General features: G+C 36.8%; 1 protein-coding gene across 1 annotated transcript; it reads left to right on the top strand.

Annotated features, from left to right (window-relative positions):
- Window positions 1-18259: 18259 nt before the first annotated feature.
- Window positions 18260-48259, top strand: HPGD (15-hydroxyprostaglandin dehydrogenase). Its single transcript, XM_046657299.1, has 7 exons — window positions 18260-18623; window positions 18914-19037; window positions 22177-22283; window positions 30079-30175; window positions 42437-42513; window positions 44794-44957; window positions 45975-48259. Exons 1-7 carry the CDS (start codon window positions 18531-18533, stop codon window positions 46111-46113), a joined length of 801 nt encoding a protein of 266 aa, XP_046513255.1. The 5' UTR covers window positions 18260-18530; the 3' UTR covers window positions 46114-48259.
- Window positions 48260-72089: the final 23830 nt, after the last annotated feature.

The raw sequence follows: 72089 nt of genomic DNA, 5'->3' as shown, positions 1-72089 counted from the left end.
CATTACTGATTTTATGCCATTTGGATCTGTCCATTTCTGATAGAAGGGTGCCAAAGTCTCCAACTATGATAGTGGGTTCATCTATCTTTCCTTTCAGTTCTATCAGTTTTTCTCTGTTGTTATGTGGATACTTGTTGATGATATCATATCTTCTTGGAGAATTGACCTCTTTATTGTTATGTAATACCCTTGTTTATTCCTGGTAGCTTTCTTTGCTTTGTGTTCTACTCTGTCTGAAATTAATATACCTACTCCCACTTTCTTTTGATTAATGTTAGCTAGTAGATTTTTCTCTGTTTACTTTTAATTTACTTTCATATGCCTTCATATTTAAAATAAATTTCTTGTAGACAACATATATTTGGTTCTTGTTTTTGATCCACTCTGACAATCTCTGCCTTATAACTGGTGTGTTTTAAGTGATTATTGATATGGTGGGATTAATATCTAGCATATTTGTTAATATTTTCTCTTTCTTATCCTTATTTTTTGTTCCTATTTTTGTCTTCCACTGTTTTCCTGCCTTTTGTGGTTTTAATTGAAAACTTTATATGATTCCTTTTTCTCCTTTCTTAGCATATCAATTATACTTCTTCTCTTTACTTATTTTAGTAGCTGCCACAGATTTTGCAATATATATTCACAATTAATCCAAGTCCACTTCCAAATAACACTATGCTGCTTCCCAGCTAGATCGAGTTCCTTATGATAACAATAAAATGCTAATTTCTCTCTTGCATCCATTATATTATTGCTATCATTCACTTCACTTATACATAAGCATACGTAAGCATAAACATATACAGAAGCATACATAATCAAATACATTATTGCTATTATTATTTTTGAACAAAAATAATATCTATAAATAATAATAAATAAATCTAAAAAAATAATAAAAAAATAGATAAAAAATTATCTATTATATGAATAAGAAAAATAAAAAATTTTATTTTACCTTTACTTAGCATTTCTCTGATGCTTTCCTTTCTTTATATAGATCTGAGTTTCTGACCTATATCATTTTCCTCTTCTGTAAAGTACTTATTTTAACATTTCTTGCAAGGCAGGTCTACTGGAAACAAATTCCCACAATTTTTCTTTGTTTGAGGAAGTCTTTATTTTCCCCATTTTAATAACTTGACATTTATTGAATATTTCTCTCTTCTTATTGTAAGATAATAATCACAATTCCACCACACCCATACACATTTTTAAACCATCTTTAAATCCTCAATCTCACTGTAAATATTCCTCACATCTATCTACTTCTTTCCATCATCATTGCTCCCACGTAGTGTATCTTTCTGCTAGGCAACTACAATTACTTTCTAACTGATTTTAATTTGTCTGCTCTTGCCATTTACATCTATTCTTCCACAGCAACCAGAGGGATTACTTTAAAACCTAAATTACATCATGTCACTCTTTTGCTCGTTCGTTGACTTCCCAGCATAAAATTCCCATGCTAGTTGAGTGATAACCCACTTTTAGGAACCAGATCTTCTTGCTCCTAATAATAATCTCTTTCTTTTAAAATTATGAGTATGGATTTTCAAACTTGAAAATAAACTTGATTTTCAAAAGAAATAAAATTGTAGTCAATAATCGTTTTCTACTAAAATGCTTTCAAAACCAATTTTTTTAAATGGGAATAAAGAGAATTTAAGACTATGATCAAGTCCAAATGTTGTCAGAAAGAAAGGGCTAATGAATACTCCTGATAAGCTGGAATACTATGAGCCAGTTCAAGAATTTTAATTGACAATCAGCTTATATAAGCTTTTTCTCTGCAAAGATTTCCATTTTAACGTTGTGCTAAAAAAAAAAATGGTACAACTAGGGTGGATTTCTTTCAAAGTGAAAGAATCTCTCAAATGTTAGGGAGGTCTTTGCATTTCTTCAGATTTCTTATTTGTTTGTTCAAGGAACACCATGCAGTCTTGACTGTCAAAGTTTGGCTGGACAAGGACGGTGTACTGAAAACATGACTTTTTGCAGTCACAAGACTCAGGTTCAAATCCAAGACACAACATTTACTAATGTTAGGAACTCGAGCAATTAAATTAAGCTTTGTGAGCCTCAGTTTCCACATTCACATGTTATATGCACTTAATACCACAAACAATTGCTGTAAGGATTTAGCCCTACATGTTAGATCCCCTCTTTCTTAAGTGATTCAGGATTTAAAATAATTATTCTATAAATCAAGGAAACTCTAGAGTTTGCCCCTACATTTTCAGTTCCTTAATCATCTTTCCAATTTTTAATGTTGTTTAAAGACAAGCACACTAGATATGTAAAGTAGTTGAATTGAAATATGTTGTTCTTTCATTTTAATATCTCTGACAAATCCACAAACTCGGAGTCCCTGCTAGATTTCTCTAAACTTTTAATTTGAAAATTGAAAAGAAAAAATTGCAACATGTATACTTTTTTATGCATTCTTCAGAGGACTTCAAATGTGCTCTTACGAAATTTAAAAATTGCAATGGCTTTCAGAAGCAATCTTATTGTAACATATATGACTTTTAATAAAAATACTAATTTTTATTTACTAATTTTTATTGTATGTTTAATATGTCAGACATCAGACTAAGTGCTTTACCCCCATTCCCTCGTTTATTCACTACTACACCTTTGTATACATTATTTTATTTTTTTTATTTTTTTGAGGAAGGTTAGCCCTGAGCTAACATCTGCTGCCAATCCTCCTCTTTTTTGCTGAGGAAGATTGGCCCTGAGTTAACATCTGTGCCCATCTTCCTCTATTTTATATGTGGAATGCTGCCACAGCATGGCTTGATAAGCAGTGCATAAGTCCCCACCCAGGATCTGAACTGGCGAACCCTGGGATGCCAAAGCAGAGTGCGTGAACTTAACTGCTACACTACCAGGCCGGCCCTTGTATACGATATTTTTATATTCCTTTTTACATGAAGAACCTGAGATTCAGAAAGATGAAATAACTTGCTTAAATTCATAGAATAAGTAGCAATGCCGGAATCTGAACACAAGCTATATAACTAACTTCAAAGCCCACAGATTTATCCATTATGTTCTTATAAATCATTAATAAAAACACTTTTTAGAAAATGTATAAGGGTTCATCATAATCACCAGACACTGAGTCTGCCTTCTAGTGATGAGGGTGGGAAGCCCAAAGGGAGGCATTGTCCCTACTGCACAGAGATGGGTCTGAGGGTTGGGTCCCCCTGTGGGGTGTCCACTTCCAGGCCAGCTGATGACAAAAGTTCCAGTTCCAATGTTCCCTCTCTGGTTGACACAGCTAACAGCCTGTTGCATCCATAGGCTCTCATAGCAAAAGCTGCCTCAGTGTAACCTTTAAGGACATGGCCAACATTTAATGACCTCTCCTGTGGGGAATGGGGTTTATTTGATGAGGCTCTGAGACAACAGTACCACATGATGCTGGAGAACTTTGCACCTGTAACCTCTCCGGCTCGTTGGTATAGAGCAGGGGATGAGGAGGCATCTTCTGTACAGAGTGTTTAGGTAGGAAAATGTCACAAGATAGGACAGCACAGCCAGGTCCATCCATCTCAAAGGCTTGTCCCTGTGAGATATGCGTCCTGGTAGTGAAAGACACTTTGTACCTGGCTGAGCACAGAAATCCTACACTTGTGAGGTATGTGGGAGATGATTCTGGCTCAGTGAAAACTTGCACTGGCACCAGAAGGAGCCCAGTAGAGAAAGGATATGGACAGGGCCTCCTTTGTGACGGACTGCCCTTCACCATTGGGGAAGTTGGGGAGGACTTCCCCTGGCAACACTGGCCTTCTCTAGCACCAGCACCCCTACTTGAAGTCACACTGCGGCACCAAGTGCGGAGAGTCCCTTTATAGCAGAAAAAGTCATTATCAATGCATTGAATTCAGGAAAACTTTCAGTTGCAAATACAAACTTATTCAGCATCAGTGAATTCAGAATGGAGGAAAGGCCTCATGAGTGAGGGAAATTCTTTAGCCAAAGCTCCAACATTACTTGTCACATTGGAGACACGGCTTACCAGTACAGCGAATGTGGGAAATCTTTTAGCCCAAGCTCCATCCTGAGTAATCACCAAAGGGTTCACACTCTGAAGCAAGGCCTCATGAGTGTGACAAGTGTGCAAAATCCTTTAGAAAAAGCCCTGGCCCTATTCAATACTGGAGAGTTCACATGTGAGAAAGTCCTCATAAGTGCAATGAATGTGGAAAATTCTTTACCCTCGTATCTGACCTTGTTCAACACCAGAGAGTTCACACTGGAGAAAGGGCTCCTTATTCAGTAAAACAACACTGGCAGAGATCCTTTGTGAGGGGGCCATTTACCTGAATTGAACCCCATGTATCTGAACATACGTAGTGCAGAGATCCTCCACTACTTCTGGGACTTTGGGAAGCTTTAACGAGCTGCATTGTACGTTTAACCTGCCCAGGCCAGGAACCTTGCCAGATTTATGTCACTGTCGGTTTCTGTGCCATAAGCCATTTCATCTCTACCACCTGGCTGGTCCCCGCCGTGTCTATTAGTCACCCCAGTGTAATAAGGGAAGGTAGATGTTTCTTCTCTTCCTCCCATTCCCTGGAGAAAATTATGATGAGTCTAAGCCCTTATCGGGGGGCCTCACTCCCTCCTCTCTGACTAGTTAGGGCATGGTCCTGACCCAAATTTGGCCAAGAAGACCCAGTCTAGTTATTGCTGGCAATTTGCAAAGAATTTTATCTTCTTCCAGTTTGGGTCAAATTTGCAATGCTGACGAAGGCCACCTAGGAAAGACTACAGCTCTTCATGGTCCTATTTGGTGGCCCAGATAGTAGTATTTTTTTGGGTCCAGAGGTCAAAGACAGGGGTGGTGTTATGACAACCTCCAGTGGTTTGGGGAGAAGGATGAATTGATTCCCTTTTTCCCAGAGGATGTCACATAATGTGCAGTACTATTGAGGGGAAGCTGCAAAGGAACCCATGAGCTCTGATGTCCAGAATTCAGTTTGCTAGTGTCACCTGTGGTAAGACTACAGGGGCCAGGCTGAAACCATAATTGGTACAGAAACACTGTGTGTGATTAATAGGGTCTGGAGGAGACTGCACCAAACTAGATAGAATGTGCCTCTTCTGAAAGTGTATCCACAGCTGTTTCAGTAGCTATGGCTACATGAGATGAGAGTACATATTTCATACCCATGGTTTTCCTGGAGTTGAGCTCATCATCAGAGAAAATAGAGTTTGTTTACTCCTATAGCCCTGGATTGTTCATCTCAAGGCCATTGATACACAATCAAGAAAATGAAAATAGAGAAAAGGGAAATCCCATAGTCCAGGACTGTGACTTTTATTACTCAGCTAGAGTTTTTGTTGACTCAGACAGAAACGGGCTTTCTTGCTTGACAACATTTCCTGCCACTGATGGAGGGCTGCCCTTCCCAAGGCATGAAGACAGAGATGGTCAAATCAATAGAGGGTTGCCAAACCTTCCAGTTTCTGAAAAATAGTAGAACTGGACTTTATTTGAACCAATTTTTAGAAAGTTGTATTGAGGTATAACTGACATGCTATAAACTGCGCATATTTAAAGTGTGCAATGGATTAGTTTTGACATACATATAAGCCCACGAAACCATCATAATCATGTTAATGAACACAGGCATCACCCCTATATTTACCTTGTCCCCTTTTATAATCTCTCCCTGCCCTCACAAGCCCTCTAGGTGATCGTTTATTTACTTTCTTTGACAATAAGTTAGTTTGTATTTTCTAGAATTTTATATGATTGGAATCATAAAGTGTTTCCTTTTTTAATTCTAGTTTCCTTCATGCTGCATAATTATTTTAAGATTCTTAAATGTTACTTATGCAAATAGTTCATTCTTTTTATTGCTGAGGAGTACTCTGCCATGTGGATATAACGCTATTTGTTTATCCATTCATCTGTTAATAGACATTTGGGCTATCTGATTTTTGACTATTACAAATAAAGCTGCATATTTGCAGTGTACAATTTGATGTTTTGATACATGCTTAAACCCTTGAAACAAAATTTTTCTTCTTGGTCTTTTTAATCCATCCATGGTGACACATAAAATTATTGATACAAGAACATATCCTACCTTGGGAATAGATGTTTCCATATGAATATAGAAATGGAGAGGAATGCGCTATGAAGGTCCATGAAGTCTTCCCCAATCTTCCATTATCTATCATCTCATGGTCATTCTTGTGCCATTAGTCTCCACCACATTACTGGGCTATTTTACTTATAATCTCAGACATCACGTCATTTAACGCATAACCTCCTCAGAATGCATTTCTAAAATGTAATTTCATAACTTTAGTAACTATCACACAAAATGAAAATATTTTAAAATATGACAAAAAATGGATAAGGGGAATGAGTTGACAATTCACAGAATAGGAAAACTAGAACTGACTAACAAGCACATGAAAAATATCCAACCTCATTAGCAATAAAGATACAGAAATTCAAATAAAAAGAACTATTTAATTTTGCTTGTCCACATTTAGCAAAGAATTAAAAGTACAACAGCATTAGGTAGTTAGTAGAAAAATGGTCAGTCTTATACCAGTTGGTAGGAATACACATTTGTGTCACATTTTCTGAAGTTTAATCTGGCAAATCTTTTTAACCCAGAAATTTTACTTTTAAGAATTTAACCTAAGGAAATAATTAGAAAATTAAAAAAGAAAAACGTAAAAATGCAAATACCCTAAATGCTCAACAATAGGATATTATAAATAAAGTTATGTTGGTGTAGTCCTTCAACGGAATAATATTTTGTCATTTACAATGATGTTAAAATAGGTTAACAAACGCATTTCAATTCATGTGCCAAATTTTTACATATCTTATGAATAACTTCACCTGCCATGGACAAAATTATAAAATTAGTAAAATACATATACTTTTTTATGGGTTACATTGTTATATAAATACAAGTAAGATTGATTTATTTATGTGTTTAAATGTGAACATTTTGTTGCATATTGTTAGCAAAGTCATGCATATATTGGCAATATTTTGTCAGTGGCAGTAAATTCAAACCATCAATATTCAGTTAATTATATTTTCTTTGTAGATCACATGAATTTAATAGGTCAGAAAGACATTTAAAATATGTATCTTCAAAATATAATCAAAAAAGAAATTACAAATTTATATGCACCAAAACATTGATAAAGCTATAATTGATAATAATAGTAATAATAACAAAATAGTAATTGTAAATTGGAGTAACAGGAAAAGCATTTTCTGGCATTATTCTGCAACTGATCCATTATACCTTAGCCCTATTAGACTCTAATTATGATGGTTATACTGTAGTTACGTAGGAGAATGTCCCTGCTTGTTGGCCTAAAATATTTGGGGATGATGGGCATCACGTCAACAACTTACTCGCAAATGGGTCTGAGGAAAAAAGCCCCTTGTACTATTCTTTGGACGTTTCTTTAAGGTTGATATTATTTCAAAGTAAAAAGTAATTTAAAATCTAATCAAGTGAACTCACTCATAAATCACACGTATAACATTACAGATGACTAGCACAATTGACAGATTGCACCTCTGTACCTAATTTTATTTATAACAGAGTGAAGATTTAACTCCGCATCTTGTCAGTATGTTTTCACTTTCAAAGAATGAATAAACTCAGTGTTTCACAGGGTCACATACCATTCTACCTGATGTAAATATAACTATATAATTATTAATAGATTTATCCTATCCCGTACTCTTCAAAGGCAAATTTGGAATTTGCTATCTTATTTTTAAAAAATGGATATTCCGTTTACTAAGAACATTTTTTGTTTGGCATTTACATTATGCATTTCACTTGAAATGTAAATTTCTAAAAAGAAAGAGTGAGAGAGAACTATTAACGAAATTCTATGACACATGACTATCAGCAAGACATTTGCCATTTCTAATGTTGTTTTGTATTTTTTGAAACTGGATGAAATGTGCAAAATGTTAACTTTAAAAAGCAAGTTATTAAACCATACTTTTTGCTCACATGCCTTTCTCAAATCTAGAATTATTTTGCCTACTTGACTTTTCAATCTGGAAATTGTATTAGGTTAGTTTAACATGAGAAATTCTTATTAAACCCAGGCTGGATCCTAGTGGTAACCATCTTGCCTCACTAAGAGCTTGAAAATAATTGGTTCAATATTCAAGCATAGAATTATGCTGGAGGTAGACATCAAAGTCCTCCCTCTGCAATTTCTGGAATTTATCTATGCTAACTTTTTCCTCAACCCCACCTCCCCTACCCTCATCTTGACTTGTTTTTTGAAAACAAAGCCATTTGTGAATTTCTGGCCTTCTGGCGCCTGTCACATTCTCCTCCAAGTTTGTTCACAGCAGCTCTTCAATCACAAAAGAAAATGCTTAGACATTGAAGAATGTCATTTGTTTGGATTAATAAACTCATTTTAAAAGTACCCAGGTGATGCCTTTCAATCTTCTAAATCTCTTGTGATCTTAAGACTAGGTCTGTTTTGTTCTTTCTAGTTCAGATAACATTCTTCTGGATAAAGAAGACTACAAACAAAATAGCATCATAGAAGCTATGGATACTCAAGTTTTCACTATCGCCTGTTCCATCAGCTACTATATCTCCTCTCCATGTACATAGTTGTTGTTTTGTTTTGTTTCACTTATTTTCACACCTTACCCTCTCCATGATTTAGAAATCTCAGTGCATTAAAGACTTTGACCTTCATAAAACTCTTCTTCAAATCTTATTCCTTTCTTTTCATTTTTCTTCCCATCTTCATATAGCTGGCTCTTGCTTATTCCATTCTCAACTCCAATATCACTTCCTCAGAGGCCCCTCTTCACCCCTGGGTCTCATGGAATGCATCCTCCTCCCCTACACATGTCACTCTACCCCAATTCTGTTTTATTGTTTTTGTATCACTTATCACTACATGCAATAATTATTTTTCTGTCTCCTTCAACAAGAGGTGAGCTCCATGATGGCAGGAATACTACTGTCATTTTAACTCCCCAAATAATAGGACCCAAAGGCACTGCTGTTCTGCTCTCTGGCAGAGATTAATAAACTAATGACTCCCTAAAAAAATCAATGAATGCTAAACAGACGTAGTAGTGTATTCTTTGGAATAAGTATAGTCACCTGCCATAATCTATTACCTCATTAATCCTGACAAAATCCCTATAAATTATTTAAAGGGTGTGTAGCCAGAAACATTTTTTAGTGGGAGAAAAAACTATTATGCAAAATTTGCATATTTTGCCTAAAGTTACCCATAACGTTGAGGAGAGATAAAAAAGAAGAAACTGGATTAGTGAGCTTCCATTCTAGTTTAGCTAAGGAAAATGAGAAATAGTGAGATAAATAGATGAGAAATATAGGGGAAAGGGATATCTTTTTCCTTTCTTTATTCAAGTCTGCACTGCCTCCAAAAACTAGATCAGGCAAATTCCCAGAGTCTGGTCTTAAAGAAGTTTGTCAATAGTGCTAGTCTCTCCACACACAGAAACAGCAAAGACTGAATCTTCCTTCATAGTGGGTTAGTGGGAAGACAAACTGATTTTATCTGACTATCAAGCCAGTCACTTGCCATGGCTACCATTACTTAGGGCTGCCCTTCCTGGACAGTCACTGTGCTTCAGAGCAGAAGGAGACTTGATTCCCAAGCAAGGGACTGAGACACATGTTCAGGAATCTTGTGCTAGTGTTGCCCTTCCGTCCTTTCTTCCACCCTTTCAGTCAGTCTCTGTCTCCCTCTTCTCTCTCATACTCTTTCTAAGACAAACTATTGCCCGCCATTCCACATGATGCCTAGGTTACCTGCATAGTTAGGGTTAAAAACCATAGGGCCCATCATTAGGGATTTTTCTACCTTTAGCTTGTATGTTATTTACACAGCACAATGTAAGGTCCAACCTTTGTAAGTTAAAACGTTGATAGCAATTAGGAAACGTAAATTCCAAAGGTGAGTGAAAGCAAGCTAGGATATTTACACAAAAGCAAAAGTCTTGAAAAGACAACTTCAGTGTCAGGATTCAATTAAAAAGCTTGATACTTTGAGTTATTGCTATATATCCAAATATATTTAAAAACAAAATTGAACAAGCAATAACTTTTTTTAAAAAAGGAGCATCTGTAAAAATACCCTTGCCCTAACTTCCCCAAATACTTGTGGCCTTATGTGAGTCAAAGGGCAAATGAAAGGGTAAAAGGCTGCTTTGATCAGATATAGCCCCAGAAGTTCTAGTGTGTTCCCAAATAAATGAGAGAATGTTCACGAAATGTACTCAATAAATTCTAAAGCACTAAGCTAATGTTACTTATTATTTTTAGATCATCTAGAGGAATGAGATTCATAAATACAAGACAGCTCAAGATCAATGACAGTAACTTGAGTATTTTTTTCATCCTAAAAGTTAACTTAATTGTCCCCACTTGAAATAAATGTGTCTATTCGTAGCCCTCTGACATAAAGATGGCCTGTTCACATGACATATTCTAACATATATTATTTGCTACTGTTAGTGTTATTTGATCCAATATGACAGAGACATACATTGCAAATTGCAGAGTATTAGCAAATGTTATATCCAGCCTTTGTATGTTTTTCTTTGTTATAACTATGTTGTTGTAAAGCTGCAATGGTCTTCAGCAATAGTTCAAGAGCTTAGAGCACGTGATAAGGGGGATGGACAGGTGTGAACCGTTGCAAGCTATGTTCTTGGCTCTACCCTCCTCTGTCTCGCCATCCACGTTGGCTTCTCTCATTTCCCACCTTAGCCAGGGCTCAAGTGGCTCTGGGAGTTGAGTCCTGCACCGTCACACAGAGAGGGCTCCCCTAGAACAAGCAGTTCTTTCCTGTCCTACTCCCATTCTTGGTTTCCTATTTGTAAGGAATTCTAAGTCCGGTTTAGAAAGCACATGAGGGGAAGAGGAGAAAAGAGAGAGAGAGAGGAGGAAGGAAGCAGGGGATCGGGAAGTGCGGGCAACCAGGGCCCTTGGAGGAGCTCTCCAATTTATTCAAGCCCCAATGTTGCAGAGGAGAAAACTCAGGATGTGATTTGCCTATGCCCGTACAGCTCATGCACATCAGCCAATACCGGGGCAAATTCTCCTGACTTCCAAGTCACAGTTCCTAGAAGTTTCTGAATCTGGTTTCTGCTGTGTATTCTAACTCTCAGAACAAAAGTAGATTCACTGATTAATGTTTTTTGACCTTAATTTATAAAGGTTATTAAATTGACTACCTTAAAAACTCTAAGAATTTATGAAACTTGGAAAATCTTATATTAAAAGAGGCTTTTCAGAATCTAGGCAGTGGGCTTCTGAAAGTTGTCCTCTTTTGTTAGATCCCTAAGAACAGGGCCTGTTTTAACCTCAGCTGAAAAAAATCTCGAATCACTAATGGCACATTAGCAATACATGCACTTTCTAGACTCTTTAAATCTTTCCTCCACGGAGGGATTCAGTTGTACATTTGAGTGTACTGAGGCTTAGATCAATTTTGCTGGGACCCTCCAGAAGTCCTCCCGTCTGATAAGACCTCCTATTGGATAACCACAAGAATGAATGAAGTTGTTCTCTCCACTGTGCAACGGGAGGGTCTAAAAACTACAGGGAAGCCCTTAAATGCAGGAAATTTGTATTTCATTCTCCCCATCATACTGTGAAATGCAAAAAGACTAAGCCGATTACTCTTCTCTGACCAAGACAGTTAAATTGTTAAATAGAAAAATGAGCCAGTCCTAAAAGCTTTTCTAGGACACTACCCAAAAGTCCAGGAAGAATAATAACCTCCCAGAGATAAAACAGTTCAGCCAAGTACAAAAAAAGTTTCCCCCCCCAAATTTAAAAACCAAATGTACAAGCCTTAACATCCAGCATTCTACACGTTTTCTTTTTTCATTATTATGCAGACTACTACAAACTCAAAAGCAGAAAAGAATCTGATGCAAATGTGAACTGGTGACTGTCACCAGAGGTTTCACTGACATTCTTCGCCTTGATTCTGTCCTGTCACGCGGATTCTTGTGGTTGGCGTCATGATGGAGCCTTCCACTCCCTTGCTGTCCTCACCAGAGCCACTCGAATTCCTTTGTTCTTCCCAAACCCGTAGATTCTGTAACAATAAAATACGAGGAATACAGTTGATCTGCTTCCCTTGCCCCTGACTACAATTCATTCTCCGAGTGCGACTAAGATAATCGTTCAAACACCCAAATCTGAGGGGTCATTCTGGTTTGTAAAGCCATTCAGCGACTTGCTATTGTCTGAGAGGGAGATCTGAAGCCCATTTCATGGCTGAAAAGGTTCTTAGTGGTCTGGCTCTTGCCTTTTTCTCCAGCCTCATCGCCTGCCATTCTCTCATTTTCCACCACCATCCCAAGCTCTAGTTTTTCTTTTAACTGTTCAAATACACAGCGCTTTCCCTTTCTTCTAGACCCTAGAAATTTCAGATCCCTGTTTGCACTACACCTTCCCCTGCTCTCTGGACTACTCCTAAACTTCTGCCAGATTTCAGGAGAAACAACACTTCCTGCAGGAGACTTGTCTCTCCTCACCCCCACCTCACTGTGTTAAGTCCCTCTGACCTGTGCTCCCATCCACCTGCCTGTGTCCAAATTATTTTCTGTTCCCCAGCCAGGTTAGGTTATAATCTCCATTGGGGTGGGACCATTTGTCTTATTTACCGCAGGGCCCCATGTCCTAATGCAGGGCATATCTTTGGTGCCCAAAAACATTTGTTAAAATAAATCATACAAACCACATAAGCATAAAACATTAAGTAGAAGTTACTTTAGCACAGTTGTTTACAACTGATGCCTGCCAATATTGGAGTACATGGTGTAGCAATTATTCAGAGCTTCCTCCCTCTCAATCCTCAGGTCACCTGCAAGAGAAGAATTTCGTTTTTTCTTCCTCCCTGTCACAGACCACTGACATGTGAGCACTGTGAAGGTGCAACCTTGATCATTCTTCTCCCATTTCCCCTGCCTTCCAGGTCTTACCATTCATGAGTATATGTGATGCCTTGTCAATTGCATGTCACAAGACTGGCTCCATCCTTAACGCATCTACAAGATTCCCCAATATAGTTTAGTCAATAAACAGACTTCCATTTCCAAATTGGAAAACCAATCTGCTATGGGCTGAATTGTGCTCCCTCCCCACAATATATCTGTTGAAGCCCTAACCCCCAGCACGTCAGAATGTGACTGTGTCTGGAGAAAGGGCCTTTAAAGATGTGATGAAGTTAAAATGAGGCCATTAGGGTGGGCCCTAATCCAATTTGACTGGTGTCCTCATAAGACAAGGGAATTTGAAGGGGGGACACCACGGGATCATGCAAAGAGGAAAGACCAGGTGAGGACACAGGGAGAAGGTGGCTATCTGCAAGCCAAGGAGAGAGGCCTCAGGAGAAACTAATCCTGCCAACATCTTGATCTTGGACTTCTGGTCTCCAGAACTGAGAAAAAATAAACTCCTGTTGTTAGCCCTGGCCAACTAATACACTATGAAAGTTAGAAAGAGCTCATCTGTATTCTGGAGCTGAAAATCTATCCTTATCATCATGTTTTTCTAATTTTAACCAAGTCTTTATCTCTAAATCTAGAAATAAATGTGAACATTAAGAAAGAACCTAATAATAATAATTCACTGATCACCAAATATGTGCCAGGCACTGTACTGAGTGCTTCATAGAATGTCAGCTGATTCCCCGCTTAACAGCTCAGGAAACTCAGACCACAGAGGTTTATTAACCAGCCCAAGATTACACAATCAGCAAACAGGAAGAGTCTGTGCTTGAACACAGATTTGTGGAAGAAAGCTGGATGTGGTGGAAAGAGCAAAGGCTTTGGAGCTATGCAACTTGGGTTTGAATGCTGGTTTGTTGCTAAATTTCAGAGTGTGACCTAGGGACAGGTCACTTCTCTTCCATGAGCCTCAGTTTCTTCATCTGTAAAGCAAAATTAAAAATATTTACATTGCAAGATTGGTAAACAAATTCAGTGAGATAATATACAAAAGAACAAGAACACAGCAGATACACAAAAACAGTCAGCTACTCGATTGTAGCTTGCAGAGGCAAAGCCAAGGCAAGAATCCTTGACCCTAATATTAGCAGAAACAGCCTTATTTCAGCAGGACCTTTTGGTTTCAATAAAGGAAAGCCCATTTCTTTATTGATTTATATATGATCATTTAAAAGTTAAACACATATCTGCCTCTGTCTAAGCTGGAGCCTGTGATGAGGTGCATCTTGGGATGTCTGTGCTCACCCTGGGCACGGGATGAAGGAAAATCAAGTTAGGACTGGCCTGTCCTAACAGGTCAGAACTGAGCCAACAAAGACTGGTGTGTGTATGAAAATATATATTTGGTCAAGGGATTCTGATTTGAATTTCAGTCTATTTTTAACTTATTTTTCTTACAGAAATCACTATTCAATCACGGCCAAAAGTACTGCTCAGTTACAATTATCTCAAAATAAAAAGTTTGATTAAAAAAAAAAGTATCATTGAGGAGTCAGCCACACCTTGAGTCAAAGCCACCTCCTTCAATTTCTAGATAAGTGACCTTGGCCAAATTCCGTACCCTCCCCAAACCTGTTTTCCTCATTTGTAAAATGACTACAATAATAACTACCTCACAGTTTGGTTGTAAATAATAAATGCAATTATACCTGTATAGTGCTTAGTGATAATAGCATTTATCTAACACTTGCTGTGTGCCAGGCACAGGTTTAAGCACTTGACTTGAATTTATTTAACTCAGTAGAGTCTTCACAACAACTTTATGAAGTAGGTACTATTACCATCCTCATTTAACTGAGGAGGAAGCTGAGACTCAGAGAAGTTAAGTAACTTGCTCAAGCTCACACAGCTAGTAGGTGGTGGAGCTGAATTCAGACCCAGGCAGTCTGATTCCAGAGGCTGTGCTTTTAGCCTTTACGGGACGCCTACCCCTGAGTAAATGTTCAATATCCAATACCTGCAATTGCATTAAAGGCAACATCATCCCGTTTAATTGATTGTTACTTAATTTTGCATCATGTTTTGTTTTCAAGAGAATTTTGTTCAAAAAACTAAATAAAATATAACCTATAAATAGGAATGCTTTCACAAAATTATATCAATGATTGTTTCAGATTTAACTTAGTTTTAGCTAAGAATTATGTTATTAATTATTCAAATTATACTGACAATAGAATTATATAGCTAATGTAAATAAAGCTAAATAATGCTATAGAAGCTGAGAAATGTAAATCCACAAATGTAAACCACAGAGGAGTGGGGATGTGTTTACTGGGTAAAGAGTGCTTTTCTGGTTTTAGAATATACTATATATAATATCCTGTAGATATTTTTAAGTTGAAATGTACATTTAAAATAAAACATGATAAAATATGAAAACATTCTTATTCAAAAATATCCTACCAATGTATCTTTCCAGGCTTACTTTTAAGTTGTGTAAAAAGGTAATCACAGGGGCTGGCCCATGGCATAGTGGCTAAGTTCATGCACTCCCCTTTGACGGCCCCAGGTTCGCAGGTTCAGATCCTGGGTGCGGACCCAGCACTGCTCTTCAAGCCACGCTGTGGTGGCATCTCATATGAAACAGAAGAAGATGGGCACAGATGTTAGCTCAGTGACAATCTTTCTCACAAAAATAAATAAATAAATAAACAAAAGTTAATCACAGTTTATGGGAAATGTCACCATCACGTTCAAATTTTCCATCTTCTCCGGAGCACATATCTCATGTTTATCTGTACTTTTCTTCATTGAGCATGTCAAGCACCCATTTTGAGTGGCCCTTTGCTGATGCTGGAGATGTTCAGAGAAAAAGACAGTTTTCCTTGAAGACACTCAAAAATAGTAAAGCAATTAGAATAATGTGATTGGTGTTTCCACGGTAGAGTTTTCGTGGCTGAGTTGGAAGATGGATGAAGAAAGTGGGAGGGGAAGTACACGTAGTGAGCAGATATTGTTTCGCAAAGGCCTGAGGTTTGGAGAGTGGGCTAGGTTTGAACCAGCGCGGCTGCCTGGAGTGTAAAGAGGGGCCACAGAAAGAGACAGGGCAGGGATCGCCTCCTATGCGATGCCCTGCAGCGTAGATATTTAAGGATTTTAAAAATGAGAACTTCTGAACATGATCAGAGCTATGTTTTAGAACTTTACTGGGAGACGTGTGAAAACTGAATCGGTATAAGAAATTTAAGGGCTAAGAGATAATTCAGAAGGCAAACTGCTGTTACTTTCACAGGAGAAAGTATCAGGGTTTGAACAAGACAGTGGCAGTGGAAACGAAGAAAGGAAGGGGTGAAGAGGTACGAACTGTGCCCTAGATCCCAGCCCTTCCCACGTACTAAAAAAACTGCTTCTCACATTTTCCTCTATCTCACATATATTATTTATTAATAATCCAGAAGTTATTAGTTAAAATGAATATGCATTATTACTTTGCGCCAGGCACTGTAATAGTGCTTTATAAGCATTACCTAATTTAATTTTCATCAAATTCTTGTAGGAACTGCTACTTTACTAATAAGGAATCTGAGGCACAGAGAACTGAAGCAACTTGTCCAAGGTCACACCACTGGTCAGAAGAGGACACAAGATCCAAACAGTTTGTCTGAATTCAAAGCTGGGGCCCTTACCTCTCCCCTGCTCACCCCCAGGCTGCTTCCTGTTCTAGTCTCACTCTTATTGGCTCTTGGCCTTTCAAGCTGAATCCGTTCTTTCTTAAAAGAAAAACTTCTTTGCCTTCTAATCTTTCCAACTACTGTCCAATCTACTTCTTTACATGTAATGTTGGTCTCAAACTCCTGCCATACATATCTTCTCACCAGCCATTTTCTCCTTATATTTCAGCCATTTGTTTTCTGTGCCTCCTAAATTTACTCACACTAATTATTGTCCTGAAAAATTAAAAGTAACCAGAAATCCTGCATTTCCTTGTGCTTGTCAGAGCACTTTCCATTATTAACCACCCCTTTGTTCTTGAAATGGCTTTTCCACATATGCACTGCAATGCTTTGCTCTCCCAACATGTTCCCCTGTCACTCCAGTGGTTCCTTCTCCGCTTTTGTTAGTTCTTTCCTGATTAAAAAAAAGTTCCTTTTCTTCTTCTGTGTTCAGTGCTGCCGTTAGAGGTGTTGGGTTTTTGTTTGTTTCCTCTTTTTCTTTTTTGTCTTCTGCTGTTCTCTTTTAATATGATCCCTCAATTTACCACATTATGATTTTAATTATCTTGATATAATATAAACCTCTCTCCCTATCTTAATTTCTCAACACTTTTTCAAGACACAATTTTAAATCAACTTTGAAGACTTCTGCTTCAGTAGCTTACTGACAGCATATATTTTACCCCGGCTCCCTGAACAGGCTTGCCTTGCTGACCCGGTCACCTTCCCCCGTCTCCTTCTGTAAGCAGCAAAGGGCACAAAGGATTCATTCTGCTCTTAGTTTAAGCCTTTTGCCCGACTTCCATCTCCCCGAGTGCTTAGATTTCTTTGTTCATGAAAATAAATGCCAACCAAGTATTACGCTTACAGAATTAAAATTGAAGCCTGCGGGTGATAACATGAAAGAAAGAAAAAAAAAAAGACTAGGTCAGCGGAATAGCCCTGACTGAACGCATCTCAGCACACAGCTTGTACTCAAGTTCCTGAAAAACAGGGAACTTCTTGCCACGCTTAACTTGGAGCTTCTAAAGCTAATATGATTCAGTGAGTAGGCATTCCATTGAACCAATAATTCACCAGGGAAACAGCGACTCTGGAAGTCCTATGCAAGTAAATGATGAGAGTTCCTGCGGGGCGCTCTCAAGATGACACACAATTGACACTGATCTGAAACATAAGTGCCAACGAGATTCCTCAAGTCCCAGCCTTGAAATGATATGATTCAGGGGTTTCCAGCCAAAGCACAGTTCACTTATCTCTAATATCTGTACAAGTTTGTCAACAACACAACTAAGCAAAAAACAATGGTGTTACTTACGTCCACTCCCTTCATCCCCCACCCCAGTGGCCACGAGATGGGAATTGAGACAAAAACTTAGATTGCAAAAGAGCAACATCCCTAAAATTTTCTTTTTTTGTTTGTTTGGTTTTTTTGACGGGTGGGAGGGGAGGACTTGCGGGGCGGGAGGAGGAATTCAAGCTCCGAGTACCTCCTCCGCCCTCCTCTGATCAGGGTGGTCTTTAGCGCACTGAAGGGAAATCTGTTTTAGAAATAACCTTTTTGCTTTTCCTGCCAGCTCCCCACAAGTCACGCAGCCAGAACTCGGCTGCGAGTCAGGAAGGCAAAGATCGCGAAGCTTGGCGCCGGGGAGCGCTCGAGCCAGGTGACACAGTCGTGGGTTCCCCGGCGCGGGCTTGACAGTTTCATCCCCGCCCACTGGCAGGAGGGCGCCCAGCTGGGCTGCCCGCGCGCGCGCAGGGGGCCATAAAAGCTGCGGCCGCGCGGAGACGCCGAGCTCGCCCACCGCCCGAGCAGCTGCCACACCATGCACGTGAACGGCAAAGTGGCGCTGGTGACCGGCGCGGCGCAGGGCATCGGCAGGGCCTTTGCAGAGGAGCTGCTGCACAAGGGCGCCAAGGTAAGCGCGGAGCGGACCGCAGAAACTTGTCTGCCCACCCCAGACTCGCCCCGCTAGCGGAGGGGCTCCCGGGGAGACGGGGAGGATGTGCGCGAAATGCCCACCTTGCCACTTCCAAAACCTGCTAAGGCTTACGCTTTCGAACACACCTCGAAGGCGGCTGGGAGAGAACCCGAACTTTAATTGCCGAATTTCAGGTTCAAGAGAGGAGCGTCTTGTTGTTTATTTACTGTTCGTCTGTCTGTTTCACGAGCTGCGCGGGACCTCGATTCCTCTCCTCTTGTCTATAGGTAGCGCTGGTCGATTGCAATCTTGAAGCAGGTGTAAAGTGTAAAGCTGCGCTGGATGAACAGTTTGAACCTCAGAAGACTTTATTCATCCAGTGTGATGTGGCTAACCAGGAACAACTGAGAGGTAAGAGAGGGGACTCAATCCATCAACGTGGAACACGTCCTGAGCAAGCAACAACCTGAAGGCAGCCCGGGCCGGCCAGCCAGCCCCGGTGCAGGCAGCTGGGCTACCTCCTGGAGAGCAGCTGCCTCTCAGCTCCAAAAGATAGTTCGGACTGTTATGTTTCCTACTGACATCCCAATAGCCACAAAAACTAAGGGGGGAAAAGCCAAGACTGCTTGAGAAATTCTTTTATTTTAGTCATTGGGCAGCACTTAATGTAATCAAAATTCCTTTGTGTATTCAAAGACAGTGCTGCTACAGTAATTACTAAATGATTGAAATTGCAGATGGAACTTGCAAAGTTAAAAGTAGGCTGAAAGACTGTGGCAAACAGCTTCCCCCGGAAAGCTGGAAGACACAGAGTTGGATGACAATGAAATGTGACCTTGTTTCTCTTTTAAATATACTAGAATGCAAGATCAAGGATCATCATCACAGATAGGCTAGATGCTTTTAACCAGATGTTCTCTCTGGTTTTTCCCCTGTGAGATAGTACTTTAAAAATAATAGCTGTACTGCAGCATTAGAATTATAGAAGAAAAGTTTCTATCAGACTTTCCCCAATGCTTTCCTGTTTCCGTCTACTCCACTAAAATAGACCAATCTACTTTTGAAATATCAGGGACAATATTGGTGTAGACAATAAACAGATTTGGTCTGAGACCCAAAAAGATTTGCCTGGAAAAAATGCCTTTTTTTCTGGGAAAAAAATTGAAAAATAAAATAATTGTATTTAACAAAATTTTATTGAAAGACTGAATAAATTGTTAGGCACATCTTTAATCAAGGGACCAAAAAACTTCCATAAGAGTCACTCTAGTACTCCTTTTCTTAAAGGAACACTAAAGTGTGAATTTCTTTGAAAATGTTGGGATATTCTGTAAAAGAGTGAAAAATGAGTTGTATGTTAGAAGGCAGTGTTACCCTCCTGTTAAGGGAAATTGTTTTAAAGGAAGTTATGTAATTAAAATCTGAAAATGCTAATAAAGACCTATAATATGGATTACAAGCACGAGTAGAAGAGATCTGTAAACACAGATTTTTGCCAGAGGATAAAGTTTTGTTGATTGCACATGATATTTTGGATCAAGGGTAGAGTCATTTCAAATCTCCACATCCATGCTGATAGAGTAGGGAACAGTATAGATCATCTGAAAGCTGTTTCTGTCTGAATTTATATAGTTTCATATGTGGCATTTAACCTTGTTTTGCTTTCCAGTGTTTAAAATTAGTACCTTGGCTGTAAACACATTCCTTAAGGATAAATGATTATGGAGGAAGCAACTCAGACACATAATGAGTGACCACAAGAAGGTCACTCATTTCTCATGTTGGTCAGGAGAAATCCACATGTTGTCTGGACATCAGCCTTTATTTGCATTCAAGGAAATCACAGCCTTGACTCTTCCAATTTCAGGATTTAATGCTGCCTGCAGCTTTTTCAGCTATTTAGACATGTGGCCAAGGGAGACTTCATTGAAATCAATAAAAATACAGAGGTGAAAAGGTTCTTGGAGCTAATCTAGACATAACTCATTTTACAAATGAAAAAAATGCAACACAGAGAGTTTAGGTAAATTATAAAGAGTACCACAGCGTATAAATGTCAGCAAGAGCTGGATTGTTAGTCGCTTGAGCCCAGAATTCAGTTTATGTCAGAAAGAAGATGGTGTATTATATATTGGTAAGGGCAGAGTAGAAGGAATGCAGTGGAGACCAGAAAGAGGAAAGAAAATTAAAGAAGCAATTAAACATGCATACTTAACAATCTAATTTCCTATAAGGTATGAGTTCTGAAGAGTAGAACATACTTAGGATGGAATGCAAAAAAAACCAAATAGTATTCCTTAGATGTTTTCTACTGGAGGACCTTTTCTGGAATCAATTTGAGATCTTAAAAAGCAGTTTAAAAATTCCATGAAAAAGTAAACAGTTTTTATTTTCTTGTTGTTTTCCATTCCAGTATGGGAAAGGATGTGTGAAGGGTATATTTTAGAAAGCCTTGGCATTATTTTGGCAATTAACTTGCATAGTAATTTATGCATTTGGGAACTGATTAATCCATGCCCTTCTCACTATGTCTAGCGATTGTTAATAATTCTATGATTTTACATCAATCAAGATAAAGTTAGTGTGGATCTGCTTTTTTCAAGGAATTCATGTGTTGGCCCCAAACCTGAGAACACGTTTGTCTCATTTGGAAAAACAACCACAATTGTTATCTAAAGTCTCAAGGAATAGAACTAGAACCAATGGTTCAAAGGCCCAGGGAAGCACGTTTAAATCAAAAGAACTGTGTGAAAGTCTGCTCTGAGAAATAATGTTTCTCAATACAAAAATGGTAAAGCCCACTATGAACTGGCTAAGAAGGATTTGCAAGGACTGGATATGTGGTTGGACAATGTAATGAGTGACCTTCAGGCCTCAGAATCTATGCAACCTTTACCCTGTGAACATAGTTTTTATACAAACTAGCTATATAGAGTAGTAATAATAGAAAGATAATGAAATAGTAAACATTAAAATTGCAGTAATCAAATAAAATCAACTGAATGAAAAGTACACTTTTATTTACTAGGATATCAAAACTCCCTGAAATGGTCATAATGGAATACACAAGAAGACTGTGTTTAATATAACACTTTATCAAGGGCTCATTAAAAAAAGGATGTTTGTCATAGTCTAAGCCACAGAGTTTCAGTAACTTCTTAGACAGAGAGATGTTGGCTGCCCAAGCAGACTTGCAAGAGCTCTTAGCTTAGGATGCTCAGTTCTCCAAAGCTTACTCTGTTAAGCTACTGCTTATAAAACTTTAATGTGCATACAAATCATCTACAGATCTTGTTAAAGTTAAGATTCTGATTCAGTAGGTCTGGGGTGGCCACAGATTCTCCGTCTCTAACAAGCTTCCAGGTACTGCTGGTTGACGCTGCTCCTCACAAAACACACTTGGAGAAGCAGGGCATGAAGTCACAGTCTAAGAGTGTGATTTTCACTATGAGACTGGATAAATAAAAACTCATTTTGGGGCCTAGGATATGATTTAAATGTATACGTAGAAAATATGAATGTGTCTATAATGTCCTTTTTTTTTAATTAGATACTTTTAGAAAAGTTGTAGACCACTTTGGAAGACTGGACATTTTGGTCAATAATGCTGGAGTGAATAATGAGAAAAACTGGGAAAAAACCCTGCAAATTAATTTGGTAAGCTATCTTAGCTCTGTTTATTGCTTAAAATTGTTTAATAATATGATATCTTTAAAGGAAAAAGTTTCTTAGATTCATGAAAACACTACAGTGACCAACAATATAGAAAAAGGGAAGTTACAGGAAGCTAGAAAAAAAGCATTTCTGTTTTCAAATAGGAAGACATTCAAGACTTTTAATTATGAAGATAAATCTATCTTAAAATACTGAAAGACAATATGAAAAAAATAGTTTATTGCATAACTTTAGAGTTGGCCAACTATGGCCTACAGGCCAAACTAGCCCACCATCTGCTTTTGTATGACCTGCAAGCTAAAAATGGGTTTTACATTTTTAAGTGCTTGAACAAAGTTAATAAGATGAGATATATGAATACAGTTGTGTTGCTCAGTGACAGGGATACCTCTGAGAAATGCATTGTTAGGCAATTTCATTGTTGTGTGAACATCATAGAGTGTACTTAGACAAATCTAGATGATACAGCCTACCACACACTTAGGCTATATGGTACTAATCTTACCAGACCACTGTCGTAGACATGGTCCACCATTGACTGAAACATTGTTATACAGTACATGACTGTATACAAAAGTTAAATTTCAGTGTCAATAAAGCTTTATTGGAACACAGCTACAGTCATTCATTTACATATTGTCTCTGGCTAATTTCATGCTGCAACAGCAGAGTTGAATAATTGTGACAGAAACGCTATGATATGCAATGCCTAAAAGACTTACCGTCCGGCCCTTTACAGAAAATGTTTGCCAACCCCTGGCTTGTTTATTTAAAAAAATAAATTGTACTTTAATTCCAGGAATACCGCAGACAACCAAGGCTAAAGTAACTGTTGGACTTTGTAATTATTAGGATTTTTATCCTGAAAGTTGATGTGTGTGTGTGTGTGTGTGTAATTTCCACAATGTTTGATGACTCTTTAGCTCTTACTTAAATTGTAAAAATGTACAATTAGGAAATAAAATTTCTGTTTTATCCATTGTATCCCAAGTTTGTTGGTTATCTCATTTTGTAAACACACTTGACTCAAGATAACGGGGTTTAGTAAAACTCAATCCTTAGCTAAAGCAAAATGTCAGAGCTGGGCTGTGCGTGGGGTCACCCTTCCCATGGTAAGTTCATTCTTACTTTACAGGCATGTATAAAGTACAGAGGGACCACTGTGTGTGTATAAACATACAGGGAGTGCCCCTCCCCCTTCATGATATTCTCCTAGGATATTATAAACTCCTCAGAAACAGGAACTGTGTTCTGTTCTCCTTTGTTCCCCTCTCAGTAATCAACACAGTTCTCTTGAAGACAGTGCTTACTCAATAAATGTTTGACCTGAATTGACATTCTCAAGAGTAATTACTTAACTGTAGTAACTTGATGGAAGTAATAAGAATTACATTACCTCACAAAAGAGCTGAATCTTTAAGCACCACTTTGATAAGGGTACAAAGTTGCTCCCTAAACTTGACAGGTACCTAAAATTCTCTTACCAATACACACACTCTCCTTCCAGTTCTTTCTGAGATTTGTCTCAAGTATTCCTGGATATCATATTTCAAAAACTTTAAAACCTATTCGTCAAGTTTCCCTCAAAATCTTTCTGAGAGAAGTGTGTGAGCACAGACGTGTGTGTGTTAGTTTAGAGAAACCTGATAACTGCTTTTCCTCAGTTGAGACAATTCTATGATTTTCTTCTACATTAGGCTAGTAATATAGTGAAATCAAATGAAATATTTTCTGACTGTGAAACATACTTACATGGCTTGGCTAAATCACTTTATCATGGTATATCAATGTTTAATACACCATTGAATTTGCTTAGTTAAAACCTAATTTAATTTTATATTTGTGTCTCTCTGCTTATAAATGAACATAGCTTACAATTTTCTTACAATATTCCTATTTGGTTTGAATGTCAATTATTTCTTTGCTTACTTTTATCTCCTTGATCTGTCAGTTTTTGAACAGAAGGCAATCACATCTCAAATGGCAAATGTTAATTTGCCTACCTTGTTCAGTAATTCTGTCAGTGTGTACTCTATATTATAAACCTACAATATTTGGAGCATAAATTGCTGGTGATTATAATTTATTGGTCTTTGATTTTTTTTTAAGTTGTACCTAATTTGCAACCTGTAATGTTTTTGATCCATTCTGTATTTCCACGTATATATGAAATTGGTAGCCATGTTTTCTTTTGGTTCACATTTACCTAGGCGTATGTTTTTTTATTACTTTATTTTGAAAATGTATGTAACTTTTTAGGTTAAATTTATCTCTTGCTGGTGGTGTAGTGTGAGATCTTATTTCTTAAATCACATCTGTAAACATCTGTTTTTTATATTTGTGAATTTAAGCCACTTATATTTATTTTTACTCTTCTATTAGGATTTATTTCTTCCACTTTAGTTCATATTTTATATTTACTAAGTTCTCTTTTTGTTTTTGTCCTTTTGACATTCCTTTCTTAAATTCTGTTGGATAGCTTTAATTTTCTTCTGCTGGTAAGAAAACTGTACATTTTATATTTAATCTTTGGTGGTTACCCCTAACTTATTATGAACCATATTTCATTGCATCCTCTGGCTGCCAGATAAAACAAAAAAAATTGAATATACAACCAATTGGGAGCTTCAGGAATTTTTAAGAATATGTTTTTGTAAACTTATGCCACTCTCCAAAACCACATAAAGTGGCAAGAATTTTTTTAATCGAACTATGCTATTGAAAAAGAACAAATTACACAGACGCTTTCTGCCTATAGTATCACTACTGATACTTTTAATAGTTTCATCAGTGATATCTACAGATATTTTACAGATAAAAGTCACTAGGGTATAAAGTTCTAATATTCAATGTATTTATAATTGACATTGACTGTGTCTTTCCTGAGGAATCAGATGTCAGAAAACAATGTGCAATGATTAGATTTAGTATAAAGAAATGTGAAAAATAATGAAGAGATTATTACAAAGCCAATAGGATTTTAATTATCAGTCTTCATCCAGCTGAGAGGGCATGTTTGCTTTCATATAGCCTGGATGAATAAACACCTGCTCCAAGTTGGAAAGTTCCTACATTATCTGCAAATAGAAAATTCTGGAAGACCAGGGGAATTTTATTTGGCTGCTTTGATTACAACTCACTCTCCTAGATCCTTCCTCATTGAAATTTAACTGACCTTTATTTTTCTTTGGACTCTGCTGACATAGGTCACTCCTTAGCTTAACTCCAGGGACTGATGGCATTTATTTAATTTTATGTAGAGACAATAAGATATAACCTTTGTTACTCATATATAACTTAAAAGCATGTTACTTCCCCTTCTACCTACGACACCTATTGCAAGAGTAGATTAGAGTCTGACCAATCATCGTCCTTCCAACTTGATTATCTCTGTTAGGATAATGCAAATATTTGTGTGTGGTTCATATAAAAAAATTTTAGACTCTGCTCTGTATGTACTTTGCTTCCTTATACATTGCACATGTGTTCTTGTGCATGTTTTTCCATGTTCCTGGTCCTGTCAGAGAGTAACCACTTAGTTAAAGAACCTCACCCCGTATCTCTGCCTCTTCTGACATCTTATTGAACATATTTATACCATTCTCAGAGGGCTTACCAATTTTTAAATTTTATTAGAATTATTTTTATGCATGTGTAATTTATGCTAGTATACTATAGGCTCTTCCAAGGCAGAAAATTATTGTTTTGTGTACACAGTAGATGTTTAATTAATATTTATTGTATAAATAAACTCCCATTCTGTGATATTTTTCATACATGGATATTCATTTTTGTGTTTTAATATAATGTTTGGCTGATTTCCTAATACATCAGTGTTGCTAAACAGTATCATCTGTCCTTCCACTTTTGCTCCTTACCAGACCTACCCGTTCCTTATTCTTCACTCAGCAGAACTCACCACTCTTCCCACGCAAGAGAGACATTAAACCTCTTCCCAGGCTTTTGTTTCCATTAGGCTGTTCTTTGCTTCCTCCGTAGTCTGGAGCCACCCGCAGCAGCCTTATTTATAGCTGCTCAGAGCTCACAAAGAATGTTCAGGAAAGAATGAGTCTTTGTATAACTATCAAAGGTTACTGTGGCAATTGGGCAAGGGTAGACTTAACTTTGAATATTGATAAGGCCATTCTGTAATGTACTTCTTTTACATTTTGAAGATTTAATTAACACAAATGACTCATCCCCAGCCGAGTGGGATTTATAATCTAACTTGGGCATATAACTAATGTATATTGAATCCCTTAGTATATTCAAATAAAAATTAAACAGCTCAGAAATACAACGGTTGACTAAAGATTCGTATTGGAAAGGATATGCGTTTAGAACTAGTCAAAACTAGATTTCAGTCCTGAATTTAGAATTCATGAACTTTTATTTCATTTCTCTGATCATGAATTTCCCAGTTTGTGAAAGAAGGAATGTAATCTCCTTACCGCTAAGAATGATTAAGCTTAAATAAACCATAATTTGTATGCAGCATCCAGCACAGCACTACTACATAATATTCACTCAATATATTGCATATCCCCCCCAGAGTATAAAAACCTACACATTCTTCACTGTCACCGTCTCATTTCTGTGTGAGGTAGATTTCTGTGTCCTACTCTTCCTCTAATTGAAGAGTTGAGAACATGGATAGAAAAGTTGTTGTCAAATGGACTCCCTCTTCTTGGCTCCCAAGGATGTTGATTACATGTTAAATTAGTAACTACTTTCTGTTATTGGGACTCTATGATATCTAAAGATCCCGTTGAACTAATATAGCCAGGCAGAACTTGCTAAATTATAAGTAGCTTCTGAAAGAGGGAAGACAATAATATTTACCCTCAAAATAAGCACAAATGGAAAAAATTTTCACATGAAAAAGTAAAAGATAAAAAAGGATGTCAGAAAAAATGGTCATCTATATTATTATTCCTTGACAACTGGTCTGGAGGAAAGACAAGAAACCTGAAAAGCAAAGTTTCACGATTTGGATAACAGAATTTTAAAAATTACAGTGTAGCACAAGAACCATGAATAACCTTAAAAGGAATCCCAGAGTGGAGGGAGATAAGGAAAATGACATATTAGGAATTTTCAGTAGCAAATGTACACACACACACACACACACACACACGTTATCTGTATATGTTATAGGAGCATACATACATATTTGTATGTATACATATGTTATAGGAAGACGATGCATGATAAAAAGAGTTAAGTAAGCTATTACCATTTATCCATTTATCTTTATTACTGGAGAATTATTCCCAGCGTAAGGGAATTTAAGAGAGTGTTTTTTAAGTTAACTAATTATAATTATAATTATAATAATTGTAGAATAATTAATGAAAAATAATTTAATATTTAGAATACAACATAATTACAATTTCAGTATAACATAAAAGTTGTCTCTTCATAACCAAAATATTGAGTACACGTGTTAATTAGATCATTTTGTCAATAATTGAGTTTTTATTCTATGTGAAATTAGACATAAGATTTTCTTTTCTTTGAGAATCAAGTACAAAATTTTAACTACTTTCACAAAATGGGCTAAAATACTACTATATATTCCAGCTATTTTGTCTTTGTAGCTAGGACATGTCTATGATTTTCATTTCTTTTTTTCCCTGGATGCTTGATATTATAATGACCCAATCGATAAAAATATGTAAACATTTCCAAAAGACAAAACATATGTTTAGAATATTAACAGGAAACACTTTATCTGTGGTTTTCTAACACTTCCTTTAATGTACAATCTGGGATAACGAAGATATTGTTATAGTAAAGGAAATCATGTATATAGAGCCAAAGCATTAGCCCTTGTCCTGTAGATTTAGCCAAAGAACTTTTTCATTTGAAAAGTTATTCAGTTCTTAATCTGATAATAGATGGGAAAATAATCCCTTGTCCTCCTCACCAAAGACCTGGAAATAAATTGTGCTTTTAAAAAAAAATAAACATTCCCAAATTTTCTATTTGGCTTCATCTTGTAGATGTTGAAAACATAAAAGCGGGTGTCAGCAAAGCTGTAAATACCTGAGAATAAAAGCATAGCGCCAATATGCATAAACAGAAATTCTGTTCAGACATGCTGGAGACTTGGGCAGAAACTAACAGAATCTGACTGACTTCGGTAATTTCAGCCATCTCCATTTTTACCTTCTTATATAAACCATTAATGTTTTGTTTCTCCTTTTTAAAGGGAATCATGTGGAGATTTTACTCATTCTCCCTAAGCCTCATTAATATCAAACTGACACATGGCTTCAAGTGAATAGAATCTTCAATTTACTTTTTTGTTCTAGAACTACTATTAGGTAGGGAGGCAACTCTGAATGTTTGTCAAGAAAACTCCAAAAGGACTTTTTCAAATAAAAAGAAGGTAAACACCAACGTGTGCCCTCAGTTTCAGACTCATTATCTATTGTATCAGTTTCTTTGCAGTATTGTAAAGAATGAGAGAAGTGGGAATTAAGGTAAAAAGTCAGAAGGAAATTTTCACCTTTTAAAAGTCTGAGTTGGAAGGGAGAAGAGTTCTTAAATCTAAAATGGAAAAAAGTTTTCAAATATGTTTCATATCACAAGTTCTTTTTGGTAGTGATGAATTCTTAAATGTTAGAATGAAACAGAAAAGGTGCCTACATGTAGAGGTGCATAGTGAAGGAGAGTAAACCATCAAAAGGACAGCTGCAGGGATGATGAACAAAATTAGGTGACAGACATTATTGAAGACCAAATGTCTAAGTATCAGAAACTGCCCCACTCAAACTGGGTAAACTGGTTATGTGATCTCACACAACACAGAGTTCAGGATTGCTTGACACGAAAATTCAGTGATACCATTGTCAGGACCCAGTTTCTTTTCATCTCTCCCACCTGCCATCCTTCTTGATGGTTTCATCTTATGATGCTAGCAATATAACAGTTCGTTCCAGCCATCATACCCATACAAAGCGATGAAAAGGGACTAATGTAATCATTTCTTCCTGGTTTTCTTAAGAGTAAACAAAATTTTCTCAGCAGCATCCTCCTCTACCACCCCACCCAACCCGGACCCCACCAGCTGACTGCTCCTTAGGTCTCACTGGCCTGAAATGGGTCACATGCTAGCTCCTAAACCAGTCACTGGTGAGGAGAATGAGATTTCCATGACTGAATTAGATTAATTCAATGTCTATACTAAAGTTGGGGAGACCACCTTTCTATGTATTACGTAGGGAAGAGGTAGATACAAATGCAAAGTAAAGTTTTTATTAGAGAGAAAAAAGAAGGCAATGAAAACTGTGTAGGAAATTCAGAGTATCCACTATTATATATTCCAAAAGCCAGGATAATTAAACGGACCAGATGAATGTGGAATACCTGGACCTAAGAACCATATGCTAAGAAGGGTAAATAAATTTTGTACGCAATATTTAGAAAAGAAGAAGGATGTATAGAATTCTTAAAGATGCAAAGAATTGAGTTAAACTGAGAAAACACTATTGGAATACAACCTTAATCATAAAATCTCAGATTGGGCAACTAAGTGAAGTAGAGTTTTGCAGAGATGTGATAAAGTTGCAGAGACAACTTCAGACAAACAAAAGAAAATGAAGGTCAATGACTAGCTTTAAAAAAAGAAAAAGCCATTTCAAAATCTTTCATTGATAATATTTGCAAAAGTCTCCCTAGGTGTCTGGGATAGCAATAAAAACTTTGGTGTCTGACTATATGGTAAAGTATAATGGCTCTGTTGCTTTTCCCATTTATACCTCTGGATTAGGTGTCTGTTATCAGTGGAACCTATCTTGGTTTGGATTACATGAGTAAGCAAAATGGAGGTGAAGGCGGCATCATTATCAATATGTCATCTTTAGCAGGTAAGGACAGTTATTATGTTAATAACAATCTCTTATTGGTAATTAAGACCACAGAAATAAATCTTTATAATATATTTATTATCAACTTGGGTTTGAAATTGAAACTTTAATTTTTTTGTTTTTTTAATGGCTTTGTGGAATTTTCTATTGCATAATATCCAAAGTTTGAACTATATGTTTATAGTTTTTATCTTACTGCAGTATTATTTTTAAAAAATTTATATTTTGTTATTGTTTTCCAAAGTTTGTTGTGAGACCCCCTAAGCAGTAATGTATGTGAAAGCACCTTTGACAAAGTAAAAAGTACTTAAACCAAGTTAGGCCACCCTACTCCCATGTAATTTTAGTAAGAGTGTGTAATTGTAAAATATGGCGTGTATAATAGTTGAGGTATGCTGTAGGGAAGGCCAGACTTTGCCTCCACTCTCTTATGGTCTCTGGCTGGGCCTGAGAATTAAAGTGCCATGAGATAAATTAACAGGAGAAAAGCATAGAGACTTTTACAGATACCTGGGCACCTCAATAGGAAAGTGAAGATCAAAGAAGTGGCTAGGCCTAGGTGTTTATATACTAAGTTGAACAAAGAGAGGCAATTGTGGAAAAGTAACTAAAATGTATGGGGAGACTAAAAGAAGATAAGAGTCATTTTATTTTAACTAGGTCTGTTTGTACAGACTTCTCTTGGCCTGGACTCCTGGTCTCTGGTGGTGGGAATGTTTCTTTCCTCTCAGGATAAGGAAGGCATCTTCTACACTGGAGTTTGGTCTCCAGCTTTCAGGAAGAAAAGGGAGGTCACAGTGCTTTACTTGCACCTGCAGTTTTTCAAGTTCTTTTACCTCAAAATAATCCTTATGCCAAAGTGGCATATTTTAGGGTGGCATATTCTGCCACCCTTTGATGCTAAACTGCTATAATAAATAGACCCAAACATGTAACAGCTAAAATAGAGCATGACCTTATTCCTCACTCGTATGTCAGCCCAGGGCAAGATTCATGTCTCAGAGAACCTCTTCTCTATGCAGTCATTTGGAAAACCAGGCTGGCAGAAGCTCTCCAACATGGAGCTGCCAAGGTTATGCTGGCACTAGTGGACTCCTTTCTCTCCAACAGAAAGAGAGAGAACATTGAGCAGGCATAGCTGCACTTCTAAAATCCCCAGCCCAGTAACGGCAAATGTCACTTCTGCTCATGTTCCAGTACAGATGTGGTCTCATGGCTCACCCAACTACAAGACAGTCTAGGAAATGTAGTCTAGCTGTGTGCCTGAGGAAAGAATGGGCTTTGGTGGAGAGTCATCATCTTTGCCACAACAGGCAATCCAAACTATGTTTTATTCAGGGCAGTGTAATTTACTACATTACTCAATATTAGCTGCAAATATTTGGCAGGAACTTTTGGAGCAACTTAGCCAGATGACTTTACTTTTAAAATTCTGGGGAAAAAAATCATTAATTGTTCTTGAATAGTTCAAGTGAAATTATGAAGTTTTAGAAGTGTGATCAGTATTGACAGAAAGTTTAACCTATTCATGTCCAAAAATAGAGAAACTTTCTTAAATTATCTGGTTGGTTTCAGAATAGGTCCTCACCACCCCTCACCCTGTCCTTCACCTGCCAGCTCCTGTAGTATTTGGGGAATCAGGTTTGGAGGTACCTGTGACCACACCAGTGTCTGATTCTCGGCATTTTTCTCATTCCTCTGAGAAGCGTTGTCAGATGGTCCTTAAACCCGTGTAAACCTAGCACTGGTGGAAACAGATATCCTCTTCTTCAGCAGTTCTCAAAAATAGACTAGCTTCTCATTTTCTGGGTTACTTAAAGACAGAATGACATCCCTAAGGTTATTATAGACCTAGTTCCATAAATTCTTCAGGGTAATCTGGTTATTTTTTCTAGTATGACGTCTACCTATAAATTATAATATTTCAATTTTAAGGATACATTAAAAGGTGAGAGCATGGGCAATACGTAAAAGAGATATTTGGCCCCAGAGATGGCCAAAGTTTAGATTCTGGGAGGCTGAAACTCTAAAGGCAAATTGTCAAGGCTAAAGCTACACTAATTTGAAATAAAATCATGAGGAAAAATACATAAATGATTAGAGAATTAAAAAGAAATATTTAATATTTTATTTAAAATATAAGTGTAAAAAACAACTAATGTGGTGATCAAGAGATAATTCTGTGGGGTTCTCTCTTGAAGCTAAGAGGGCTAGCAAAGCTTATAGACCCATGACCATCAACAGGGAGCTCCGGCCCGGATGGAGGCACTGATTTCATTCTCAGGAAGGCTGGAAAGCCTCAGGGTTGGATCAACTTAGGACTCTCTGGGAAAGATTCTGCACCATAAAAGGCGGCTTACTTGCCCCAAAAAGCATAGAGAAATGCAATGTAGTACTGCCTTTTATCCAATAAACATATTTAAATATATAGTAACAATTAGCATTCACTGAGCGCTCACTGTTTGTGTGATACTATTTTAAACACTGTGTGTGCATTATCTCATTTAATACTCACGACAACCCCGTGAAGCAGATTCTGTAGTCTCTATTTTGCAGATGAGGAAATCAAGACAGGAGAGTTTAAGTATCTTGCACAAGCTTGCACAGCAAGGAAGCAATAGAGCTGGAATTCACAGGCAAGCAGCCGGATACAAGACCCCTTATGTCTTAACCATTAGATTATTCATCTCTTCTATCTATGAGTTTGTCTGTTAATCTGTCTCTCCATGTCTATCTTAGCCTAACTGTGAAGTAAAAGAAATTGAATCCCTATAACTTTATTGAAGCAGTGTAATTTGCTAGTATCTTCAGCCTCCTGGGCACTGATTTAATCTCAAGACTACAGTGCTAAACTAATCTTGAAGTTTTTGCCCCATTCGACAGACATCCATAGTAAAGCCCTGAGAATGTTTGGGGAGCTTACCAAAGTCACAAGTCAAAGCACGCCATTTGAGAAGAGCAATTTAAGGATTACAATTAGACATCCATTTTGCTTTCTTGGCTAAGAGCTTGCTTTATCACATTACCCACCCCTGGGTGTTAATTCTCTTCCTACTTATCTCAAAGCCAATATTTGGAAACTGTATTGGATCTTTCTCTAATCAGGCAGATAGAACAATGAATGGATTTAAATTCAATGATAATGTAGGTTTGGTTTTAAATTACTTTTCTGGCACTCTTAACATTTAATGAATGTCATAGCACGCCAGACTGCTTCTCCCTTGGATATTCCTCCTGACAGGCAGGGTAAGTATGTTTATAATGGTTAAATAGTTTATCTTTGTCCATTCTGCTTGATTTGGTACCTTCGTCATTATGAGGGGAAGGCACCTCCCTTCATAAATGCCTGATCCCACACCTGGTGCATTTGCATTGTTTCCTAGTTACCACTGGCCAATCCGGACAGCCCCTGCCACCTCTCTTTCCTCCCAGGGCTTTGTCACTAAGGTGCCCTCATCTCAGAAAGAGTACTAAAATGTCTTGTATTTTATCCACTCACTAACAGCTTCTATTCTTCCCATAAAGAGATTAGTTTGATAAAAATTCAGGGTTTTTTAATAGCAGAAGAAGAAAATGTGGACTTCTCAGTCTTCACACTTTCCTCAGAAATGTTACCAACCATTTTATACCCTTGAAGTCAGAATGTGTTGGTAGAGGTCAGATGGCCAAAAAAGTCTTTGAGGAATTACCAGAATCCAAGCATTTATTTGTTTTTCATAGATTTATTAAGGTATAATTGATGAATAAAATTGTAGGAAAAGTATTTCTGTTTGCTTCTTTGTGCTTTCCAAACTTTTCTTCCTCACAGATTTTTCCTGTTTTGCCCCTATTCCTCACTCTATTAAAGAAATAGCTGTGGGTAATATTCAACTCAACCACAGTCTATCTTCATGATCTCTTGCATAAATTCAGTGGAGACCTTCACTGTCATAGTAAAACCTTAAGTTGACACACTGGTTTGGGCAGAGAAGTCAATGAGTAATGACCACTGACGCAGGTGAGTATCAGATGCAATTAATAAGTTTAACAAACAGAGGAGTAGTTAAAGCTGAGCGTGATTCCTCAGCATAGTGAGGGAAGGGTGTGCTCCAGTCTGGAGTCTCAGGAGTTGTTCTGATCATGATTAACCACATGGACTCTTCTATATGAGTTTTCGTTTGTAAACATAATATATAAGCCTGCACTGACTTTTGCCACTTCTATCCTTAACTATTATAAAAGAAAAAATTAGAAGGAACAACAGAAAAGAGTGAAGTCTGGTTTAATGCAGATTATTAAATAGCTGTACTCCCACAAGACATCCCTTAGGAATCAAGGGTGCTTCTTATTTACTGAGTTGCTTCAAACAGTGGGAAGGACAATGTAGTTATCACAAGAAAAGGAATCTGCCTACCAGTCCATTTCCATCCACCTACATCCTCAGGTACTGAGGTCCTGGTGTTCACTGGGGCATTCTCTGTGCCTCTAAGTAAGTTACTCCGTGGCATGAGATTCTATGAGAGATCCTCTGAGAGTCTTATTTGCTGTGAGTTGAAAACGTTAGAGTCTGAAGAAAACACTTGAACAACAGAGATTTTTTTCTAGTGTGTCTTAAATACCAGGCCAGTGATGTACTCACTTGAGCTATAAATTTTGTCTAAAATAATATAATTAGCTTGCAGTTTGTATTAAGGAGGAAGTGTTAAATTTACCACTTTAAGTAACAAAGTTAATCAAACATGTTGAGCATTTACAGAAAGGAAATGGGGATATAAAAGTAACTAGGCAAATTTTCTACCCCCAAAACTATATATCAGGATCTGTTATCAATGTGGCAGAACTAATTCGTTAGCATAGCATAGACTAGTTAAACAGAAACATGATATTGAGTTGAAAGGCATTGGAACTCCCATGACCTGAAGAGCAGAAGTTGGACTGGAATGTCACAACAGACCAGAAATTTCAGGTGAGTTAAAGCATTGATCACCTTCCTTAATCACCAGGCCAAAACTAAGAAAATCACGTGGTACCGTCCTTTGCAAATATTCCTGATATAAGGAAGAGGGCCCGACATATTTAGCAACTGACAAGTTCCAGGCGTTGCAATAAACTATTGGCTATATGACATCTAATTCTTACAAATCCCTACTGTAGAAGTCAATTTAATTATCTCCAATTTAATTATGTAGTTGAACAACTAATTTCAAACAGAAGCTAGATTACATTACTTGGAAAATGTGGTAAGAATTAGCACTAGTAATAAAAGCAATTTTATTTGGCTATATTTTAGTGTGTGTCATGGAATGGATCAACTTACCTTATCTGGATTTTAATTGGTCAGATGCCAGCTGTTATGAATATGTGAGCCACGTTTCTTGTTTAGTACTGGCAAAGTTCCTCATGGTGTCCATTTTGCTGTCTTATGGCTTTAAATTATTAAAAAGACACAGAGTGGAAGGAATCAGTAGGAAAGATGAGATATTAATAAATTGGCCTTTTGAGGAATGGATAAAAGATTTGGAGTTTCCTAGCCATGGGGAAAAAAAGACTATTAGGAAATAAATAGTCTTCTAGAATTTAACATGCAACATGCGTAGACATTACCTAGGGACTTCGTTCAGATGCAGATTCTGACTCAGTGGGTCTGGGCTGTGTCCTGAAATTCTGCTCCTGAAATTCTGATGTGATGCCAGTCCTTGCACCACACTGAGGAGCCAGCCTCTAGTTTGCATAGGGATATTCTTTGAGTGTCTAAGGAAGGTCATCTCAGTTTCCTCTGATCACAGCATAGGCAATGGCTGAACTTTTAGGAAGGAGGATTTTGGTGGGACATTAGGATTTACTTTCTCAAAATTAACTAAGTTAATTCTTAACAGACAAAATTTCCTTTCTGTAAAGATTTTTATTATAGAAGATGTAGTATTGTTATGAAAGCTTATGCCACTCTTTTATGTCATGTCACACTTTAAAACATGATTTGGTAGTGGCAAACATGAGACTAAAGGAAAAAAGCACTGTCAGATAAGGTGTTCTCTTATGTGGAAAAATCACATAATGAGGAAGTCCACTAGTTACTTTGGTCAGCTTTCTGCACAAACGTAGATAAATAGATTCTCACTAATTCTCCCTTTTTCCTCATATTAGAGAAGTTATGGTTAAAAACAGAAAGATGGGTAGACAGTTTCTTTTTTGATTATGAAGAAAATTGGAAAGATTCAGATTTCTGCTTTTTGGCACAGCTGCTGAGCTCGTTTTATCATGCAAAGAACAGTATCCTTAAATTCTCAATTTATTTTCCCAAGTTGAATTTCTTTAGCACTTCTGTATAGCCTATTTTACATGGGTTCCTATCCGTTAAAAAAAGAAAAAAATGTGTTTAAGGAGTCAATACAGTTGCCTGTCTGAGAAAATTTCAGGGTTTTTTTTTGTTTTTAGAGATTGGCACCTGAGCTAACAACTGTTGCCAATCTTCTTATTTTTTTTCCCCTGCTTTTTCTCCCCCAATCCCCCAAGTACATAGTTGTATATTTTTAGTTGTGAGTCCTTCTAGTTGTGGCATGTGGGATCCCGCCTCAACGTGGCCCCATGAGCGGTGCCATGTCCACACCCAGGATCTGAACCAGTGAAACCCTGGGCCGCCGAAGCTGAGCGTGTGAACTTAACCACTCGGCCACGGGGCCGGCCCTCAGTTTTTTGCATAAAACCTTTTTGAGCTTTTTACTTTCTATGAGATGTAGAGATTAAAGTTATCTGTTATAAATATAACTAGAAAGAATATTAAAGATAGAAGAACTAATGTGGAAATGGAAATTATATTTTTTCTAAGTGACTGCCTTATTTGTTCTATAATTGCATATGTAATTTTCAGATATTTAAATTTTTTTTTTTATAATTATCTTGTCAATGCCATTTGGTGTTATTATACTGAGTGGCTGTAGAAAATATTTCTCTGTGGGTAGAATTTCTATGGATAATTTTTTTCTAAATCTGTGTCCATTTATGACAGACATAACCTGCTACTAATTAGATGTGTTAGAATTTGGAAAGAGCTGTTTTGCAATTCTATAAATAAACTTGTACAATGCTGGGCCTAGAATAAGTATTGAAAAATGTGTTCTTAACTTTTTAATATAAACTATCCATTTTTAAGCACAAGATTTCTCACATTAACCAAAATGACATTTTGTTAGAGACTGCTCTCTCATTGTCACAGTTCCTTTGTTTTGTTGTTCTTAAATCCTGTAACATTAAGACAAAATAATTTCCCTGTGAATGTGGGAATTAATTTGCAAGATTTAAAAAACCCAAATTCATTCCAGCAACTGATACTGTAGTTATTATGTTGGCAACCTCTCTGTGAAGTCCGATGGGTTGATTTGGCTGTTCAGTCAATGGAGTTCTACCCTACCCCTCCACCAGGGGTCCTCCTATTGGTTTTACACATTTCAATAGAGTGTATTTAAAATACTACTTCATTATCCTTGGTACTTAAAAGGTACTAAATTCATAGTTCTTAAATGAATGCACCTCTATAAATACTTTTGAATTAGGATTAGCAACATTCCACAGTTTGCCAAGTTTCAGAAACCAAGCCAAGTTAGGACACTATACCAGATTTGTGGCATTGTAGCGTAAAAGATATATAAAAAGGCAAGATGTGGATAAACAGGTAAATAAGTCAATAAAATAAGACTTTGAGGTGTTTCATCGTAAGGAAAAATATTTAACTTTAATTTATATTTATATAAAAATAATAGCAAATAGTAGTTCTTATTATGTGCCAGGCACTGTTTTAAGTATTTTATGTAATTACCTCATTCAAGACTCACAGTAGCTACTATTACTAGTGTAGTTCACAGAAAAATAGCACTGTAGTACACAGCAGTCACCCCTCTAAAGGGCTAATATAGCTCACTGTGGGGGATTCAGGTTGAGCTCAGCCAGTCTTGCACCCAAAGTCCAAACCACTGTGCTATAATCTCTCCAGACAAATTCCATTAAAAGGACATTTTTAAATGGTTAAATATTATAAGAAATAACATTATGATAAAATAGTGGTCCTCCCATTGGTTTTAGATATTTTAATTGACTGTATTTAAAACATGCTTTCCTTGTATTTGGCATTTAATTGGTACCAAACAGGTATTTCTAAAATGAATTCACTCCTATAAAACCTTTTGAATGAGCACACACCATATTGTAAGGAAAGAAAACTAATGGGAAAAATGTCAATAAATAACCCAAAGCTCCAAAGCTCCCTCTCTGGAGATTGAGACCGAGTAAGGGATCCTGGCTGGAGATCTGGAATTTAAATTTGAGAATTGCATGTGTGTGTGTGTGTGTGTGTGTGTGTGTGTGTGTGTGTGTATGAGGAAGAAAGAGACACTGAGGGAATGAATTTCATCCACAGGAGTGGATAAGGTCAGCTAGGGAAAGACTGTGTGCATAGAAAAAGCAAAGAGGGCCAGGGGTAACTCTGGAGTTCTCCAGCATATTGATGGGTCGGTCACTGAAGCAGAGCCAGCAAAGGATGTGGGGAAGTAACTGCTAGTAAGTGTGAAGTAGAAGGACATCAGCATAAATAGGGAAGTGTTTCAAGGAAAGCATAATTAACTGTCTTGGTTGCTGCTGAGGAAGGAATGAAGCAAGGTGAAGACAAGAGATTTAGCCTTAGCAAGTTGTTGGTCATTGGCAACTTCTATAAGATATGTTTCACTGAAGTGGTTGGATGAAAGCCTAACTAGAGTTGAGGAGCAAATGGGAGGTGAAGAGAATAGAGATGATGAATATAATAACTCTTTTGAGTACTTTTGTTTGTCAAGAGAAATGGAGTGGTAGCTGGAGAAAGATAGGAGACCAAGAGACGTACTATTTTTAGACAAGAGATATTGAGACATGTCCATATCTCAAAGACAGCAATTTTCATATGTCTGCCCTTGATAACAGAAACCACTCTAGACTTCTTAAAATATTTCCATCTTTAATTTCTATGACACAATGCTTACCTTGTTTTCTTCCTACCTCCACTGGTTCATCCTTCTCAGTCCCTTTTGCCTCAGTCATCCTCCTCTACCAGACAGGGCTGCCATGTAGAGTTGTGCAGGTTGTAAATTGCAGGAACTTTTGGGGGCACAATTTACACAAACGGCCATGGGAATGATGTCCCCAGAGTCATATCATAATACTCACCCTGCACAACCCCCTGTGCTGACTCTGATTATCAGTCTCAGAACCCATTTTTATTTGAAGCACATAGAAACAGCAGATGTTGTTGCGGCTCTAAGCTAAGGAGCAGAAGTATGGTTCACCAATAGTGGAGCTAAACCACAATAGCAAGAATATTATACTTTTAAAGGAAAAAATGAGTCTTAAGATCCAATGGAAAGTGTTGGATTTCTGAAATATTTCCGCCCCAACTAAAATCATTGTGAGAAGAAAGACAGAAACCTTAAAAAAAAGCTTTTCTCTCTCCATTTAACCTCCTTTCAAAGCCTCAAACTGAGGTAAAGATAATCAGTTTCTACATTGAAAGTCAGTTGGCAAGTTGAAGGGAAAGCGCTGTGAATCACTAACCACCCCACCTGTTCAAAACATAAGCAGCAACGGTTAAAATCTATATGTGCTGGGGAGATAAAGCAAAAGTCTCTGACAAATAAACTAACTACAACTTGCCTAAATAGAATTCTCTTTATTTGTAGTACCCCAGTGTTGGAAACAACACAAATATCTATCAACAGGTGAATGTATGTGCAATTGATGGGTATATCCTCACTGTGGAATAGTTTTAAGAAAACAAAAAGAGAAAAAAAAATGAGGTATTGATACACACTACAACGTGGATGAACCTCATAGTAATTATCCTAAGTGAAAGAAGTCAGACCCAAAAAGAGTTTACACTGTATGATTACATTTATATAAACTTCTAGAAAAGGCAAACTAATCTGTAGTGACATGAAGCAGATCAGTGGTTGCCTTGGGAGGAGAAAGGCAGAAAGAAGGGATGACAAAGGGGCACGAGGAAACTTTCAGGGTGATGGATATTTTCATTATCTTGATGGTGGTCATGGTTTCATGGGTGTATACATATGTCAAGACTTACCAAACCGTACTCTTTAAATATGTACACTTTGTAAAAACTTTGTAAAACTCACTAGCCTTAGCATGGTTTATTCCTTCCATGACCTCTGCTATTCTGTCCAGACTTTATGGTGGGTAAGTTATAGCCTAGGGAGGCAGCCAAGAGGGATATATAAGTTTTTCTGTCAGTTATACCTCAATACAGCTGTAAAAAAAAGTTAAAGAAAAAAGGACGCTTGGTTTCTGAATGTCTGAAATTGATTTATGCAGCCTGGAATCTAATATCAGAGAGTGAAAGTAATGCAAGAGTAAACATTTTGCAGGATAGCAGGGAAAATGTCATTAGAATGTTACGAGATTCATAAAACCAAGTGCCACTTTAAAACTGCAAACAAATTCTTTCACATTCTGTTTGCATTTACCATTCTACCTTGAAAGGAAGGTGCATGCTTTGTGCTTGCTGCTTAAACAGAACCAACATGACAGTATTTGATTTATCTCACTTCTGTGACACTTTGAACTAGCTTGGGTTCAGAAGTTCAGTACCTCCACGTATGCAACAAAAATTCATTCCAAATTCATCTTTGACAACATTTATGAGCAGCATCCTTGTGCTTTATGTGACTGTGTCAGCTAGCTTATCTCTGATTAAGGTTCCCTCTGCATTTCCTGCAATCCATGAATACCATCCTACAACCACTGCCTTGGCCTCATAAACATTTAAGGGGTGAGTAAGACAGCGACTAACTTCTAACAGCAAAAAGCAGCAACGCCTGGCTGCACCTATTTATTCCCTTTATCTCGAAGTCCTAATACACCTGTGTACCCTGTAGAGTCGTCATAAATTCTTGTTGACTGACACCAACAAGTTTAATTAACTTAGACATTTTGCTTAAACCAAAAAAAAAAAAACAAAGAGAGAACTACAAGTTACTGTACTTTGAGATCATTGGGTGGACCCACTATGTGTGACCTGCCATCCTCAAGGACTTAAACTGCTCTTGAGCAAACATACTTTATAAATTGAGGCCTGGCAGGCACCCAGGGAGTGGTTACGGTGTGCATTTATTGCTGAACTTTGGCACAACACGCTCAACTGACTGTTGGCGTTCTGGGACTAGTTAGCTGGGTGGGGATGAGTGCATCTCAGCAGGCTAATTTGGTATTATTAGGATGACATTTGATATTAATAAAATTATAGTAATCAAGGATCCCTGTCTTGACTCAGAGAAATCAAAAATTTAAAAAATATTAAAACGAGTTAATTCAAGACATTGGTTAATAACTGGAATATGCAAATGGCTCTAGTTAAAAGCTTCTCTGTTGATTAGATAGACAATTGACAATTAGGAGAAATAATCTTGATAGTAATAGTTACCACAGTAAAATAGGTTTTTCTTCTCTTGTTTCTTTTTGGGCGGTTGAGCCAGTAAGTAGGGGAAGTTGCCATACCTGCTATACTACTACTTTTTCTCCAGACTATGAATGTAATGATATTTTTGAACAGTTGCTATTGTGTATATGTGGAAAGTTAAACCAGTTCTAAAATTGCTTGACTTCTGTTGTTGAGTACATAAGTATGAATGGAAATAGAATAAGACTACACATTTTTGTTTCTGGTTTTCTTTTCCGAGGTCATAGGACGTAGGCATCTACTACAGATCAAAATCAAAACAAATTCACTTAAACACTTAGAGGCATCATTCAGTGCTGTTGGTGACTGGGAAATGCATACTAATTTATAGCAAAGACAAATAATCTCCAAATCCCATTTAAGCAATTTAAGCTCAGCCTTTTGTAAGCTTTAAAAAATGTGAAATATATACCTTTTAAAATCCGGACTTAAAAACTGAAAATTAGATGGTAACTTACAGGATTTAAAGATGACTGTTTTGGTGTTTTAAATAACATCAACTTCTCTTGACAGAAAGTCAGGGAGACAGAAAAACTTATATATCCCTCTTGGCTGCCTCCCTAGGCTATAACTTACCCACCATAAAGTCTGGACAGAATAGCAGAGGTCATGGAAGGAATAAACCATGCTAAGGCTAGTGAGTTTTACAAAGTTTTCTGCTGATTGTTTTAGTGTATTTTCTAGATTGATCTTAAAACGGAACAGGCACAAAGTATTCATTTGCATAGCAATTATGGGGATTTGTCTGCTTATTTTTTAATAAAATTGTTTGAATTTTTTGTGTGTTTCAGGGCTCATTCCTGTTGCACAGCAGCCTGTTTATTGTGCCTCAAAGCACGGCATAATTGGATTCACACGCTCAGCAGCGGTGAGGATCTGACAGCCACAGTGTCTCTTTTCCTCTTTACGTACAGATATGAAACATGAGTTCTGTAAAGTACAAGGGAATAAATTGAGAGTTCAATACCTATGGAAAAAAATAGAAAAATAATGTTATACTTCAATCTTTATTATAAAAAATAGTTTTCAGGTCACATAAAGAACCAAATCAAGAACAGATCATTTTTAAAAGGAAGTAGATTCTAGACACTGATGTGTTGTTGAAAAATATCCTAAGGGTAAATAATGAGAAGATATACTTTGTCTTTAAAATTGACTGCAAATTTCAAAATTGTTAACTTCAGGCTTCCTTAAGTAGAATACACAGTATACTCCAAACATTGCCTGCCACTGGAATGTGATTAAAATGAGTGAGAGTGTGGGGGTGGGCAGGAGGGGTAGGGCAGGCATCACTTGGTAGAGTAGTCAAGGATGATGTGTCCATGAAGGCCTAGGGTGAAAGGTAAACAGAGCTTGGAAAAATATCTTAGACCTAACTGACCACGTGCATTGATAGCGTGAAGTGAGAATGCTTGCCTTTTCATGATAACTGGAAAAAAGGCAGCTTCAAGGGAGCTTGACGAGCAAGGGGGAAGTAGGATGAGGAATGACTGGAGATATAAGCAGGAGCCAGAGCAAAAGGGGATTAGGGGCCGCAGGAATTAGCTTAGATTTTAAGTGCAGCCATCCATGGGTCTTTTATACACAGGAGTGACAAGATCAGATTTCCATTTTAAGAAGATTATTCTGGTGCTATTTGGAGAATGTATTAGAGAGGACAATGGGAGAAGAGGAAAGGGCAGTTGGGAGACAAAGAGAGAGGCCACACAGATAAAGAGGAAAACATCAACGAGAGAAAAAATATAGGGATGGAAAAAACAGGTGTGTGAAATGTAAATGTTCAACCAAAAGGAAGACAAGCGGTTCTCACAATCTTAATTTAAGTTGATTGGAAATTTTTATTTAATTTGCAAAGACTTAATCTTTAATTTGACTTTTAGTGAACACATAAAGCTATTACAAGCCAGGTAAATCTTAAAGACCAGAAATTTTGTAATTACAGTGACAAGACTGGAAACTTGTACAGTCAATTCTCATTATTCACAGTAGTTATGCTCTATAAAATCACTTGCAAACACTGAATTAGCAAATACAGAACCACTGCTCCTAGGGGAAATACAGGATGAAGTTCCTGCGAGCCTCTGGTCACAACATTTTGATCAACCGATCAATACACAGCCTTGTTTTATGTGAATTTCTGTTTAAAGATGCCTTATTTAACATGTATTGTATTAACACGGAGCTCAAGGCCAACAGCACTTACTCCTCATGGTATAGGAGGCCTCTCTAATGCACATATTTTCTCCATAAAGCACATCACAGCGTTCCTGCACTCAGGATCAGTAGACCACACTTCAGCACTATGCTTGGGGGCATTTTAAATAGCAGAATCATCAACAAAAAGCACAAACATGAGAAAAACATGGACTAAATATACTGCGAAAAGGACACTTTTGTAGTAAAAGAGCTGCAACAAGAAAGCAGAGCGTTATTTGGTTTGACCTCGGCTGGAACGTATGAGTCGGGTAACTTAAATTTCTCACTCCTCTGTGCTTGTCCACAAATGACCCCAAAAACTCCCCAAGTATTGAGTTTTGGGGTTACAAATAAATTTTAGCAAGTAAGCAAATGGAATCCACAAAGCATGAGGCTTGACTACAACTTGGTTTACAAATAGTTCGCATAAAATCAATAGGTTGAAAATTAAGTCAAAGAATGTTAATCTGAAAATACTGAAATTGTCTTCTGGATAGTGCAGATTGTTAAGAGTATCTTGAGAATCAATGAAAGTTCTAAAACTTTCCACTAACAGTAATTTTCAAGCAAATATTCTCTGTTATACAACCCTCATCTTTGAAAAAACACTTGGGATATTAATTCTACGCCTCAGCTTCTCACTTTTAGGTTCCTGCAGAGTTCAGTAGATAAGAGCAACGTAGGTAATTATATATTTTCAGGAATTGCCCAGTAGTATTGATTTAAAAAAATTAAGTAAGATTTTCAGGAATTAATTCAGCTCTTTAAATATGTGTTCTTTTAATTTCTGCTATCAGTCAACTTTAACGTTATCATTGTTATATAACTGGAAAGCTATTTGACTAGTATTTTTCTCATCAGAGACTTTTAAATAGCTTTAATTATCAGTTTGTCCTGTGCTATACATTTACAAAACTACTTAAATCTGCAACCTTCTACTTCTAATTGGCAGATGGCAGCTAACCTTATGAACAGTGGTGTGAGACTGAATGCCATTTGCCCAGGCTTTGTTAATACGCCCATCCTTGAATCCATTGAAAAAGAAGAAAACATGGGACAATATATAGAATATAAGGATCATATCAAGGATATGATGAAATTTTATGGAATTTTGGAGTAAGTAAAACTATACCTTTCTTCCTTTATATGATAAAGCAAAGTAGTATGTAGACATAAGCAATAAAAAGGGAAAAAATAAACTTTTAAATGTGAGAAATGTAATGCAAGCTTCAAAGTTTTGGTTTGGTGAACTCTTTGAAAGAAAATATTTTTCCAGGTTTCTAAATGGAATATGCTTGTATGTTGTAAATTTTGCTTTGAGATATAGATAACACATCATTAATACCTTCAGCCATAATCAGGTATTTATAAGGTGATGTTGAGTTACCTTTAGAAGCAATGATACCTTATCTGCCTAAATTCCAAGCAATAGTCACATATACCCTATGTGAAATTTCACATGGCCCCCTAACTTCAACCATTTTCGTACGAAACAGTTGATCTATACACATGTTTAGTGAACGTCTGAGTTAGAGCAGTTGAGGTTCCACAGAACAGAGTTATAGCTATCTTGTTGAAGGAACCAGACCATCTAAACTCAAATCCTGGCTCCACCACTCACCATGAACTTATCTGTCAACTTCTAGGTACTCCATTTTCTCAAATGTACATGGAGATGATGCTAAAACAAACTTAGGGGACTTTTAAAAGTCCACAGATAAGTTGATACATGTAAGGTACTTAAAACAACAACACATAATAGACGTTCAGTAAATGTTAGCTATAATTCTTTGTACTTTCACTCTAATTACACTTCTGTCTGATGAATCTAAGGTCTACTGATAGGGTAAAGATGAGAAAATAATTATTTTCTTAATGTAAATAATAAATATAAATTCACAAAATCCTTCCTGTCAAAATGACAGAAGGTTAGGCATGGAAATCTACCACTAAATTTATCATATAATTTAGTTAACATCTAGTTGAATAAAAAATGGAGGGAGCAATAGCTTCATGATATACGTTTCCCTATTATATGTGAAAGGTAATAGATTCTTCAAAAGTAATTCAAAACGAAGTAGTAATTGTGCCTCATCTTTAGTTTTAAAACACCAATGTTTCCTTTATTTTCAGTCCATCGATGATTGCCAATGGATTAATAACACTCATTGAAGATGATGCTTTAAATGGCGCTATTATGAAGATCACAACTTCTAAGGGAATTCATTTTCAAAACTATGATACAATTCCGTTCCACACAAAAACTCAGTGAACATCTTATATATCATCCATCACTGAGACTAAGCATGAATGACTTATATTCAGACCATATCTTCATTTGAATATAGCTTCTTAAATGAAATGTTATTGTTTGAAGCTTTCCTTCATGCATTTGATGTTCATTTTTTTCTAAATGATTAGTTAAGTGTATAGATAAAAAAATTAGGAACTATCAAGATATGATGTGGACCAAAGCCAGGTTTTGCTCTTTATAGTCTAAGTAATGATTAAAACAAAGGATATTCAAGGAATATTCTGCCTTGCAGAAAATGTGTTTAAATTTGTGGTTCATAAATATTAATGTTTTTCAGAACATCATTTTTTTAAAGGAGATACTTGAATTGTTATTTAAATCAAACCAGATATAAAAACTCATTTGTTTCTACATTCCCCACTTTAAAGTGGGAAACTACCTACAATGGCAAGTGGTTAGTAACAATAACTTTTCCTTATATACCATCTTTCAGCTGAACATTTCAGCTCTTTAAAGATGTGATATATTTGAGGATTGGTAGTTAAGGAGTAAATTGCAATGTAAATATATCCCAAATGAAAAATCTGATGTATGGAAAAACAACAGAAAGTAACTGGCTGAGATGCTGACCAACAGTTCAGCCTCCCTTGTGGGAAAAACATTTCTTTCCTCTTTGTGTACTTTAAGAACTGTAATTGACTCCAAAAATCTCAGGAATGAAACTCGTAACAGTTATAGCAAAAAGGATAGTTAGTGCTCCTAAAAAGTCATATTTAGGATACACTCTTTAAGAAAAAAAATACAAATGTGATTTTTTTTCAGGTTACTTCTTTGTCTATTTGTACCAATTTCAAAAGCACCTACCTGTCTGGAAAACTCTCTTTCTAATCTCCAGAAGTTACTTAGTGTTCTATGTGTAGCTATTGAGGAGAAGAAACCAATTTTGTCACAGTCTCAATTGTAAGTGTTTTTGTAGGCTCAATGCCATAACAACAAGAGGTAAAAATAGCTATGATGTTTTGCTGTTTTCCCTGTCAGGTATTTTAAGATAGGATCATTAAATGCACCTGCTTTGGGTAACACTATTTGCAAGCAGTAATTAATGCTAATAATAGTAAAAGCACAAGATTTCCAAATCAATCATTTCCTCATAGAAGTATTGCATAAGTGATTCACTTTGCCTACTGACTCTGGAGCTCCCAGCTTGGAGCAAAATCCATCCATGTGAAATTGATAAGGATTTCCTAGAGGTACTGGAGTGTTGTCATAGCTTGCTTGGTTTTTTTTCTGCCATTAAGACCTGTTGCCTTTACTTTTAAAGAGCAATTTGAATAGGAATAACTGTTGTCAAGATATTCACATAATGTATATGAAAAACACCCAGAAATGGACACCAGTCAACATCTAATAGAGGTAAATTGTATAATTAGACACAAACATGTTTGTACAGCGTGGCAGGGACCAATCAGTGAATGATAGAGGTGTGTGGAGTGTCACTTATCTTACTTATTTTTCTACTGTAACATTCAAAGCTGTAGCTTAAACTTTTCATTTATGGATAATTCTTTGTACTGTCAGCCTTCAGTATACTTTGTGCTTTGAATTAATTTTTTAATTTTGAATTAATTTTAATAAACTATGCAGACATTTAAAATCATATACTGAGTAAAACTGAAAAAGATGTGAGCTGTACTTTAAAAAGCTATTTTACATTAAAATTTATCTTCTATAAATAGCTTTAAATAAGTCTATGTTATATGATAACTCTATATACTGATTGAGAAAAAAATAAATATTAAATCTGGGAGTGGGGGAAGCCTTAGTTTTCTTCATTGTATTTTTCAGTGAAAATCCTAATATAAATAATATGTATTTTTTCAAATGTATTTTTCTTAATAAATGAAAATAGGGCTCCCAGAGCAGCAGAACTAAAATTATGTGGACACTGAAAAAAACATTGAGACTTGATAATGATGTTGAAATGTCCAACAAACTTAATTTTCCCATATAAAAATAATTTTAGATACTTGTAGTACCATTTAAGATTCAAATGATTATGTGATGATTTCTGTCTGTTTTTGCTCTGTCTGTTAATAAATTTAGGATGCCGAAGAGATCTGAAAATGTAAATTTTTAATAAATTTAAGTCAATTCACATACTAAATATCATTTGAAGTGTGGGTTTTTCTTACATTAGAATTTCAGAGGGCAGATTTGCTGTTGCACAGGAAGAGGTGACTGGATCCAGGGTCACAAATGTTGTCATCAGTCCTCCATCTCTTTCCTCTTTGTTTGCTTCCCTCCTGGATCCCAGATGATGGCTTCCAAGATCTACAGCCTGATTCTTACCAGGCTCCAGTCTGGCAAAACAAGAGCTTGTTTTTGGCAACAGAGCTCCTTGGCCTTGCTTCGCTTAGGAGCTGACTACTGAGGCAATCCTTGTGCTCAGAGATGGCTAATCTGCTTGACCAGAACAAGATGGCATGCCTCCCCCAGAGCTGGTAGAATTAGAGAGTGGTGGGGGACCGAAGAGGAAGGCAGGAAATTGACCTGAACCCTATGGACTAAGAAAAGAAGAGGAGTAGTTTCCAAGAAGAAAATTATGCTGCCATTACCAGAAAGTGGGTGAATCCATGCTGAGCTAACAAAAACGATAGATAGCCACTTTAGAGAAGGCCAAAGAAAGAGTTAACAAAAGATTAGTTATGCCTTAATCTTTTAGATAAGTTTGCAAAGACTACCATGGTTCCTATAACATGGCTGGATCTATGTTTTTCAAATTGTATGCGTCCCATTGGATAGGATATGATAGAAAAGAAGAGAAGAAAATGAATAGAAAATACAGCAGGCATCTCATGTACTTATGATTGTACTCATTCTCAATATAAAATATATTTCTTATTGTGAATCACAGTGAAAAAGATTCAAAAACTATTTGCTTTAATATTGACTGCAACCTTGCCTCTAGACTTCATTTTTGAATTTCCAATATACTACCAGTTTAGTGCTGTGGTTCCATTCAAACTCATTAGCACCAATTCTAATTCCTCTTACTAAAATTTTATCTTAAGCATATAGTGACACTAAATTTTAATAGGAATTTCTAAGTTTGACTTGGAACCATTAAAATATCTTTTTTACCCAGTTTTCAAGTGATGCTTCCACACATATATTCACTCATTCCACAAATAATTACTGAATAATTATTTTGTCAGTAAACTTATATACGTGTGTTTCAAACTATTGTGTTCTATGTAAATATTAGTGCAGACATATGTTGATTAAGGTCTGGTCTGGAAAATACCATTCAAGTCTGAAGGGCTCTAATATGGGGAACTGGTGCAATGTGCTGAGGTCTAGTTCTACAATAGCTAATGACCCTGCAGTCATCTTGCGTATGAGTAACAGCCTATGTGTTTAGGCATACAGATGTATAGATTTATTACTAATTCCTATCACTAATCCTTAAGATCATTTGTCTTCTTTGTCTTATGCTGTGACTTTAGCTGTGTACTCAAGAAGTACTATCTCACCATCACTGTACACGTGCTATAAAGGATACAATGATACTAAAGCATGTTGATGGTCTTATCAAATTCCATCAGATCCTTGGGCCCAACCTGCCAAGTTTAAATTGTAAGAGGATAAACTGATAAATAAATTCCTGGACTTAGGTTGTCCTAAGGCAATTGCATCCTAATCAGACACCATTGTCTAAAATCTAAATGTATAAATTTAAGTAAATTTTTATTTGCTCTTAAACATATGTATGTGTGTAACATATATAATATATAAGTATATATTTATATAAATATATAAGCATTAGGTATATATGTATATTTATGTATTATATATATATTTAATGAAAGAAAGGAAGAACTACATCAGTGGCTTTCAAATATTTTGCTCTCACAAAGTAGTTTTTAGAACTACGTATACTGTGTAATCGTTGAGTAAGAGTAGCGGAGGATTCAGATAAACCTTGAAATTCATGGCTTAACACAATAAAAGTTTTTTCTCTGCTCACACAAGAATCTAATGCTGGTATTCGGTGAGCAGCTTTCCATAAGGTGGCTCAGTATCCTGCCTTGTAGCTCCACTATCTAGGGCCTTAGAGTCATTCGCTTCCAGCCAGTGGACTGGAGAAGAAAGAATAGAGAAGACATACTTACTTCTTAAACATTTCAGTCTGGAAATAACATATGTTATTTTTACTCATAGCCCATTCATGAAAACTAGTTCCATGGCCCTATCTAAATGCAAGGGATGCTGGGAAATGTAGAGCCTGTAGACACAAGCCTCCCAGAAACAACCCTACACAATAGACAGCATGAATTTTTGATGGACAAGCAAATCTTTTGTGGCTTTGCCACATCTAATATCTCTATAAATTCCTTGTTCCTTGCATTGAATATGCTCACTTCCACTCAAGAGAAACATCCTAAAATCCCAGGCAGTGACTATAGCCAACTCAAATCCAGATCTCCAGTAGATGTGCCATTCTCTCCATTAGGACGCTGTGGCTTCTTGCGATCTGGTGACCTATGAACTCAAACGACAATTATCCTATGCACATACACACTCTATAATGATAAGGAGAGACAACATTTAAAACAAAATCTCTCATTTGGCAAAGGGAAGGATGGGATCAGTGGTCAGTAGCAACGATACAATCCTACAAGTAGGCATTGTGAGGTCTCTATCCAGCAAGTAAGGAATTTTCTTGACATTACTGCAATCTTCAGTTTAGGAGTTAATGTTTTTACCATTGTGCTGAGAGGGGAGAGGGCTCTGGCTCTGCCCTAAGGGAAGTTCTTTTGCTCTGTTATCCTTTTTTTCTTTTGGTACCAAATCTTCTGGGAAGTTGTGTAGTTTTCACTCACTCTATCCTATCAGTGCAAGTTTTAAAACCCAAGGTTTAAGTCTTAAACAGTTAAAGCCTTTTTCAATCTGGCTTTTGATTTCTTTAGCTCAAGAAGTCTTTAAAAAATTAGTAGACTTCTGATCTACTTGCTTGCCATTGATTTCATTTGCCTGAGAAACACCCAAATATCTTTAAAAGCTATAATTAATATTCGTAATTCTCAAGCCCGATATATTTCCTTGTGCCTCCTTCCCCCATTCTTCGCTTTTTTCAACATCATGGCAGTTACATTGAGATAAACAGGCTCAGATGGAACTCCACACTTGGACTTTGTGGTAGAATTGTGCTTTAATAAATCTTTAATGCAGAAAACATTTCTAAGTCTTACCTTTTATATTGGAGTCTAAAACCAGTTGACTCGGCCAACCTAAAAGCCTTCAAATTTCTGAATTCTCTTTTCTTTTATTTCCATTTTTATTGAGAACTAGCCAATACCAGTCTGACCTTATCTCTTGGTTCTTTACCTTTCTAAATACAGCCAGAAAACACCAAAACACACCACTAGCATTCTGTCTTCCAAACTCTTCACCTAGAAATCAGCCTGAGTAGGCATGGAAGACAATATACTTACCAAATGTTTTATCTTTGCTTAACATGGTCCTCCATTTTTCTAGTCTCACCACTCACGACTAAGCCAATGCCATGTTTTAAGTTTGTTTGTTGTTGTTCCTGTTGGCAACATTCTACTTCTGGTACCAGTCTGGATTTAGCTAAGGGAATGCTCACTGCTCTAGGAGATAAATCCCAAAACTGCAGGGACCTAACAAAATAGAAATTTAGTCCTCTCAGACACAAGAATTCAGTACAGGTGTGGAGTGGTCAGCATGCCAAGAAGGTGATTCAATGATTCAGGTTTCTTCCATCTTACAGCTCCACCATCATCCAGAGCCTCCGAGTCTACTCAGAGAGTGGACAAGGGGCACCTGCTTCTTATCCACTCCAGCCCACTTACAAACCATTCAGAGAGCTGCTCAGATGGCCCCAACTAGATGCAAGGGGTGGGGGTGCAGTGCTGGGAAATGTGACCCTTGCCTGGGAAGCCACTTTCCAACAAGAATTCTACTCTTTGGAAAGGTGAGTATGAATCGTTGGTGAAAGCTAGCCATCTCTGCCATACCCCTCTCATATTTTCAAGTTCAAATGTAATATGTATGAGTTTAAATTGTTACAAAGTAGGTTCTTTTCATATTTTAAATATTACTTTTAAATATCCAATGGGAAAATAAATACCATAATCATTTTATACATGTTATCCACTTTCAAATTCAAGAACAAGTTCTTTTTGAACAGTCAGAAATATTATATTGTTCTGTTTTCTTTTTAACTCATATTCACTTCCTGTACAGAATTTTACCTTAAAGAATGTTTTCCTGGGAATTACTGTACGATCCTTGCTCTCTGCAGCAAGTATAAACACACACTCACACACACACACTTAATATAAGGCTCTAAATGCTAAAAAAATTTCCTTTGGATTTGGTATTATTAAAATTATTAATTCACAGTTTATCAAAATAACAACTATATTAACATTTTTATAAAATATTTTTAAATAGTAAAATTCATCAGAAATACATTTTTACTAATATAAATGAGGGTTTTTCCCCAAACAATTCATGTATTGAAGATCAAATATAAATTTTTTTATGGATAAATTAAGTATCAGCATAAAATCTATTCCCATTGTAGCAGAAAGTTTTAAGAAACTTTGTTCATATAAATAAGTTGCTGGGAATGAAAGGAGTTTTGTTGCAATAGTTAGTCTGTTCTATGAACTCCCTCTAAATTAAATTCCAAAAGCACATAGCAATCCGTCCTCGAAAAAAGTTTTTTTAATCTATTAGGTGACACCTCTGTTATTTACTCCAATTTTTTTGAAAGCAAAGAAAACTCAGCTTTCTTCACTTAGAGTCTATGAGTCTCTCAGCTGCTGGGAAGTAGAACAAAATGGCTTTCCAAAACATGCTGAATATCTCATGTTTGCCTTCTTAGGTCACTGATGTAAAAAGACTAACTACTCCTTTGCCTTTCAGCACCTGATTTGGTTCAGTCAATAGGATTTCTCAAAAGATACTGGAAAACCAGAGGAAAGCGATGCTGGGTATTTTTCCTTGGCTTCATTCCTGGGGTGTCTGTATCAGCATCTCTCAGGAAGTCCTTTCCAGATAGCTATTCACCCTAAATTCTGAGATCCAGTCTCTCCTTTGCTCTTCCAGGTCGAGGGGTGGTAACACCTCCTGCAGTTACCAGCCCCAGGGTCCTACACTATCCCTTGTTGTTTCCTCAACACCGCAGGTAACTTTGTAAATAAGTGTTTTACTAAACTTTCTTCAAATTGTCCAGTTTGAGAGTGCCGTTTGTTCCCTGATGGGACCAGCACTAATAAACTAAAACTTGTCAAATGATTATTAAGTATAGCTGCTACTCTTTCACGCAGCAGCACTCTGTTCATGGAGTTAAAATTAGACAAAACTGGGGTAAAACACCTCAAACTATTGGAAATAAAAGGAAAATTCATGAATAACTAATTTCAGGAATAAAAACAGGCCCTACAGAAAATGAAAAGATGGGGCCGGCCCGGTGGTGCAGCGGTTAAGTTCACATGTTCTGCTTCTCGGTGGCCCGGGGTTCACGGGTTCCAATCCCAGGTGCAGACATGGCACCACTTGGCAAACGCCATGATGTGGTAGGCGGCCCACGTATAAAGTAGAGGAGGATGGGCATGAATGTTAGCTCAGGGTCAGTCTTCCTCAGCAAAAAGAGGAGGATTGGCAGTAGTTAGATCAGGGCTAAGCTTCCTCAAAGAAAAAAAATGAAAATGAAAAGATATTACAAAGATATTGTTAACCAGTATACACCAGTAAATTTGTATGTTTACATAAAATGGACAAATACCTAGAAATATACAACTTACTAAAGTGGACACAAGAAGAAACAGAAAACTGGATCATTCAGATAACTACTAAAGAGGCTGCAAACTAGCCAATTTATTTAATCTAGAATTAAATACCTTCCCATAAAGGTAATTCTTTGCCCAAATGGCTTCACTGGTTAATTCTACGAAATATTTAAGGAAGAAGCAATTCCAGTTTTACATGAACTCACCCAGAGAACAAAAAAAGAGGCCAATTCCCAACTTATAATCTTGATTACAAAACCTGCCAGGACGTTAGTTAAAAAAATGTACAGACCAGTCACACTTTTGCCATAATGAACATAAATATAGAAATCCTAAATAAATTAGCAAAATATTCTTCCATATCAAAAAATAACAGAAATCAATATGTTGGGTTAATATAGTTAATATAGTAATTCAATTTAATCAGTGAAAATTATATTAACAAAAAGAAAAATTATATGATTATCTGAATATATGCAGAAAAGGCATGTGATAAAATTCAACATCCATTCTTAAAAATGACAACAAAAAAGTCTAAAAAACTAATAATAGAAGAGTGATTTCTTAGTCTCATAAAAGATATCCATTTGGGAATAAATGAAGGATGTTCACTATCTCTGCTTTTATTTGAAATTGTACTGGATGGTCTAGCCAGTGAAATCAGGCAATGAAAGGAAATGGCAATGTAAAAATTGGAAAATAAAAAATAAAACTATCATTATGTGCAGTGGATATGACTATCAATATACGAAAGTCCAAAAAACTTAAATTATTAGAATTAATGATGACTTTAGCAAGTGTTGTAAACTACAAAAAATGGCTGGATTTCTTTGCTGCTTCTCTCAACAAGAGGTGGAGTCTATTTCTCCACTTCTTAAATATGGGCTGGCCTTGTGATCTCCTTTGTCAAAACAATACAAAAGAATCAATATTGTGTGATTTCTGAAGGCGTTTTTGCATGCTTCAGCTTTTGTGCCTGGAATCCTGCCACCTCATGAACAACCCAGGGGCTAACCTGCTGGAGGATGAGAGAGCACATAGAGGAGAATCAAAACACTCTGATCAGTCAGTTCCCAGCTGATTAACAGCCAGCAGCAGATATGTAAGTGAGCCCTACCCAAGACTGGCCAAGGGTGACTCAGAGCAGCAGAACCACTCAGCTGAGCCCAGCCCAAATTGCCAACCTACAGAATTGTGAGATAAATAAATTGCTGTTTTAATCCACTAATATATGGGTTCTTTGTTATGCAGCAAATGCTAACTGATGCAGGAAAGCTCTGAAAACAAGGTTAATATAGAAAAATATGTAAAAATCCTAAAACGTACACACAAAAATTTAAAATACAGTATGTTCAATGCCGTAAAAATTACCAAGTACCCTCTGGCTTTACAGGCTTCAAGAAAGCAAGAAGCCAGGGACAGAGGACAGGAAGGAGAGAGGGAAAAAGGAAGGAAGGGAAAGACAAAAGGAAAACTAAAAAAAATTGATCAAATAAAACAAAAAAAGTCTGGCTGATGGCATAGGAAAGTTACCCAGGCAATCAGAATTTGAGGAACCAGGATGCTGAAGAGAAAAGGAAATGACTGAATTGAGTGGAGTGTTTTTGCTGCTTTTTCTTTGAGGCACTGGCCAGTTTTTAAATGCAAAGGAAGGCTGAGTAACAGAGCAGAGCATGGTTACTAAGTTACAGAGACATGGCTAAGGGGGCAGAACAAAGCGGAGTTTAGGACTATTAAGCAGCCAGGACTTGAGAGGAAAAGATTATAAAGAGAAAGGAGGTACAGAAAAGCAAGCCCAAAGATCTGAGCCAGTTTCACCACAAACCACTCAATGATCCATGAGCAGCTTGGTTTGAGAGGCAGACAAACTTAGTACAAAGGGGATGTTAAGATATTGAAAAGCTAAGCATAGCTCTCATCAGTATCAAGTGTCAGGGAGAAACAAACAGTTCCCATTATGGTGGTGAAGTAATAGAAAATAACCCAGGCTCTCATTTGAAGCCCCCAAGAGGCTTTATTCTACAAGTAAGGTCAAACCAGAAATAGAGACCAGGCCTTACAAAGACTAAAACCCAGACTCAAATCAGATTAACTCCTTATATTTTGCTGATATACTACTATTCTATTTGTCTGCCATAAGTTAACGAAAAGCTCTGGAGAATAATTGTCAGCTAAAGCTGCTAAAATTTTTAATACACAATTTCTAGCATTCAACTAAAAATATCTAGACTGAAACAAAAAGGGAAATGGGGTGGAAAAATACAGAAAACAGTGAAGAGAAATATGGACTGTAAAACAGTGTAACATAGGTGTAATTACAGTTCTAGAAAAGAAGATAGCAGAAATTGAGGCAGAAGAAAAATTTGAAGCTAATGTTCATGAACTTTCCAAAAGTAATTCAAGCTGCTGATTCAGGAAACAATACAAATGAGAAGAAGAAAACCACACCTTGCCAGATGATAGTAAAAATCACTGAACACCATGACCAGAAGAAATCTTAAAACCAACCAGAGGGAAAAAAAAGGCATATTATCTTCAAAGAAGCAAAAATAAAATTGGCAACTGTCTTCTTAACAGAAATTATGTAAGTCAGAAGGCAATAAAATAATATTTCACAGTTCCAAAACAAACAAAGAAAAAGCCTAGAGTTCGATATGTGCTAAAAAATCTTTCAAATTGAAGGTGCAGTAAAGATATTTCCAGAAAAAAAAACTGAGAAGATTTGTCACAACAGGTCCACAATCAAAGAAATACAGGCAAGGAGTTTTTCAGGCACCTAGAAGGATCCCCAGATACAGAAAGAAAAATGTGGGGAGGCCTGAAGGGTAATGGAAAAGGAGAAGGTGTGAGAAAATAAAAACAAATATTTATTTTATTAAACAATGAAAATAATGACTTCTAGGATTTAAAATAGATGAAACTGCAAAAGGCAAGTGGGAATAAATGGAGTTAAAGTGTTCTAAGGCATTTATATTTTCTAGGATTTGGTAAAAACCACTAATCAATATTAGATATTAATAAGTCATGAATGCTTAGTGTAATACACAAGATAAAAAATGCATAGCTAATAAGTCAATGGAGAAGAAATTTGAATAATAATAATTAGTTGATGTGTCCAAGGGAGGAAAAGAAGAAAAAACAGTATGCATAATGGTGGATCCACAAGACAAACAGGTGCCTGAGTTATCAAATTGTAAATTAAAGCATCTACACTTCTCTTTATGATCCCCAGTGATTTCCCCATGCAGTGAGGATACAACCCTCCCTCTCTGATCTCACCTATTTTCACTTCCCTACTTTCTGATGCTTTAGGCTCCATGGCTTCTCTGATCCTTGAATATATCCAACTTTCTCTCCTCTCGGGGCCCTTGCACTCCCTCTTTCTTCTGCTTAGATGACACTCTTCCCATATAGTTCCAAGATTGGCTGGGCTCGAATATTACCTACCCTAGATGGCCTCCCATGACCATCACTCTAGGTTAACCATTTAGCTATCTACCCTAGGCTATCACACCACCCTTGTTTTTGTTTTTATCGTCTCTGCATTGATTCTATGTGAATTTATCTTGGTTGTTCATGTATTTACTTCATTATGTTTTTTTCTACTCTACCATAATATAAGCTCTATAGAAACAAGGACTTTGTTTCTGTTCTCCATCTATTCCCAGCATAAAAAACAGTTCAGGGAACATGGTGTGCGTTAAGCTAATATTGTTGGATGAATGAATGAAACGTCTATTAAATGGCTAAAGCATCCTAGACTGTCTTAAAATTATATAAGTTCCCCAAACACCAGAAGTTCCTCTCTCGGGGCTGGCCCCGTGGCCGAGTGGTTAAGTTCGCGCACTCCGCTCCAGGCGGCCCAGTGTTTCGTTGGTTCGAATCCTGGGCACGGACATGGCACTACTCATCAAACCACGCTGAGGCAGCGTGCCGCATGCCACAACTAGAAGGATCCACAACAAAGAATATACAACTATGTACCGGGGGGCTTTGGGGAGAAAAAGGAAAAAATAAAATCTTTAAAAAAAAAAAAGTTCCTCTCTCTACGTTTCTTTGTATTGATCAGAAGACTTCTAAGATTTGTGTTTGAGTCTAAGTACCACATTTTAAGAGGGCTTTGGAAATCTTGAATTTGGGTTTTATCTTAAGTGCAACGGGAGAAATATACAAACTTCAAATACTTAGAATTATCTTCAAGAAGATAGAATAGACAGTTTTCTCCAGAGAACACAGCTTTGAGTAAGTGAAGGTGCAGGGGAAACTCTGCTTTTTTCCTGGAAGCAGAGAGGTCACTGATCCTTGAGATGGTTGAGGCTTATGCCAGCTAGCCACTATTAGGGATCTTGTACACGGCATTTCTGCATAAGTAGGAAGTTGGACCAAAAGAGCTTTAAATCTCTTTTAACATTTTTTTCTATATTACAGTAACATATGATGGTCTTTGCAGTTAAGGTTATACAAAGTAAATACCACTCATAATACTTTCCTTAATCATAAAGGGTCATGGTATTTGTCCACTATTTTGCTTTCTTTCTAACTTTTTTAAGTGACTGGTTTCTCCTATCTATTTAATAGCTGAAGGTTTTTTTTTCTTTTTTTGCTGAGGAAAATTTGCCCTGAGATAACACCTGTGCCAATCTTCCTCTATTTTGTGTGTGAGTCACTGCCACAGCATGGCCACTGACAAGTGGTATAGGGCCACACCCAGGAACATAACTCAGGCCATCGAACCAGAGTGCACTGGACCTAACCACTAGACCACAGGGCCAGCCCCCAAATATCTGAAGTATTTTGATAGGAGGCTTTCCAGACTGTGTGGCCCTATTTTTCTGCTTCTGTGGCTGCTCCTCCATTGTACAGCTGCCCACATGCCTGCTTCCAGTCTCTAGCAAGGACATTTTTAAATGAGTCAGAGTGGTCATCTAATTTTGGATAAATCAAATGCTTATTTTATTTCATACCAAAAGGATTAAAAAATGATAGTTGATTAGTGGCCTGCTCCATTCTTCCTGTCCATGGGGGTGGGATAAGGAGGTTTCCTTGGCACTGAGGATATTTTGAGCATCAGTTTTCTTAAGGAAATGTTATCATCCTTATCTGAAGACTGCTAAAGTGCTATCATAAAATTTATCCTTTTTTTTTTTATAAAGAAGATTGGCCCTGAGCTAACATCTGTTGCCAATCTTCCTCTTATTGCTTCAGGAAGATTTTGCTGAGCTAATATCTGTGCCAATCTTCCTCTATTTTGTATGTGGGATGCAGCCAGAGCACGGCTTGATGAATAATGTGTAGGTCCACACCCAGGGTTCCGAACCGTGAACCCCAGGCTGCCGAAGTGGAGCACGCAAAATTAATCACTATGCCACCGGCTGGCCCCCAAATTTATCTTTTTTGTTGTTTCCTTGTCCTATAGCCAATCAGCGAGGAGATGATGTAAAAGTACGGGAATGATACAAGCAGACACCTAGGGTGTCATGGGGGTGAACGTGCTGCCTTTTGTGAAACCGAATCAGAAAGTTGGGTCTTTCTAGTCTAGGACCTTTTGTTTTCCCTTCCCTTTTTCTGTGATCCACTTTTACAGCCCAAAGTCAAGTTTTCATAACATCTTATACGTGCTGATGTATTTTGGTTTTTCTCTAACTATTCTCAAGTCTCCAGAGTTTCTCCTAGTCAGTTAACCTTAAATACTGTGTTGGTATAATCTAACATATGCCTCTAGATGGGTCACTCCCCAGCTCAAAACTTTCTGCCTCCTATTTCCAGAGGCATGAAGTCCAGACCTCCAGCCAGACGTTCCAGGCCTTTCACAGTCAGATCACAATTCACCATTCATGCCTTATCTGGGCTAATCCTTGTCAAATTACAGGCTTCCTCAAATCCCAGCCCTGGCTTTTGCTTACTCTTGTTCCCTTTTATCTGCATCTGTAAATCTTCTCCATATTCAAAGGAACAGGAGAATACACAAGGGTGACGGTTAGGATAGATTTCCTGCAAATGGAAGAAAATTAAAATGAGGGTGGCTTGGGAGTGATGGGAGTTTTAGGGTAAAGATACTAGGAGGAGATTTGGATAAATTTCAGAGAAATATGTTTTTCATATTTAGCCTAGTATAAAAGCATAAGGAATAGATTTCTGAATTTAATTGCCCACATACAGATGTTCGTAATCGTTGTTGATTCAGGTTTAACTGAAAAATGCAAAAGTTTTCATAGAATCATAGCACATAAGACAGAAAAGCAGGGCTCTGCATGGTTCCCAGCTCCTCACTGGGACATGGGATGTGCTTATTACTTATCGATTTGAACTGTTTTTTGGTAGGGGATATCAATCATAATCCAAAACTGTTCCATCCGTCCCAGCACTTCATCCCAGGCAATTCTTTTTTCTTGTTTCAAAAACATCACAAGGCAGGCCCCGGGGAGGCCGGGTTGCTCCGTCTCTCAGTCTCATTTCACACACAGTGCAACAGAGCAGCGATAGGTCTCTGCTTCCCATTATCTTTTTTCATCTTATTACAAGTTGTGGTGAGTGACTAATCAGGAATGTGAAACTACAAACAATCTTGTATTTTGTCATTGCTGTAAATATTCAAAACTTAAAAAAAAAGGCCTAAGCAGAATAACAGTATTGGGAGAGCCCTTCGCGCAGATACACACAGACTCTCACGCGAACACAACTTGATGAGCCAGAAAGGATAGAAATGGCAACCTCCAATGAGACGTTCTCTTTTAAAAGACTACTAATTTTTAGAGATTTCTAAGGCAAATGCTAGTGTCTTTTTTCCTCTACCTCCTCTTGGCTACTTAAGCATTTGATAGTAGAGAGAAGAGGCTGAGTCATCCTCAGAATAATTCTCAATCCCAAACTTCCCTGAATCCACCCCGATTGGCATTCTGCCGGTTAATATGGAAACAAAAAGTAAATAAAGGGGAAAACTAGCCCTTCTTTAAACTCCCCCTTTTCACTTAAATATAGTCAATCAACTCTGTTGTATTTCAGTTTATCTGTGGCAAATCTTACCTTAATTATGTTTTAACCTGTATGTAAAGAACCAAAGTAATGAAATACTTTTCTATTCTTCCCTGTCCCCTATCTAAAGAGAGAGACAAACTTGCTTTGTCTTAACTTAGTGCTCTGTTGGTATCTAAAACAATCCTTCCCTCTAACAGAAGAGAAATTTGGGAGGAAATTTAATTTTTTCAGAGCTCTTCAGTAGGATATTTACTGAGTGAATTTTTACATTTAATTTAATTTTAAATTGAAATTGCATTTAATATTAATTCCATGAATGTCTGTAGATCTCCCTTCAATTTCACACACATTTACTGAATAGCTACCTTGCTTCAAGCACAGCACTAGACACAAAGGAGCCAAAGGTGAATAAGTCACATGCCTGCCCTTAAGGAGCTCACAACTGTGTTTGGGAAACAAACACGTATAGGAAGAAATCTTCATTCCATGCTGTGAAGAGTGTAATAGATTTATGTATGAGGTGATGGGAAAGTTATAATGGAAACTCTGCTTGAGTGGCTCAGGGAAGGAGAAGCCTTCATAAAAAAGAGGACATGAGCCCAGTCTTGAAAGAGTTTTAGGAGTTTGAGAGGAAGATGTTCCAGGGAAAAGGAAACTGCGTAAGTTCAACATCCTATAATCAGTTCCCAATGATTTCAGCGTAGAATTTAGAATTGAAAGCTGGTATGAAGCATCCTGTGTGTCCCTCCGAAAGGTTCGCACTTTATGTTGGCAATAGGGAAGGTTTCATGGATGTTAATCAGAAGTACTATGAACAGGTTTGTGTTCGAGAAGATAATTTTGGGGTGGCTTCAGAATGGAATAGTTTAGGGCCGGCCTGAAAGTCTGGGTAACAAAGTGGAAAATATTGCAAAATTCCATGGGAGAGATGATAGAGGCCATAACAAATGCAGTAACAATGGAGATGAAGAGGTAGACACAGACAGGGGCACAATTAGGAATCAGAAGCAGCAGTGTCACATGTGAGATGAGCAGTGGAAAGGAGAGAGAGCCCTAGGGCAACTCACAGGTTTTCTAGATGACGTGTACATCATTTTAAAAAGCATTAGCAGCATCATTGAAAATATTTACCAGGGGCTTACTCTGTTCCAGACACTATGCCAAGCACTTCCTTTCATATTGTATAACGATCTTATAAGACAGATACTATTATTATTATCCCAATACTAGAAAATAAATGAAGTTTTAACTACCTTGGGGAGATTATTGAAATATGACTGTAATCCTGGTAACCTTAGAACTAGAGTCATTCTTTTCAATAAATTTTGAAGTTTGTTATTTATTTTCTCCATATCCACATGAGGCAGGGGTCAGATATTGAATCCACGTTATTTTAATAAACAAGGAAACTGACCAATCTGGAAAAAAATGCTGGTAGCTCAGGAATGAAACTCTAGGTCTCATCATTCCTGTGCTGGAGAGCTTTTCTGGCTCTCTTAGAATGACTACTTTAGGGAAGATATTGTCTCCAGTTTGTATTTCACAAATCGCATTTCTGCAGAAGAGATTCTAGGCAAAAATATATACAAGTTCAAGCTCTTGGTTTCAAGTGAAAGAAATTATAGGACACCAAGGTGTCTTACAGAACTCAAGGACAGGAATGCAGTAAATGGCAGGAACAACTGCACCCAGGAATTCCAAAAGTATCAGCACAGCCTGTTTCTTCTCATCTACTTGAATCTTCTCTCTTTCTCTCTCTGCACACTGGCTTTTGTCAATGTAAGCCTTTATTTTCTCTCAGGGCATTAAATTTTTTTTGCATATAAATAACAAATCATAGACAAAAAATATCATGGAGTTTTCCTAAATTAATATTCTGTTTATTAAAATAAAAAATTCTAAAATTTAGTTTTCCTTAATCCCTTAACTTTATTTTTTAAATATATCATAAAATTCTATCTATCAGTTCAGTAAAATTTAACAATCACTTTCAAGTTGGTCTTTGACCAATTGGTCATAAACTTTCTGGCATGAGAACCTTTAAGATTTACTCTCTTAGCAACTTTTTCTTTTTGCTGTTTGAGTAACAGATTGCAGAACTCACTAAACAACCAGGCTTCTTACAGATTAGGTAATATAATTGCCTTTAACACTTAGCATTTGTAAGGTTAACATTTGTTGCCTGATATGACCTGATCATACAAGTGAAATTTTCCCAGGTACTTCCTCAGGTGTTTAAACTACTGTAGTAAAGCTAATAAATTAAATTTATAAATATGGCAAATCTGAAGTTTTCTCAAGCATCTCAATAGTCTGTACAATCTTAGAAAAAGTCTCTGTGGTTTTTCAATGTAGATCACAAGTTCAAGTCAATTATTCAATTACAATTTTAAGTAGGAACCAAAAACCTCAACTGCGAGATTGTCCAATAAGCGCAATGTTGTAGGCAGCCTCCAAGATGGGCCCCCGTGATCCTCACCTCCTGGTGTTCTTATTACACTCTCTTATGTAATACCCTCCCATTGGAGGGCTGGTATTTAGTGACTTCCAGTGAATGGAATGTGTGAGAAGGGATGCTGTGTTACTTCCAAGATTAAGTTACGAAAAGACTGACTTCTGTCTTTGGCAACCTCTCTTCTTCTCTTAATTGCTTGCTCTGATGTAGCCAGATGCCATGTTGTGAGCTTCCCCATGGAGAAGCCACGTGGCAAGGAACTGAGGGAGGGCTTCAGGTAACAGCCACTGAGGAGTTGGGGTACTCAGTTCAACAAACCATGAGGAAATGAATCTTGCCAACACCAGGTAAAGGAAGTTAGAAGCAGATCCTCCTCCAAGTTGAGCCTTCAGATCAAAGTGCAGCCTCAGATGACACCTTGATTGCAGCCTTGAAAAGACTTTAAGGCAGAGGCATTCAGCAAAGCTGTGCCTTGATTCCTGATCTATAGAAACTGTGAGGTAATAAATGTTTGTTGCTTTGAGCCACTAAGTTTTGGAGTCATTTGTTATAAATATGTTATTAGGGTTCTCCAGAAAAACAGAACCAATAGGCTGTGTGTATGTTTATGTGCATGCATGTGTGTGTGTGTGCACGTGTCCAGGTATACAGAGAGACAGAGAGAAAGTGGGGCTAGCTAGTCCAAAATCTGCAGGGCAGACTGACAGGCTGAAAATTCCATCGAGAGTTGATGTTGCAGCCTTGAGTCCAAAGGCAGTCTGGTGGACAGTGGGGTGCTGGGGATGGCAGAATTTCTTCCTCTTAGGGCAACCTCAGTCTTTTCTCTTACGGCCTTCAACTGCTTGAATGAGGCCCATCTACTTTATGGAGCATGTAATCTGCTTTACTGAAAATCTACTGATTTAAATGTTAATCACATCTAAAAAATACCTTTATAGAGACATCTGGACTGGTGTTTGACCAAACAAATGGACACCATAGCCTAGCCAAGTTGCACATGAAATCAACCATCATAACATCAATAGATGACTAACGTTTATATATTAAAATTATAAATATTTTATCACCAAATATAAAGACATCATTCTTAATACCAAAGTATTAATTTGAGGTACTTAACTATCTCTATATTTAATTTTAAACCTCTTCAAAGAGACACTTTTGTTATTCAAAGAAGAACTGATATTGCTATCTCAGTATGTTCCAGTTGCTATTGACCTATGATTTGGGGACAGGAAGAAAGACCTGAAATAGCAGACACACAAATTGATACCACTCCTGCCACTGATATCAAGGTTCAAGACATTCCTTTATCTAATATTTCCATCTGACTTGAATAAATGGAATTCTGCCACCTGAGCCTTCAGCTAACTTTTTTCACCACTTAATTGAATTTCTTTTTTATGTTTCTTTTTAGATTTAAGTAACATCTATTGGAGCTTGCATATTTTTTGTGACTTTGACTCAAATATCACCCTAGTGACTGCATCCTGGCTTCTCCTATCCACAGAGTAGAAAACACAGCCACTAATTGCTCTCAGACTTCTACCTGTATTCCTACATTCCTGCCATACTAAAGGATACTGACTTCCATTTCATAGTTTTCACTTCTAAAACTCTTATAAGGATTCCAGTTGATCCAGTCCATATACGGTGTCTGTCCCTGGACAGGATAGTGACAGGAGAGAGGAATTATAGAGAAGGTCCTAGAGCACCCATGAGAATGAGGGGTGCTGGGCAGACAATCCCATAGATTTCTAATACATAGCCATTAAAAGTCATGGAATTAGATTTACATTGTTTTAACTTAAGTTGACGAACAGAAAAGATTTGAATTTTTAGTTCTGACAATGGAAAATCTCATAGTAGTACTCTTCCCAACTCCGTACCCTATTGGCCCTTTTCCTCAAGGGCCGCTCTTAGGCTCGTATCCACATCTTCTCCACGCAATGTCTCATCCATGCCTGCCCTTCTGGGGTAGCAAGTAGAGCTCCACATCTATTCTTTGTTTTCAAGACTAGAACTTTGCAACACGTAGGCGAAAAAATACACAGCAAGGCCAGAAAGGTAAGGACCAACCATTTCACATTCCAGGCTTGACACGATTTAATTTGCATATTAATAGAATATTTTTGCATGTAAGCTGTATTAAGCACTCTAAAAGTAACTTGTTGGGACAAGGTCTAAAAGCCAATAAAGAATGTTCCTACAGACAAGAATTCTAGGCACTAGAGGAAATTAAAGAGATGTTTTTGAATACAGAGACTCTAGTGGCAACAAGGTTGGGGGTTGGAACATGTCTGCTATAGGCCCATTTGTCAATACCAGAAAATAGCAGAAAAATAGCTATTTGCTGCTTTCTGCCACCTGAGTTGTCCTTAAGTATTAGAACAAGATGATGTGAAAGTGAAAAAATTGAAGATGTTTTCTTTTATCATTTCCCTTCATTTATTTAAAAGAAAACCACTGTAATGAAGAAGGAACTATAATAAGAACATCAAATTAAAATGTCTAATTATTGATTGTTAGAAGACATAGTGTCAATAGAATCAAGAAGAAAGATGAGAATAGAGGAAATTGATTCCTAGATAACTCTTTATGCACTGAATTGATTCTTTCCTCAGAATTCTATTTTTATAAATTGGATATTCATACATTCCCTGTCTTCAGTCTCATGATGGGCATTGTAAATCTTACACCAACCCATATAGAATTCCTAACTTTCACTGGCTGTCATCTTGGTCCTTTTCCTCTTAAATTAATTGTATGTAGCATCTCAGAACTTCTCCACATGGCTGGAGGCTAGAAGTACCATTTCATTATATAGTACTTAGGATCTCGCACATGGTTAAGTACATATACCCAGTTCTAAGAAATGAGTAAAGATTTGCTTGCCATAGAGTAGAAAGGAACTTTCCTTGTCAAACTAGATATGAGTCACATTCAATTTTCCTGTTTGGCAGACAATGAATTCTGTACTTCTGTTTTCCTGTACATTTTTCAAAGATTGAAAGAATAGACTCCACATAAAGGAACTTGGTGAATAATATTTGGTTGCATACTTAGGATTTATTCCACTTTTACTAACTGAACTCAGATTTTCCTTTGGAAACACCCCTCCCGCTTTGTACTATAGTCATGAACTGTGGATGTATTGATTCCATCCCCACTCCAAGCTATATTATTTTTCCCCACTTAAAACAAAGATTGGTTCAGTAGGGGCTTTCACGCAAGCCCAGATTAATCAGTATTTGGTTTCTTCCTGGCCACAGTGACTGCCTCAATCACAGTAAATCTCAGTACTTTTGTTAAATGATTACAGAAAGTGACAATCTCTCTCCCCTTGTGTATGAATCAAGTACCATGTTGCCCTGGTTGTTATTGGCAGCCATTTTGTGAATATGATAGAAGCCAAGCTGAGCATGAAGCCAGAATACAGAGGAGGACACAGTGAAAAGAATTTCAGAAAACTAAGAGACGGCCTTAGTCAAAACATGACTGAACTTCTCAGATATGTGAGCCAATACATCTGGTTTATTATTTATGCTAATTTGGGTTAAAGGTCTGTTACTTATAACCAAAAACATCCTTACCATATAGAAAGCATCTGGGAAGGTGGACTTACCCAGGGAATGAATACTAGAATATAGTGAAGGTTAAATTAATCACTACTATGCATTTCACTCACTGAAACATTTCACGGATTCAAGAATATCAGATGGAAAAAACTGACAGTTAATCAGGAGCAAGCACTCTTTTGCTATTGTATATATGTAGTCATTGATTCAAGTGTTTCCTATAAATGTTGGATGCTAACTTTGAAAGTTTTATTAGAAAATTACACCCAGAAAGCAGAGTGATTCATGTAGGGGTTGCTTAGTCTAAAATTTTCTCTCTACTAACCAGCTGATCTATCATATAAAATATCCAACGTTAGTCATTCTTTCAAGATAAGACTTTAAAAGATCTTAGTATTCAAAATCATAATCTTAGATGAGCAAAGTAGGAGCAGTTATTTATCATTAAACAACCTGGCAGGAATTAATTTACCAGATCAGCTCCAGCAGAGATAATAACCCTCAGGAAATGGAATACAGATTTTATTAGGTGGAGGAAGGGCATGGAAGCAAGAGTTCTAGACCATGATAATAACCTACAGAAGAAGGTAGGTCTGAGTGGAGACCAGATCACAAGGACAGGTGGGGTGAGGAAAGAGAAGAAAAGTGACAAAGATTATTCGAAAAACTAACCTCACATGCTTTAATTGCCTCCAGAGCCAGTCTATATAGAGAATGTTGATAAATTATATCCTAAGGTTGGGGCTGCTTACATGAATATGAATCCTGACACCAACAATTGTCAAAGTAATAAGAACATGTCCTAGAACTAGAAGAGGGTTCAAGCCAGAAATTGTTACAAACAAACTGAATAGATGCCACATTTTAAACCTTAGTTTTGCCTTCCTGCTCCTTTTCCCCACTTCTCTCACTCCACCAGATCCTGCCAGTCAATGATTTTCTTGGCAATTTGTCCTTTCAAGATATTTGCATGATTCCTCTGCTGCACTTTCCATCCAAACTGGAAGGGAACCAGCTTTGTGAGAACCTTCTACTTGTCTCACTGGAAAAAAGCAATGATTAACTACTAGAATTGCATCCAGACATAACTGAAGCTGGGTCAGCTCTTATTTAATAAACTTTGCTTTTCCAAAAGAAATTGGGTCCTTCTTTTTCCTTCCATCCTGGTATCTACATATAACATCTTTAACTGCCTTTTTTCTAACATATCAATTAAAAGATTATTTAATTTGGGGGAGGTGTCCAAATATTTATGGAGTAGCTTGAAAAACAATCTCTATAAAATCACTTTGGGAAAAATATATTTTTCTTTCTACAGAAAAAAAACCCTTAAATATATGTTTTAATTTCTTTCTAACCAAAGAAAGAAGGAGAGATAGAAACATATTATATTAAGGTATGAAACTGTCACTTGACCACTTGGTATTGAGTTAATATTTTAGAAAAAATTATAATATTAAAAATCTCTTTGGTGTGTAAAATTACAATATTAAGAAAAACTCACGCTGTGTACAGAATTTTGGAAGTGAAAAATCCTGCTCTATATATCTCGTTTATGATTTGCTTAAAGGAAAAAAGAGCACCATTCAAGCCTCGTTTGAACCATGATATCAGTTTACCAGTAGATTAATGTCACATCCTCCTATTTTTGAGATTCTGACCTTTTACTTTTATTTTGTTTAATCAGGAAATATTTAAAATTATACTGTTTAAACTTCTAGGTTTCACATTAGCTCATTTGCCAGCAGCCTGTCCTCCTCCACATGGGTTCTGGCAGAAATAGAGTAAGCCTGGTAGAATATCAAAGTTTATCAAGCCACAGGATCTACAAAGTCTTAATTTTCTTCACTATCCCCCATCCCACATACCCACTGCCACCCTAGAAATTAGTAATGCAATCCAGAAAGCAACCTTGGAGTTATTAAATCACATAGAGTGTAGCAGAAAATCCTAGACTCAGAAGAAAGATCAATTTAAATTGTTTATAAATCTCTAACGAAATATTTGTAAGTATGATATCAAAAAATTAAAATTTAGAAATTCTGCTTGCACACCATTCTCTCTATGGCCCCCATGACCAATTGATAATTTTACTCCTCTCTTATAGCCAAAGAATCTGAATCCAATTTTCAGAAAATACATGAAGTACTTATCAGAAAGAATTTGAAAGAATGGCATAAAGCAAACTCAGGAACTTATTTTTCATTTCCCTCTGGAAATCTCTACCTCAAAGACAGAGGCTTTAATTGCCTAAATTAATGCCTTAAATGACAGCCTTAGAATATGGCATTTGCTAAAATCTTAAAGAAGTAAATTCTTAAACATGACTTGCAACTTTCAGTGTACTGGCATATTTCCAAGAGGAAAACGAAACAAAACTACAAAAGCCACAAGATTCTGTATGGAAAAAATACAGAATATATTTATGATTTTTAAAACAAACGTTTTCAACATTAAAGGGTCCACCAAAATTTATCATTCCTACCTTATTAGCTACCCAAACATTGGTAGACTACTTCTAAATCTAAAAAAGTCGTGTAGATAATATACATAACTCAACTGCAAGCTTTAGATTTTGAATACAAAGTATAAGAAAAATGAAGTAGACACATGATCTTTCATTTTCCCACTTTGCGGCTCCCTTAAGTAGCTCTTTAATGAGCCATGGGCCTACCTCCTCCTACTTCTCTGCCTCTCCCACACATTTTCAAGGAAATGATCCAAAACAGTCATTGAACATTGAGAAAATTGAGCTCCAGAGGAAATATTTTAGTACTATAGTAATAGATTTTTTTTTCCTATTTTAGTAAAAAGAATGATATCTTGAGTTTAATATGTCTTTCTTTCAAAACATTTGAGCATATCTTTTTTGTTGTTATTGTTAATAGATTACCTAACAATGACATACTTAAAGCCACTTAACTCACTCATAGAGCTAAGACTGGAACCTAAGCCTCCCACATATGTGTCTAGAGTTCATTCCACTAAGTTATATATAGGCCAGTTCATAAGAGACCCACTTCCATGACAGAGTGCAAAGGCCTCTGAATAACAGCAGAAGGTCACACCAATTAGGGCTGCTTTCCCTCTGGGTGTGAGCTCTGTTCCTTTGTGATAGAGCTAATTTTGATTTTTAAAATCAGCTCCTTTTCTTCCCTGTATCATTATTACCTAAGGGAAGAGCAGTCTGAGCTGTTGCCTTTGGGTCTAACTTTTAAGTCCAGTTAGTTCCCTACACGGCCTTTGAGCCCGCCAAGTCTCAATATGTTTCTTCCTACGCAGGTAAGAAGAAAGACCTTACCAAAATTTCAGTCAGGAAGCCAGATCTGAGTCACAGTGAACAGATGGCTTTCCATTTAGTATAAGTAATTAACTTCTTTCTACCTCAACTTTTTTTAATATAGAAAATTTGGATAATAAAACTAATAGCAACTATCTCACAGGATTGCTGTGAATTTTAAAGAGAAATTGTATATATGTAATATATCATATATGATATATGTAATATATTGCATGTAATTATATATACATTGCACTTAGAACAATGCTTGAGTTTAGTAATTAAGCAATTTTATGTTATTTTTATTTTTCAATTTGTATTATTTTTATTTTTATGTGTAAAACAACTAGCAGTTGTTTCAACAGATCCAATGTTGAGCTCAGAAACATTAACTGGCCATGTTTACCTCTCAGGTCCTCAGTCCAATGTGCTCAGGCCTTTACTCTCACCTCTATCCCACCCCTCCCAAAAAATGACTTCATAAAGTTCAGCAGAATTACTTTGATCACCCTAGCACATTTACTCAGGGCTGAAATTCTTATTCCTCAATCTAAATGTATATAAACGGTTGTAAAACTCATTCATGAACTTTTCAATTAGATTTTCAGAATATTACTTAATGTTTAAAGACTATGTGAATATATATGTATATACATTCATATATATTATATGTATGTATATATGGTGTAGGTATGTATGGTATATGTGTATAATATATATTCAATGAAAAATATGAAAGAAATCTTCAGGTGTTAAATGGTCAAGTATTAAGAATAATCACTAATACAATAATGAATGTGTTTAAATTACTGCATGCAGAAGATGATCATAAAAGGAAAGAAGCATTTATCCAAAGGTTAAGTGGATTTCCTTTCAATGTTTCAGTTTTAAATCTGGCCTCATATACCGTGTTTAGTGTATGATACTAAAATTTTAGTTCTCCATCTAAACTCCATATCTCAATATTTTTCCATTCCATTTTTTTCTCTCAAAACACTGGTTTGTTATTTTTAAATTGTTGATATAGCCAAGATAGAATTGTAAAACTTTAACTAAAGACACCTTCAGTCTTCCCTGTTTAAAGTGGATATTGTAAAACACAAGAGCAAGTCTGTGAACTACATATACATACTTTTGTTAAAAGATAAAGTCAAGAGGCTTTAAAAGTACTAAATTTCATATTGGAAAGGAAAGTTTTAATTTTTAGGGATTATGCAGTATTATATAAGCATAAATCAAGTTTACTCCAAATAGCATGTGTCTGGATGTTGATGAATGTCTGCCTTAGGTAAGCTTTCATGTTCTTAACTTGCTTATTCATAGTTCTTTTCTCTTGTAGTTTTAACTTTAAACATGGTTTTATTGTACTGTATAACAAAGACTCTGGGACACTAGCTATTTGCAAATAAATTGGGTTTGAGCTTACCTCAGGGGCTAGAGTTACGTCTAATTCAGACTGTGGTAAATCATATAAACATTTCAGTCTTTGTTTAAAAGAAGTCATTTTTTTATGTCTTTTTTTTTTTCTGGGCAGAGTGCCTTTACCTGCCCTGTTTCCTTGTGTTTTATCAGTCTTCTTTATTTACATAACAGTTTCCTTCAACTTATAACTTATGAGTTGACTTGACATGAAGCTGTTTCTTTCTGGATCAGAAAAAGAAAATATGTCATGTATTCTTCTTCTTTTTTTTATTAAACCATCTGGACATCTGGAAGTAGAGGCCAAACCTGTCAGCTTCTAATGATGTAATGCAAATATGCATTATTCTATGGAGGAAACTAAAACAGAGGTGTTCTTTCCGCGTCTCTCTACCTCATGGAAGCTAGTTTAATTTACATGGATTTCTGTGAAGGGCAGCGTGTACCAGAGAGAAAACGCATAG

The sequence above is a fragment of the Equus quagga genome, chromosome 3 (assembly GCF_021613505.1).
Source record: "Equus quagga isolate Etosha38 chromosome 3, UCLA_HA_Equagga_1.0, whole genome shotgun sequence".
In the NCBI taxonomy this organism is placed as follows: Eukaryota; Metazoa; Chordata; class Mammalia; order Perissodactyla; family Equidae; genus Equus; species Equus quagga.
Note: the sequence above shows the minus strand (reverse complement) of the source record. Positions and strands in the feature narration are given on the sequence as shown.

What these genes read in the sequence shown, in the direction of transcription:
- HPGD (XM_046657299.1), top strand. Translation starts at nt 18,531, where the DNA reads ATGCACGTGAACGGCAAAGTGGCGCTGGTGACCGGCGCGGCGCAGGGC. An exon ending in AAACCCTGCAAATTAATTTG is followed by an intron (nt 22,284 to 30,078) that starts GTAAGCTATCTT and finishes CCTCTGGATTAG; the next exon opens with GTGTCTGTTATCAGTGGAAC. An exon ending in AAATTTTATGGAATTTTGGA is followed by an intron (nt 44,958 to 45,974) that starts GTAAGTAAAACT and finishes CTTTATTTTCAG; the next exon opens with TCCATCGATGATTGCCAATG.